This window comes from Trachypithecus francoisi, unplaced genomic scaffold (assembly GCF_009764315.1).
Source record: "Trachypithecus francoisi isolate TF-2019V2 unplaced genomic scaffold, Tfra_2.0 Lachesis_group2, whole genome shotgun sequence".
Classification (NCBI taxonomy): Eukaryota; Metazoa; Chordata; class Mammalia; order Primates; family Cercopithecidae; genus Trachypithecus; species Trachypithecus francoisi.
The window spans coordinates 43,449,943-43,522,031 of record NW_022681465.1 but is presented as its reverse complement, the minus strand read 5'-3'; positions in this window follow the sequence as shown (position 1 = coordinate 43,522,031).

Sequence of the window (72,089 nt, the reverse complement as noted above, 5' to 3'; positions counted from 1 at the left end):
ATCTTGAAGATAGGTCAATTGAAATTATCCAGTCTGAAAAATAGAGAGAAAAAAATAATTTTTAGAAGTACAAAAAGAGGTTAAGATACTTGTGGGACATCACCAGACATAACAACTTATATATAATGTGAGTCCCAGAGACGAAAGAAAAGGGACAGAGTATTTTTTTAAAATGACTGATGAAAAACATTAATCTACACATCCAAGAAGCCTAACAAACTTCAAATGGGATAAATTGTAAAAGAGTCTCAAATCGTAATCAAACTCTTAAAGACAAAAAGAAAGAATCTTAAGAGCAGTAACAGAAAGGGGACTCAACACATACAAAGGATTATCAATAAGATTAAGAACTGATTTCTCATCAGAAACCATGGAGGCTAGAAGGCAATGGAGTAACATACTCAAGGAACCAAAAGAAAAAAACTGTCAATCAAGAATTTTACACATAGCAAAACTCTTCTTCAAAAATTATGAAGAAATTTAAACATTCCCAAATAAACTAAAACTGAGTTTGTTGCTAGCATATGTGCCTTACAAATTGTTCTTCAAGCTTAAATAAAAGGACAATAGACAATATCTTGCATCTATATGAAGGAATGAACACTGGTAAAGAAACCAGCACAGGTAAATATAAAAGAATATAATATATAAAAGACAGTATTAATGTATTTTTGTTTGTAAATCCTTCAGCAATATTATGTGACAGAATATTGATATTCAAAATTTAGATGTACTTCTATGTGATAGCAATGAACAATCTGAAAATAAAGTTAAGAAAATAATTCTATTTATCAATTATTAGTATAATACTTAGAATCTCCTGCTCTTGCCCTGGTGGGAGTGCAGTGGTTTGAACACAACTTACTGCAACTTTGAACTTCGGGACTCAAACAATCATCCCACCTCAACTTCCTAAATAGCTGAAACTATAGATGCACACCACCACACCGAGTTGAATTTTAATTTTTGGTTGAACCCAGGTTGATCTTGAACTCCTGGTCTCAAGCAATCCTCCTGCCTTGGCCTCCCAAAATGTTGATATTACAAGTATGAGGCATAGCACCCAGCCCAATTCTGTTTATAATAGCATCAAAAGGAAAAATATACTTAGGAAAAACTTCAACCAAATAAGTACAAGATCTGTACACTGAAATTTATAAAACATATGGAAAGATGCCCTTTGTTAGTAAATTACAAGGCTTACTAATCAAGACAGCAGTACTTCCCAAATGATATACAGATTCCATGCAATCCTTATCAAAATTCCAAGTGCCTTTTTTTGCAGAAAGGACAAGTGATCTGAAAATTTATAATGAAATTCAAGTGATGCTAGACAGCCAAGACAATCTTGAAAAGTAAGAATAGTTGGAAGACTCACACTTCCATATTTTGAAACTTACTGCGAAACTACAGTAATCAATACTGTGTGGTGCGGGCATAAGATTAGACATATAAATCAATGGAATAAAATTGAGATTCAGAAAATGAATCCATTCATCTATATTTAATTACTTTTCAACAAAGGTACCAAAAGTACTCAATGAAGAAAAATAAATTTTCAACAGATGGTGTTGGAAAAACTGGATACTCTTGTGCAAAAGAATGAATTTGTATGACAACCTAACCTAATAAACAAAAATTACCTCAAAAAAATCACAGACCTAAATGTAAGGCCTAATACTATAAAAATTTTTGAATTAATAGGTATAAATCCACAGGACTACTGATTTGGCAAAGATTTCTTAGATATGACACCAAAAGTAAAATAGACTAAAGAAAAAATAGATAAATTAGACTTCTACCTAAATATAAAAATTTTGTGCATCAGAAGACAATATTAACAAAGCCAAATGACCACAGAATTAAGTGAAAATATTTGTAAGTCATCTATCAGATAATGGTCTAATATCCAAAATATAAAAATAACTCTTACAACAGAGAGAGAAATAGCCCAATTATAAAATTGGTGAAGGACTTATAAAATTGGTGAAGATTTGCAAATAGCCAATAAACACAAAAATGCTTAACATCATTAGTCATTTGGGAAATGCAAATCAAAGCCACAGTGAGATACCACCAAACACCTCCAAGGATGGTCATTTTAAAAGAGAAAGAAATAAAAAACGTTGGTGAGGATGTAAAGTTAGAACCATCATTGAAGATGGGAATGTAAAATGGTGCAGCTGTGGAAAACAGTTTGGCAATTCCTCAAAAAGCTAAGCACAATTACCCTATGTCACAGCTATTCTTTTTCTCTACGTATATATCCAAGAGAAATAAAAACATATATGCACACAAAATATGCACACAAAACATGTACGCAAATGCTGGCAGCAGCATTATTTCCAATATGCAAAAAGTGGAAACAATCCAAATCTCCATCAACTCATTAATGAATAAAAAAATGTGGTATATCCATGCAATGGAATATTATTTGAACAAAATTAATGAAGTACTGAAACATGCTACAACATGAAAGAAACCTGGAGGTATTATAATAAATTAGTGAGTGACAAAAGACTACCTACTATATAATTCCATTGATATGAAATGTCAGAATAAGTAAATCCGTAGAGACAGAACGTAAAGACTTGTTTGACAGGGTAGGGGGGAATGGAAATTGGTCGTCGTTGCTAAAGGATATAATGTATCTTTTAAGGGTGAAAGAATTAATGGCAATGGTTGCACACCATTTTAAATACACTAAAATCCACTGAATTGTATAGTTTAAAAATGTGAATTCAGGCTGAGCGCAGTGGCTCACGCCTGTAATCCCGGCACTTTGGGAGGCTGAGACGGGCGGATCATGAGGTCAGGAGATTGAGACCATCCTGGCTAACACGGTGAAACCCCGTCTCTACTTAAAATACAAAAAAATTAGCCGGGCGTGGTGGCAGGCGCCTGTAGTCCCAGCTACTCGGGAGGCTGAGGCAGGAGAATGGTGTGAACCTGAGAGGCGGAGCTTGCAGTGAGCTGAGATCATGCCACTGCACTCCAGCTGGGCGACAGAGCAAGATCCCATCTCAAAAAAAAAAAAAAAAAAAAAAAAATTCATATTATATGAAAGTTTTCTCAATATGAAAGTTTTCTCAATAAAAACGACAGAAAAGGAATTATGGAACCTCCATTCACCTGGATTCCCAAGTGACTATGAAAAGCAGAATCTTCTTGTCAACCACATAGACAATAAAGGGGAAATTAAATTTGTTTTGAGCCACTGAAATTTGGAGTTGTTGTGTTAGCACAGTATAAATCAGTTGACCTTACTAATACAGCTAATGAGTAGGAAATGTCCACAGATTACTTTAGAAACCCATGCCCTTGGTGGCGTGCACCTGTCATCCTAGCTACTTGGGAGGCTGAAGCAGGAGAATCGCTTCAACCTGGGAGGCAGAGGTTGCAGTGAGCTGAGATCACTCCCCTGCACTCCAGCCTGGGAGACAGAGTGAGATACAAAAGCATCAAAAAAAATAATAATAATAATTCATGCTGTGTTAAAATCTCCAAAATCCAATCACCTGACAATGTATAAGACTACCAATTTATTTAGCCTTTTAAAAGGCAATCCTGGTTTGAGATGAACTCTATATGTCATTGAACATATGGAACTATTTAAAAGTGACGTAGAACTTACTGAAGGCCGTAAAACCAAAAAACAACCTGAAAATAGTTGGAAAATAAATTTATAAGGAAATATTTGTTAGATGTTTCCAAACTTTTATTTACTTAATTATTTTCCTTTGACTTTACTTTTCTCATGATCTTAGAGGACCAAAGCAGGAAGATTAGATACTGGGTAATGACTTTCCTTTTGCTATTTTGAAAAGTAAACCTTTCAAATAATCCTAATATCCTTAATATTGATGTATGAATATCACTGTGTCACATTTAAAGTGAATAAAATTGATACAAATTGAAATTGCAGCAGGTTGGTGAAAGACTTACCATATAAGCATCTGCCGAACTTCAATTTTTGCAAATCACTTTATATATCCTTTTTCCTACTTTCAAAATCTTTACCTGTCACAATAGTACTATTAGTACACTATTTGTTTAAATTTTTCTAAGAATTCTCATAGATGTGTGTTTACGTTAATTATGTGAGGTTCACATGAGATTTATTTTGTAGCTTAATTTCCCCCTTAAGGCTCACAGGCAGATTTCTTCTTGGATTGTGTATATGTAGATGAGGATTCTATGCCTCAGGAAGACCAAAATTATGTCCCGGATTTTTCATATATCCTTGAAATGGCTTTGCTAGTGTCACAATTTTTATTCCCAACAAAGAATAAAAGTATCTGTATCTGCCATTAGTATCCTAAATTATTGTTGTTGTAGTCATTTGTTTGACAAAGCAACTGTAATGAGATATTTAAATATAAATTTGCAAATAAATCAGTTTGCATCACTCTTTTGCTTAAAACACTTCCACGTGCTTAGACTAATATCCATAAAACTTAACATGGTCTACACAAATCTGTGTGTTCTGGCTCCTGCCTGTACTTCTGATCTTTTCTCCAGAATCATGAGCTCATTCAAGCCTCAGAGCCATCCGTTTTCTAGTATGTTGTTACCTTCACTCCAGATTTCACATGCTTGGGTCTCACCTTTGTGATCTCAGGTCAAGTAATACCTCTTCAGAGAAAGAATTTTCTCTAACAATGACACGAAAAATACTCCTATTACTTTAAATAACAATATACTGTTAAATCAGATTGATTTACTTACATAAATGTCCTGGGTTATTTATTAGTTTACTTGTTTACTGTTGGTATTAATATTATGCCTCTAGAATAGAAGTCCATGAGAGCAGATGATGTATACTATGTGCCTTGAAGAATGCTAAAATTGTGGAATGAATAAAATAAATGAATAATGCCTTGGATAACTCTGACATTAGATTTGATGCTCCCCACCCCACTACCTAACACATGCATATCTTTGCACACAACATTCTCCAAGTCATTCAGCAACTCCTTTGTCAAGATTAATCTTGGACATTCTCAGATTAAAGAAACCTCTACAATCCAAGTCACTTCTAAAATATATTAATAACCATTAATTTACACCATTTAATATTGTGCAAATAGTAAAAAAAAAAAAAAGTCTGATTTTGGACCATGGGTTATTGCATGGAGTCTGCTTGTTTTCCTGGACCTCAGTGAGCATTCTCTATGCTTGTCTAAGGGCAGGATTCGGCCTTGTGTAGTTAGTTTATTACAACAAACATATGGGGAAAATGGCTGAGAATGCTCAAATATTAAAACCATATGTTACTGCATAGGAAACTATGCCTTATTAAAAAACAAAACAAAAACTGAGAATCCAGCTAGAAACATACAGTTCAGACCTTTTCTTTCGAAGTTTAACAGTAGTCAATTTATTAGACTAAAGACTTTCTTTTAGATTGAACAGAACCTTTACATCTCAAACCAGCTACTTAAATAAAAACATTTCCTTTGACTACAGAAGGTTATAAAAATCAAACATCTTGCAAAATTTTCAAAACTGTTTAAAAGTGCCTTGAATCCTGTGAGATTTTTAATATTCTATTTTAAATGCCATGAGGACTTCACAGATTTTATATATACTGTTTATATAAATGGGATGTTTTTACTATTTTCTCAATTAGTATCACACCATCTTCATAGGAAAATGGTGCAGACAAGGAACTTGACTGTCATACTTAGAAAAGATATTAGTCTTGTAATTAAAGACTAAGAAAATTTAGATCAGAATAGCATTTATACCAGAAGTAATGCTGGGTATCATTGGAAGACCTTAGACTCACACACATTTTCTTCTGATCCTCAGATGAACCTTATTACTATCCTTCATCAAATCTAAGGTGCCATTAATTATAAAATGCACCACCATTAAGAAATAAAAACCGCTGCCAATTTAGCTATGATATAATGCTAAAATATAATACAAACTCCTGATTTCAAAGAGTTTAAAATGTGAAAACATATGCATGTTCAAATCAATAAAGTATGGTGGTTATACAAACTTGAATCTTGGCTTCATGTCTTAAAATAAAATATAAAATATAAAGCACTTAAAGAAATTTTTAAAATGTTGTTTTGGTCCTCTCACATTTTCTTTTTCATTTTGAGGTCTGTTCTCTTAGCTAAGGAGCTCAATGCTTCCTCCTTATTTTCACCCCACACCACCTCCCTGCCCTCTCCATATTCACACAGCCCTTCCTGCAAACAGTCTTTTCTGAGCTTCCTCTTCCATGTAGGGCCAGTACTCCAGAGTTTTCCATATAACTTCCTCCCTCTTTACTACCACTGTTAGATATTGATCTGGTAGATTACTGTGGGCTAGGAAATTTGATAGTCAAAGATAACTATATGTTAGCGGTTTAACAATATTTGCATTTTAACTGTGGAATCCTAGATTCACAAATTTTAGCTCAAATAAACCAGTCTTGCCGGGCGCGGTGGCTCAAGCCTGTAATCCCAGCACTTTGGGAGGCCGAGACGGGCGGATCACGAGGTCAGGAGTTTGAGACCACCCTGGCTAACACGGTGAAACCCCGTCTCTACTAAAAAAATACAAAAAAACTAGCCGGGCGAGGTGGCGGGCGCCTGTAGTCCCAGCTACTCGGGAGGCTGAGGCAGGAGAATGGCGTAAACCCGGGAGGCGGAGCTTGCAGTGAGCTGAGATCCGGCCACTGCACTCCAGCCCGGGCGACAGAGCAAGACTCCGTCTCAAAAAAAAAAAAAATAAATAAATAAATAAACCAGTCTTTTACAGTGTGTTTTGAAGTATAATTGCAGGCTACATTTTGAAATTTACAGACACTTAATCCATGCAAATTATACCCTCGTTTCCATTCATATCTATAAGGAGGCAATATATTATAATACAAAGAACATGATGTTTATGACTCATTGAGACCTTTTTTTTAACATGCACTATGCAATCTAGAAGTTGCTTAATATCTCTTAATTTTATTTTCCTCATTGTTAAAATGAAAATCATAATAAACACATTTCATAAATTGTATAAGCATTAACAAGACACCAATTATGTAGGATATTTTCTAGTATATAACCATTCTCCAATAATGTAAAATGATTTATAGTGATATAATTATATAACATATAAGCATATATTATATATGCATACGTTTTAGACCTATATAATATATGCATATGTGTATTAGTCTGTTCTCAGGCTACTAATAAAGACATACCTGAGACTGACTAATTTATAAAGGAAAGAGGTTTAATTAACTCACAGTTCAGCATGGCTGGGGAGGCCTCAGGAAACTTACAATCATGGTGAAAGGGGAAGCAAACGTGTCCTTCATCACACGGCAGCAGCAAGGAGAACTGCAGAGCAAAGGCGGAAAAATCCCTCAAGGAAACCATCAGATCTCGTGAGAACTCATTCACTATCACAAGAATAGCATGGAGGCAACCACCCCCATGATTTAATTACCTCCCACCAGGTCCCTCTCATGACATGTGGACATTATGGGAACTACAATTCAAGATGAGATTTGGTTGGGGACACAGCTAAACTATATCAATATCTAACAGGTAAATATGTATTCATAGACACATAGTTTCTCTCTTTTGAAACCTCCATCAAATTGTCAAATTATGCCTAAGTGACATTAAACACCTAACCTCTACTAACTCTACTATAAATCACTAGCTGTCATTCTTAATGGTTTTCTATCTAACTTTGCATGTGCTGTTTGTGCACACATAAAAATCTTCACCTAAGGATCTAGGCAGCTATAGAACTATTCCGTGTCATGTCAATTTTTTGAAATTATTTTATTCGCCCTCACATAAATAAAATAAATTATCTATATCACTAAAATATTTTTGAGTATTTGGTCATTATGCTTTCTTTCTATGTGATTTTTTCTATTTTATTGTAATTCAAAACTGTATTGCTTTAGTAATAGCACAGCCCTACAATAAGACTGTCAGACCTTACGAATCTGTTGATTTGTGAATTTCTCTGATAATTCTTCTCTTTCCTAATTTGTTCTTTTCCCTCTTCCCTTTATACTCCATGTCTTCTGTTTAATTTTGCCCTTTTTAAAAAAAAAAAAAAATTGGAACTCCCTTCTCACCTTTTCATCATCTCTCTTCAAAATTCCAGGGTTTCCTCTCATACTCCAGACTATAAATCCAATGAACATGCATTTATTTCTAACTTGCATTTTAGATAGTTAAGAATTAAAACATATCTATTGATTAAAAATTAATTTTGCTCATCCCATACTTAACTGTATCTTTCCTTATAAAGTTCTATAAATAATTTTTTCAACATGTTTGTGTTCTCTGAAATCTGAAAATTTTTAAACAAATACAAATGCTAAACACTTTAAAAGAAACATATGGAAAACTGTAGCAAACTTCTATTGCATGGAAATCCCACTACCTATGGAGAGGTTATTAGATATTGAGACACAGAGGAGAATTGCCAGAAATGAGGGAGATGGGTTTGACCAGATACAATAACCAGAGTTCCCCCAACAAACCTGGCTACTCAATTGCTGTCTTTGGAATTGGACAGAATAAGACAGCATGAGACACAGGTTTAGAGTGTGATTTGATGAGCGTTCTAGTATATATGGAGGTAATATGATGTTCAGTACAGCTAAAGGAACCAAGAGAAAAATGTGAGTATGGATGTAAATGTATATACATATTTTATATATATATATACACACACACACACACACACACACACACATACACACACACAGTTTTACCATCCTGGTTTCTGAAGTATCACTGCTACTTTAAGCCTCAAACTGGTAAGAATAAGTTGACTAATAATAAAGGCAAATACCTTGGTATATTTTTATGTATGTTCTTTAAAATACATTTTGTTTATAAATAAATAAAACCTTTCAGCTTTCTCTGTATCTAAAACAATATTTGTCTAATTATCAAATATTTAAAAACAGATTTTGGAAAGAAGTGTAAGTCAGAGCTTTGTCTGCTAAGTGACATAAAAAGCTGTTTGAGAAGACAGGATATATCATTTTTTAAGTTATATTTTAAATATGATGAAATTTAAATATCTGTAGTACATTTAAATAAATACACATAATAAGCAGATGGTGGTGTATTATCAGAGCTGGAGGAATAAGAAAACTAAACAGGTGATGTAGGCTAGGAAGGCCTATATCTAGTGTATAAATTCAAAGTCATGAGGCTATATGAAGTTTTTAAAGACAAGAGACTATAGAAAGATTGACAGGGAGTTAATAACAGAACTTGGGCAAGTATTCACACCTATTGACAAAAACATAGAGGAAAAAGTCAAGTTATTTAGAGAAAATCTAAGACTATACAGGCAATAGGAAGAAAAATGAAACATTGTTAAGTAACATTGGAAAAAAAGCACGAAAAATGCAAAGAAAATGCTAGTGGTCAAGGGTCTCGGATTCTACTGTGAAGTCTAGAGGAAAGAATATTGAAAAAATATAAATGGATTTGTGATTGGTTACCTTGGGGAATTCAAATTCAATATAATTGTTGAGATGATATAATATGCGTAGGAAGTAAAGGAATCAAGGAAAAGAGAAATAAGATGGAGCAAGACTGTATAGTAAAGTGAAATCCTTTTAAAAATGGACATACTGGAGAACTATGCAGACAATGGTAAATGTTCAGTGGTTAGGGAAGACTTCAACATTGTAGAAGGAAGAGGGTAATTGATGGAGGAGAAAGGACAAAATTATGGACTTGACAGTCAGTTTAAATATTAATGGAGAGTTCCTGAGTGTGTAGGAGCAGCTGCTGAAAGGAGCTCAGCATATGTCAGTTTTAACTAGCACCCCTAGGCAGATGAATCCCAAATACTGTCTCTTGACTTGACCTCTTCCCTGAACTCCAGTTGAGTGGGTGGGCTTGTCACTCAGGGAAACACCACAAGTGATGCAACCATGTTCCTATCCAACTCATTCCATTATTAGTCTACAGACACACATCTATTTCTGTCTGCCAATCTGTCTCTGTTAGCTTCACCATACCCGTACTTTTCTTTTCACACTTGCCTTCCAAAAATACATGACTTAATACATTGACAGTGTCACTGCATGTGATTTGAAACCTAGAACCTAGAAAAGGAAAAATGTTGAATGGATCAATGAACAAATGAATGGATGGATAGATGCGTAGGTGGGTGGGAGGATGGATAGATGATTACATTTATTGATCGCTTATTATCTACCAAGTACTATTCTAGTCCTTTCTTATGCAGGAGTGAAAAGGAAATAATTTTTCTGCCTTTACTGCCAGATACATACAAAAAAATTATATATTAATTCGTAATAAACACTAAGAAGATCAACAATGCTTAATGAGAGCATTGAGAATCGTAGACTGCAGGAGCTATTTTCTATTGGTTGATCAGGAAAGACCTCCATGAATAGCTGACATTTGAGCCTAAAACTAAATTAAATGGGAGAACAAACTACACTTGATACTTGGGGAAAGAGTTTTGCAGGTACAGGGAAGACCAAGTGTAAAGGTCCTCCAGTAAGAATATACTTCACCTGTCTGAAAACCAATGAAAAGGCCATGTTAGCTTGATTAAGAGGCGTGAGGAGGAAAATGAGACCAGAGTGACAATGGAAGACCAGATCATGGAGTAACCTTTTGACTAAGATGTAGGTTTGCTAGATTTAGGAAATAAGGACACAGAGTGTCCAGTTAAATTTGAATTTTAGATAAACAGCTAATATTTTCAATATATCTATGTCCCTCATATTGTATCACACACAGGCATTAAAAAAGTATTTGTTGTTCACTTGAAATTCATATTTAACAAGGTATCCTGTGTTTTATCTGGAAACTTTAACATGGTGACATCTTTGCATTTTACTCTGACAAGGAATTGCACTGAAGTATTTTGAATGAAGAAGTAGAATAATTGCTTGTATGGCAAATAAATAATAAAGTGGTAAGGATAATCACATGAAGACTGGCGAGAGGGCTATTGTTACAGTCAAGGCAAGAGATGATGGTAGCTTGCCAGAGCGGTAGTGGAGAAGAGAGGGTAGCAGTAGAAAGTAGTGAGGAAGTTGCCAGTAGTAGAGGTGACAGATTAGATTTGTGACGAAAAAGAAAGAAAAGAGTCAAAAAATATTTCAAGATTTATTGCCTAAGTAACTAGGAAAACAGATCTGACATTTCCAGAAATGGAGAAGATTAGAGGAAGAAAAAAATTGAGGCATAAGATCAAGAGTTAAAAATTTTTATTGATGTGTATTTTCCCTACCATAAATTTCATCCATTTTAACAATAGCATTTCATGATTTTTAATAAATTTAGAGTCATGCAACCACAAATACAATCTAATTGCAGAATATTTCCACCCCCGCCGAAAAAATTTCTTTTAGCTTATTTGCAGTGATTCCATATATCCACCTCAGCCCCTCGGCAGCCACAAAATTACTTTCTCTTTCTATAGATTTGTCTTTCCTGAACATTCCATGTAAATGGAATCTACAATATATTGTCTTTTGTGCCTAGTTTCTTCTACTAAGTATTATGTTTTGAGGTTCATCCATGTTATAGCATATATCAACTCTTCATACCTTTTAATTGCAGAATTGTATTCTATTGTATGGATATATCACTAACTGGATTGTTTCCAGTTTGCGACTATTAGAAATAATGCAACATTAAACATTCATGTACAAGTCTGCATATAGATGTATGTATTTACTTCTCCTGGGTAGATTCCTTGGAGGGAAATTTTTGAATTATAAGATAAATTTATGTCAATAGTTTGGTTTTGAACTAATCTCCAGTAGAGATTTTGAGTGGGTACCTTCCATATGGATCTAGAGTTCAGAAAAAAATGTAAATGTAAAATTGGAATTTAACATCATAAACACGATTTTGAAGTCATTGGGCTGAGTAAGGTAACATAAGTAGTGAATACAATTAGAAAAGAGAAAAGGTCTAAAGATTCACTCCTGGCACACACTAATTTAAAGGTTAGGAGATAAGGAAGTTTGATGAAAAGAGAAAAAGAGCAAACAGAAAAAGGGTCTAAGCAGATACTTTTGGGGTCCTGTCATATCTCCTTGACCAATTTTTAGGCTCGGCTGAGCTGTGGTGGACAGTTTCAGTACATGCTAACAGCCTTCCAAGTTTTTCTGCTTTACTGCCTCCAGATTTCTTACAAAGTGGAAAAGCTCACTCAGCTCTTGTGGTGGTGTATGGAATCAAAGATCACAGAGGTAATTCTTGGTAAAGAGAAGATGGGATACGGGGATTACAAAGGCCTCAGTCTCCTATTCTTTGACAAGATAATTCTAAGACTGGCTCAGCCCATAAACGACCCAGGTGATTTTGCTGTAAGCAGTTTCAGGATAACAAAAAGACTGACTGGAGTTGATTGAAGAAAAAAATAATGGAAAGAAAAGAGAGGAAATTGAGATGCTTCTAGGATCTATTTCTAGGAGTTTTGCTGCAAGGCAGAGGAAAGAAATGGCATGGTAAGTAGACAGAGATAGGCAGTGAAGACAGTTCAAAGGAAGGATTTGTGTTAAAGGTGGAGGATGTTACATTGCATTTGCACAGTTTAAGGGAACAGTAAAGATGCAGGAGATAGAGGGAGAACTGCTGGAGTGATATCTTTGAATAGATAAGAGATATGATGAGGGTGCAAGTGCAGAGTTTTATCTTAGAAATAGGGAAAGGCAGAGCTTTTGGATATAAATATGAATATACTGGTACATTTAATAGTGGAAACATGTGATTGCCTCTTGACTTGAAGAATAAATTCCCGTCCAGATAGTGGATAGCCACCTTCTACTTGAACCCACCAACAGGAAGGAATTTTTATATTTTAAAAAGAACCCATTCTATTTCAGACAGTCCTAGGGTACCGCAATTTCTTCTCCATAGTATTGAGCCAATGGGTAGACAGTAGAGGTATAAAGTCTTAGGGATGGATGGTAGAGGAACATTTGTTACAGAATAAGAAACAACAATTATAGCAGATGAGGAGGGTAGGGCAAATATTCTCATCTATCAGCCAAGACTAAGATTGGAAAATACTAATGCAGGAAAACAAAATCCCCAGGGGAAAATATAGTTTTGGCAGTCACAAGTGTTAACAGACAAATTTAACCACAAAGCAAGGTACAATGTAACTTCTTCAGCATAGGTAAATCTATTTTATTTTATTTTATTTTACATTTGAAATTCTCATTCAACCTTATTGAGTTGAGTACTGACATAAAGATTTTGATTCACAAGTCTTATTGGAAAGGTGTCTCAAGTAAAATCACATAATAAATTGTTACAATACAGATTAGAAAACTGCTCAAACTTTAGTTCTATTTCTGCCAGTCTCAGGCTGTATAGTAATTCTTGTCAATTCTAAAGAAAATAATTACTTACGTTAACATTTAATTGGTACCTGCTATGGTCTCACGTTGATAGGTGACAGAGGTAAAAATGTCTCTTTCCTGATGGCATCATTTCAGGGAAGTATTCTTTAAAAACTCTGAGAAAAAGTGTATGACAACATACTAGTATTCAATGACTTTATCTAAGAGGAGGCAGTGAGATCATGACAGAGCAGGAGTCCCAGGAAAGGGGTGTTAAAGTATAATGAGGTTGAGTAAGGGGCAAAATTTCAGACAAGAAGCCAAAGTCCCTTCACTCCTTGTAAATTTAGTCTTGTGTCTGTACAGTTGGATTATATTAGGACTTTTCAAACTCTTTTCATAGATTTCTTTGTAAGCCACATTAGCTGGAAAGATCTTCATGGAGAAGGAAGTCAAGATGAATGATCAGAGCTTTAATACTCTCACTTATATTTCAACCACATTTATCTTTGGAAAAGTAAAAGGGGTTCCATTAATTTAAAAAATTTATATATGGAAAATCACGGTTTTATATGATCTCTAAAAGTCCCACCAAACAATTCCATGGAAAGTATCTAAGGGCCCATTGTACTCATCGGTGTGATCCAAACCGAAAATGTGTCCTGGGGACTGCATCACAGATGCCAATTTAGATGATAGGTAGTGAGAAAGGGGCAAAAGGAGGCAGTGGTCTTTGTAGGGACAAAGTAGACAAAGGCATTGGATGAGAGAAAGACAATTTGCTGAAATGTAAAGGCAGAAAGGAAGTGGAAATATATTGCAGACAAGCTGCCTAAGATCACATTTTGTCTCTGAAATGCCAATTAGAATATCCAAATAAAACACTATGAAGTTATAATTATAAAATATGTCTACATATATAGATATATTCATATATTTATGTGCATGTTTTATGCAGGCACCCATGCCTTATAAAATTATATTAAGAGAGAATAGTAAAGACTTATCTAAATGTGTGGCCCGTGCCCTCTAAAAGTAGCCCAGACAAAAGATAAGAAAAATACAGCTTATAATACACACCCAAAAGAATCATGATTGTGGGGGTAATTCTAGAATTCCTTTTATTTATCATTTAATCCAATTTGAAAAGTCAAACTTGTCGACTGAGGTTTGACTTTTCCTCCCCATACACAGTATTAAACTTAATTATAAGTTGATTTTTCTTGTTAATGAATTCTCCTTTGAACAAGCTAGCATTTTATCTAAAGCAGTTCTCAAAGCTATCAACGATATCTCCAACAAAACAAAGTTACAAAAGTTTTCTCATTAAAAAATATAGGTAAACTACTTTTTAGACAAGCCTGGAGGTATGATGTAGGTTTTTGCATTGCATAAATAAATGCCTTAGTTTTCCATGGGTTTCTTGCTCAGATTCTAATTTTCGATGCCAAGGGTCACACAGTCTGTTTTACATGAATAAGTCAAAAAAAAAAAAGGCGAGATGTTCTATTCTTAGAACCGCTACTTTTCCTACAAGTAATTTTTTTAGTGGGAAGAGAATAGAATCCATCCTTTCCCTACTTACCTTACATCATTTTTTTCTGACTAGATAACAATAAAATAATTACCTTTACAAAAAATACAGATTTTTTATGCTAAATACAAACTTTGGTTTATCTCATGTGTATACAATTAGTGTGTATATCTTTGGAATTATGGTCCAAAATATAAATTTTTAATGTATTTTATAAAAAACATTTACACTTTAGCCTGCTCTGCCTAAATTCAACTGGTGCTACTGTGTTTCGCAGCAAGACTAACTTTCTGACTTTGAAAAGTGTTCTTCACGTTGCTTTTTATATGACATCAATTTCATTGTGCACCAAAGGTGACTGAGAAACATATTTTGTTGGTTAAAAATATTACAGTAAGTGACTGTCCTCCATGCAATTTTCAAATAAGAATCAATCAAATCTTGTGTGGTGATGTGAAAATTTTCAGTCAATTTTAACTGGCTTGGTTCTTCCGAAGGTTAAGGTAGTTTAATGGTTGAAAGCACATTGCAGTGCAGCTGGTTGCAAAAGTCAAAGGCTAGAGGATGAGGATTTTATTTCCTTTTAGCTTTTGCCATGTCTGTTTTCTGTCCAATCTGCCTCTTGCTGCCATTTAACCCATGCTTTTAAAGACAAGAGGGGTTGAGAACTTGAGGGCCTCTGGCTTCATTTTAACAAGGCATCGCTAGCACTTTGGTACATAATTTGTCATAAATGTCAGAGGTCACTGGGTGTTCGAAACCTACATCCAGCACATGGTCATTATGACAGCAGTTATGTTTCAAAGGCAAAGGATGTTTTGTGGTATTTACTTTAGTGTGCTAGTGTTACACCTCAGAGTATATCTGAGAAGATTCTACTTTAAATGAAATCATATTTGTGGTTATCTGACTAAGAAGCAGTAACAAAAAACAGATGAGCTTTCAAAAGATACTCTATTTGGTTATTCTGAAGTAAAATGTACACCAAATAGTACTTTTTCATTTTTACCTCATGTTCAAGTGCTGATAATGAATTTTCCAGCTTCACATTTCTGAGAAGAGTTATAAAAATAAAATTAAGAAGCAAATTATTAAAATGTACTAATGTGAATTTCTATACCTAGCTTAGATCATTTAAATTGCCTAAAATTATAACAGCTATAGATGAATTTCTATGCTACAGCTAAAGATCATTATCTAATAGCATCATCAGATGGAACAAATACAAAGTAATAGATTTCACTATACCTCTAAATGTATTAGTTTAAATTTTAATAATTTCTTCATTATTTTACTCTATTTTTTACTTATGCTATTTTATACTAAACATTTTTCCACAGGACCTGACACCTAAAATTGAAAAGCAAGACTCAAATCCAATCATATTTTTATGAAATAATCCCAGCAGAATTGGTGAAGAACTAAGCCTTTATGTTAAATGAAGAGGTCCATGATTTCTCAAAACACATTGAATTTTATGGCATGAGTTTAGCAACAAGAAGCCCTGGACGTAAACTAGTCAGGCACCTACGATAAAAAAGATAAAAATATTCTTAAAACTGGTTGAAAATAAAAAGTGAGAGAACTCTGGTGCCGCCCTGAGAGAAGTGTACTATTGAATGTCTGAACCTGTAGGGAATGTGAATGATTATTTCCTAATACAGCTGATAAAATGGGCTAGGAAAGATGCTGATACAGCTGTGGGGCCTGGATCTATCCACATAGCTGTGGGGACACCAACTCTGTTAAAACTCAAACAAACTTCCTGGGAGATTCTTCACTAGTGTTGCCAATAATTTTATCTCACAAAACATAGAAAGGGTAACAAGAATTGTTACTCTGAACTTCACTTTGAAATATAAGGAAGAATTGCTTAATGATCTAGCAGTGACAGCAATCTTGGGGGAAATTAAGACATTTTATAGTTAGAATTAAGTTTAGCTGCATGCAACAGAAAACTCAAATTAACTAGTTTAGTGCATAAGATTTCATTCTTTGCTAAAAGGTCCAGAGGTCAGCTCTCCAGGATTCGTGTAGCGAGATCCCAAGTGCAGGTCCCAGGCTCCTTTCAGCTTTTCATTCAGAATAGAACAGGTTAAGAGCACAGATAGCCCAACTTCACCACTTCCTAGTTATTTAATCTTTGGCAAGTCACTTCATCTCCCTCTGCCTCAATTTCTACATCTGTAAATAGATTTATAATCACTAGCTATAAATTACTTTAATGAAAATTGCTAATTGGAACTGTGGATAGTAATTTGTAATAACTACTCAAAAGTAATAGTAGCTAATGTTGAAGAAGTGCTTCTCATTTTCAGACTCTATTCTTAACTCCTTACTTGCTAAATAAAGTACCAATTGTATAATGCAGGATCAAAACGCTGGCCCAGGCAATGCATCTGCATGATTCCTGCTCTTAAGTACTATTTAGGATGAAGAAATTGAGATCCCTAGTTTATATGATTGTTGCAAAGCATGTATAAATTAATACATATAAAGTGTGAAAAATCATTCTTGCTACATAGTAAGTACTAAATATACTGCTGGCTATTAGTCTTTATCTTCTTTATTACTACTACATTTCTGATGTATTTGTCTTCAACCTAGTCCAAGATGACTGCTAAAGCTCCAATCATTTCACCCTCATTAAAGAAGCTTATGTCACCTTCCTTTAAGGACACTTTCTGCATACACATAATCTCTATTTACATTAAATTTGTCAAAATTTAGGCCCAAGAACATGCTTTGCTACAAGAGGCTGAAAATATGGTCTTTATTATGTGTTCTGGTAAAATTTGAGGACTTCTTCACTCAGAAAATAAAGAAAAATATTAAATACTGGGGAGACACAAGCAGCAGTTTCTGCCATGTTACCTATGAGTTCATAAAAGTATAAAAAATGTCTATTGGAGATTCTCAGACAGACATGTAGGTTTTTAGAGCATTTATTTAAAAAGTAGGCAAAGTATAGGCATGATGTGAGGTCTAGAACCTCCTCCTTTGCCTTTCCACCCCCAAAAATATTTTTAAGAGAAAAAACGATAAACAAAACAAAAATTAAACCTATGTGTAAATAAAGAATAAATATCTAATGGAATAAAGAAGGAATATCTAAAGAAATCATATGGATTTTTTGAAGAGCTCATCTTTATAAATAAAACAGAATTTCATAGACCTCTAAGACTAACACTAAGAAATGAACGTCAAAGGAGAGATAAAGTTTTAGAGATAATATTGAAAACAAGAAAGTCAGCTTTAGCTGTCCTCAGTATACAAAGATGAGCAAAAAGAGAGAATCACTCGGTTTGGGAAGATGGAGGTGAAATCCACAACTACCCATCTGTTATTCTTTATTTTTAACCTCCAATGTAAAGACTTTTGATACTGAGAAGAGCATAACAAACATCATCAAGATAGTCACATGTACCTATTGTGCCTTTCGTGCATGGTGCTTTGCACATGCTGTTTCTCCAGTCTGGAATACCTTTCTTATCTTCTTCACTCAGTTAACTCCCACACAACCTTCAAGAAACAGTTCAAACAATTCTAGAAAGCTCAGAGTGAGTGGGAGAGTTTCAAGAAAACACTTCTGTGTGATGAGATCCAAGATCCTTCTTACACAGGGGTGGGGTAGGGCCAGTTGAATTCAGCCAGATAGGTCAGACTCAGAATTTTAGTTCCATATGCCAGAGCTCCTCCTTAACAAGGAGGCCAGAAAAAGGTACATCTAGCATATGAGTAAATGTCAAAATGAGGACAAAATGGGAGACAAATTCACACATCAAGTCCAGTGAGCTGAAAACAGGGCATAAGTAACCCTTCATATTAGGCAGAAATGTCAAAAAAAAGTAGAGCAATTAGGTAATGAATATAATTTGAGTTTTAGTGATTTCCACAAATGTCTTTGGATGTCTTCAAATGTCTTTGGATATCTTAAGTTGTCTTTTCTATTTGTCAGTTTCAGTTTTCTCAGCTATAAATGGACTTTCAGGACAGGTTATGACAATTAACTAAGACAACACATATAAAGCACCCTGCTTTGTTTTTGGCAAAAAGTACTTGTTCAATACTATGTAGCTCTAAAAATCATGAATGATTGAATACCTTGCCTAAAATAAAGAGTGGAAATGAATCAACAGTTTCCCAATTTTCAAAAAGAAGATGGCATTATCTTCACTTGAATAACATGCATACCCAAAGTTGAAGTAACTATGCTTTCTTTCTACTTGACTCCCAAACCAGGTCCTCCTGACCTCTCTGCCAATTTCTTCACTTTTTTGTCTCTGTCAATGTCTTCATCTTTCTGGGTTATACAGGCTCAAATATTTAAAGCCCTGTTTGATTCTTTCTGCCTCATCCTTGCATTATTCACTTGTCAAGGTTTATGTAGATTCTAAATGCTCTGTGTCACTCACATCCATTTCCATTAATGGAGTTTGAGCCCTCATTCCTTTTCTCCTGAACTGTTTAAAACCATCCTACCTGCTCTTTCACCTCTTTACCACCCCCATAATAATGCATCCTCCAGAATTCTTCCTGTCGAATGTCATCTCATTTACTTTAACACATCATTTCAATCTGTCAGTATCATTGCAAATCCTAATTCTATCATCTACAACTTATTATCCCTCCCTCACTGTATCCCTTACCTTTGCTTTCTATATTGTTTTCCAAATTATATAATTTAAAAATATGCAATAAGATGAAGTAAACTATTTGCCCCACATAGTTTGAAACCATTTGCAAGATTGATATCAATTCAAACCAACTTAATAAAATAAATATGTATATGTTTCCTTCCTTCTCCAAGGTGGCACAGTGTGACAAAAGTATTTTAGAGTCTTGCCAGGGAAATGGGACTGGTTTAAATTTCTAGATTTTCACTTAGTAGTTATTTGAAAAGGTATTTTAAGTTCACTGAGTAGGCAAAATGGTAATATTTATAAATGGATTATGTTTTAATGTTAACAAAATTGTTGGTAAAAGCAATCTAGCTCAGTGTTCAGAATATGAGTGCTTAATACATTACAATTCAAAAAATTTAACTATCATACTAAATCTACAGAAATACAAAGAGTGAGGCAAAACTATTGTTAGAAACTCACAGCCCAGTTGAGAGAGATTATCTATGTGATAAGAAAAATGCACATATATTAATACAAAAAGCTGAATGTAATAAATCCCAGTGAAATGCAAGGGGATTCAAAGCATGGAGAGGTCACACCAGTCTCGAGGATAGGCACTAGTTGATTGTTCTTGAAAGGGACTTAAGGGCAATTGATTTGAGGGGAATTGGTGAAAGTTTTTAAAGAGGGAGTTAAATGATTAGAGTTAGACTTTAATAAAACTCGACAGAGAAACACGTGGGTTATATCATAGGCTTAGGAAGAGAAAGCCAGTAAAAATATATTCAAATTGCGTTTTTCTCTTACTTGACTCCTAAGCTGCATTTGAAGCTATTGACAATTACTTCTTTTTTGATCGAGTTCCCAATCTCTTCTTTTTTCTTCAAGTTACCTCTCTCTCAAGTTCTTGTCAAAAATCTTTGGTTATTTTTCAGTCTTATTTCTGACACCTTTTTCTCTACTCCTGTTTAACTACTGATGTCTCCAAAGTTCTTCATAAGCCTCCTTTTATATCATTCCATTTACACTCTCTTTACATAAATTTATCTGGATCAAGCCTTCAAATCCTGTCTATATCTTGGCAATTCCCAACACTAAATATCTTTGCAGAATGCTCTTTTGACCTAGAGATTTACCTTCATCTGGCTCTTAAACTTTCACAATTGAATATTCAAACACCTCTAATTCAAGCAGAGTTAGTCACCATCTTTAAAATGAACTCTCATTTATTCACTTATTCCACAAATAGTCTCTGAGCTTGTATTTTGAGCTGTGTGCCAGGTGAAGGTATTAGTATTTGGGCTTCACCAGCAAACAGAGTGATCAATCCTTCTAAAATGTCATTGAATTCACACAGCCAAAGGATTTTCGGTATGGTAATTCTGATCTTGACTCCCCTCTACTAACCTTTTTCAAATCCTTCATTTGCTCGCCAATATCTTCAGGATAAAATTCAAACTTCTTAGAACAACATTTTCAAAACCAGGACAAATAAGTGATCTAGTCCATACTTACCTACTCAGATTTTTTTTTTTTTTTGCTATATTTAGCACTTTATGTAACTTGCAATTCACATATGAGCAATCCCAACAAGCAGCAAGGGCAAGTCTTAACCTTTGCCCTTGCTATTTCCTCTATCTGAAAAGCTTTCTCCTCATGATTCCTTTCCCATCTAGCTAATGCCTACTCACTCTTTGAAACTCAGCATTGGCTCTTCCACAATCATTCTTTTATTTCTTTAACCTGAATTATGTGCCCATTTCTATACTCCTATGAACATTTTGTATACTCCATCATAGCACTTACCTAAATCTATTACAAATATTTACTTTTTAATCTCAGTTCGAGTTGTTTCTGAGCTAATGGAAAATGGGGACTTTGCTGTTTTTCTCTCATTTTCTGTGCTACTTATCATGTTATTCTTTCTCAGTTCCAAATCCACTCTTCTTACCCTGCTTTGTAATACTATATATAGCTGGACCATGTCAACCTTTCTCCTTTGCCCAGTGACTCAATGTTAGACCTGCTAGTACAGAGGTCTGCAGGAACATAAGCAAATATTAGAAATAGACTTTCCTTAGTGACCAGCCCTTCCATATCCTCTGACTATTTTCTTGATCATTTGGTAAGCCTGTTTTAGGGACCAGGTCATGCCTGTGCCCTCCAGCAAGTCTCTCAGTCCCTCAGTGGGACATTCCTAAGGCTGAGTGACACACTGCCCCACAGGTTTCCCATCCCCTCTATGGATCACTTTTTTCTTCAGCAAGTTTCTTAACCATCAGCAGGCCATGTGTTTCTGTGATAGTCATACTTTCTCCCATAAGGTCTGAGTCTGAGTTGAGAGAATTCCTCTTGTAAGTTCTTAGTTTCTTCTTGTTCCCTCTCCCTTAGCCTTAGATACAGTAGCTGCTTTCTGCATTTACTATTTCACTTGAATTGGAGTACTTTTTTAATTGTATTTATTAGTTAACAATTCTTTATTTTATATATACCCTGTTCATATTACGGGTGTAGTTTTCTTCTCCTGGCTGGACTCTGACTAATATATTTCTTGGCACAATGCTGACTATGGATTGAGAGCCAAGGAAATTGGGGTTAGATTTCTGACATAATGATCATTGAAAGATGCTAAAAGTCTAAACTGCTAAGTCAGCTGGAATGGCTAGATGTGACGATCATTGAGAATTCAGACTTTACTGAAGATGGTAGCTGACTACAGATGAGGGGCAAGATGGAGCTAGTGACAACCAGCACCAAGATTTTGAGGCTGAGACACTGGGAGAATGGTCTTACTGTTAGAAGAAAGAAAGAGGCAACTAAGGAGTTGGATTTCTTTAGAGAAAAATATAGTAATTTTCAGTGACTTATTTTTTAAATAACACGCTTATTTTTTGAGAGAATAGAGTTTATTTTTTTGCAGTGGATGGAGAATATGCGATCATATTAATCATTTTACTCCAACTGGTAAAACACAATCTAAAAAGTTCAATAAATGTCTTACTGGGCAAGATGTCTCCTTCTTGCTCACATAGCAGCTCAATGTCAGCTTTTGGTTGAAGAGCTCCGACATGGTGATTTGGGGACTCAGGCTCCCTTCATCTCATGGCTCTACTTTCTCTCTGGGAATCCTTGGTTAGAACTTCTGCCATCTGCTTGCAGATGGGGGAAGAGAGTGAGAAAGAAAAGTGGCCAAATTCAAATACCTGTGGCACGATCAAGTGGGAAAATGAAGAAGAAAGAAGAGCCCATACCACTTCAGTCTTTTTTGATTATATTAAATATCCAGGTTTGTGTGAAGCAATCCCAAGTGATATTGATACCACTGTACTATGAGCTATAAGAGAAATGTTTTAAACTTCCCATTTTAAGGAATAGTTTTTGTTTGGGTGAGGGAGAAAGGACAAGATGGAGGAAGGTGAACAAGAAGGCACAATCCATGTTGCTTCCGGGTTCTTCCTCACCAACTTTCCCGCACATGGGAAAATGCAGCCCGCCCCCGGGAAAATGCAGATCAACCAAGCATGCACCAGGTGACATCAATCTGAAGAGATCGAAACTTACCCAGCCACACCTATGGAGACACCCCTATCACGCCCTTATCCCACCCACTGCCCTCCCCCTTCCAGTACCAATGCATAAAAGTCCGCTGCCAGCAGGAGCTGGCATGACTTCTTCCGCCCCCGCATTTGTGGACCAGAGAACCTCACCCAAGAGCAGGGAGAGCACCGGCAAGACTTCCCTGGCCCCATACCTGAGGTCCCCCGAGAGTGTGTGCATATTTGCAATAAAGGGCTGCTGCTTTCTTATGTACTCTGGCCTCACGTTTAATTACTTAGCTCTCCTAAATTAAGTTACATTAAATTAAATTAAGACAGTTTTTTATTATCATGGCTTATAATTTGGGCTTGTTTGTAAAATTAATTAGCTTGTTTTCAAAACAAGGGCTCTATTCAGTGATTGCCAGGTGTATTCCATGTAATTTAGAAGAGTTCGCCTCTTTAAATGAATGGGTGCTACTGACAAGGACTACTCAACTTGTGAAAGCCCAATTTGCAAGCATCCTTAATATCATTTCAGGAGAAAAGTCACCTAGCCAAATTTTTACATATATAACAATATAACAATAATAACACTCATTGAAACTTCACTATATGACACGTCATGTCATGAATGAAGCATATGGATTATTTCACTTACGCCTTACAACTGCCATGAGAAATACTGTTTTAGTCTTTATTATGACAGTTGGAAATGTACTTTTTTTCAGTACTGGGAACAGACAGAACTTCAACTCTGTATTCTACTTGAGCCTTTTTCCTTTCTCCACTTAACTCCTCATTCCACTGTAGCTTATAGAGACTTCTTTGGAGAGTTGCTATTTGGAGACAAGTTATAAAAAAAAGAATGTCACTATTCTTCCTGCTGAGAACATGCTTTTGCTTTTGCAAGTAAAAATTCAAAGTTAATTCCCACAAAGAAATAAACATTAAAATAAAAATTAATCTGCCTGTATTACTGCCATAAATACAATAATATTTTTGTAGAATGAGACCTGATGAATATTTTCTGTATAAATGCAAATAATAATGACTAATTCCTATAAAACATCTATGTAGTTCCCCTTTGAATTGGGAATTAAATATAAACTCTTTAAAAGGAATTTTTCTGTTTAATATGGCTCTTGAGCCATATCTCCAAATTTGCTTTGAGTTGTTCTCTCATTTTCTTATTTTGCTTCAGTTGTAGTGGTTGTTTTGTTTCGTTTTCCTATGAATTCTAGAATTTCCAAGCTCTTTTCATTTCAGGGACTTATCACATAGCTGCTCCTTCTCAGAAAGTGAACTTCTCGGAAAGTTCACTCTTTCAACCTTCCCTTGGCTGTTCCTTCCCATCTTTCAGGCCTGACTTAAATTTCACTTCTGAAGTGAAATCTTTCCTGAGCACTAGATTCTTCTAGTATTTGTGTTTCATAACACTCTTTTAGATTACTTCATAGTATTTATCAAAATTTATTATAATATATTTATTTTGCTTATTTATTTAACATAAAAGCCTGTACTTGTCAGGCCTCTGAGCCCAAGGCAAGCCATCACATCCTATGTGACTTGCACGTATATGCCCAGATGGCCTGAAGTAACTGAAGAATCACAAAAGAAGTGCAAATGCTCTGCCTCACCTTAACTGATGACATTCCACCACAAAAGAAATGAAAATAGCCAGTCCTTGCCTTAAGCGATGATATTATCTTGTGAAATTCCTTTTCCTGGCTCATTCTGGCTCAAAAAGCTCTCCCACTGAGCACCTTGTGATCCCCACTCCTGCCCGCCAGAGAACAACCCCTCTTTGACTGTAATTTTCCTTTACCTACCCAAATCCTATAAAACGGCCCCACCCTTATCGCCCATTCGCTGACTCCTTTTTCAGACTCAGCCCGCCTGCACCCAGGTGAAATAAACAGCCATGTTGCTCACACAAAGCCTGTTTGGTAGTCTCTTCACATGGACGGGCATGGCAGTACTATTAATTCAATCTTATATTCACTCATTCAATAAATCTAGAGAAGGAGAAGATTATAATTGGTTGTGAAAAGAAGTATTTTAATATGTGTAAAAAAAGAACATATTTGTTCCAGTTTTTTCCAGCTCTGTATTGTTATGTAATAAAGTATCTCATAAATTAGTGTCTGAAAACAACAACCACTTTATTATACCTCATGTTCTGTGGGTCGAGAATTTGGATGGAGCCTGCCCAGGTGAATTTGTTTTTCCGTGTTCCAGGGATGGCTGTTACTTGGCAACATTCAGCTGATGGATGGGCTGTAGCACTTAGATTGAGAATAGAAAATGGAGGACAAGGCTCACCCGGACTTAGTGACTGGATTCTCTTTAACACAGAGGCCTCTGGTTGGTCAGGCTTTTTATATGGCAGCTCAAGGGTCCAAGAACAAGTGTTCAGCAAACAGAACAGAAATATCATGGCCTGTTGTAAACTAGCTTTGGAAGTCCTAAGTGTCATTTCTAGCATACTCAATTGTTCATAGTAGTTGAAAACCCAGCCAGATTGAAAGAGAGGGGAAGTTGACCCTACCTCTCCATTGAAAAGTGTCAAAGAATTTGCAACCATGTATTAAAACCTCAATAGTATTCACATTCTCAAATGCTATGCTAATTGAGCTCTGGATAAAAGAGAATTGGAAGTCATTGCTATTCTAATTGAGCTCTGGATAAGGAAGTCATAGCCTTACTCCTAAGGGGTATATAAGAATAATGGGAAATTGTCCCATAACAGTTACAGTTCAAGAAAGCAAAACGTATTCCACAGAGTGTAAATACATCTTTATATGGATATCTGAAACATTCAAGAAAGAGCATCTCTTTCCCTCTCTTGTCTACTCATAAAATCTTACTCATTTCTAGATTCCAGATTAAATGTCAATCTTGTAATCTAAATTAATCACCAATTCAGATTAAATAGTAACACTTTCAATTTGAAGTCTTTCCTGAATCTGTCAGTCAGAACAAATCTACCATTCTATTCTTCTCCTAGAATACTATGAAAGTATATTTACTATATGATTTATCATCATATATTCAATGATTCCATATTTTTTCTGCTAGACTGTGTGTGCCTAATAATCATAGTGCAAGCTTTTGATGTGGCAGAATACACACGCAATAAATGGATATTCAATAATGAGTACTTCTTTTTAAAGTTTTTTTTTAAGAACCAAGAGATAAAAGTGAAAATAATGAGTATTTTATAAAACATAAAACACAGCAAATACGATCCATAAGTTTAGCACAGAAATCTGAACCATCAGTTGAACAGATTTTTGTGAACTACGGAGTATATTTATAACAGCAATACCAGGAGTTTGAGATCAGCCTGTGCAACATAGTGAGATTGTCTCTAGAAAATAAAACAAATTAGCCAGATGTGGTGGCTTGCACCTATAGTCTCAGCAACTCAGGAGGCTGAGGCAGGAGAGTCACCTGAGCCCAGGCATTTGAGGTTGCAGTGAGCTATGATCATGCTACTGTGAGACCTTGTCTTCAAACAAACAAACAAACAAACAAACTCTTAGAGCAATAACTGGCACACGGTAAGCATTTATCAAATAAACCTCATGGTTCTTTGTATTTCAATCAGAGCAACTGGCACACTTAGATATGAATATGCCTGACTTTTTTCTGTATTTTGAGATCTTAGAAATCAGCAATCTTGTCTCATGCAACTTGCTATCCCCTATAACATTTTAACAATACTTTATAATTACAATTCCCATTTGGTTTACAGAGATTTGTTCATGTTTATCATTTATACCCTTTTAAAAGATGCTTAAAGCAGTGGTAAGATGTTTCCACCTTGTCAAGATGAGATCTGAATAGAAAGTTATCCATTCAAAAAATAATAACCTTTTGGGAAATCTATATAAGTAATTCCCCAAGTAATTTCTGAAATTCTGTGTTTCTGGGAATTCTATACAATTTTGAATAGGATATTCATTAAAATAAAACATACATACTGAAAAAGGCACAAATAATAAAGGTCACCTAGACTAATTTTTATAAATTGAACGCAGTTGAGTAATCAGAACCCGTATTATATATTGATAAAATTATTTTATAATTAAAATATATATTTGTATTAACACATCTTTTCAAGTGTAAAATTACCTTTGTTTTGGCATTTATATTTTAAAGTCAAAAGCAAATGCTCCTCAAAGGCAAAAGAATTAAATTGCTAAAATATAGTAAGTATATCTGCACTTACATAGTCTTGCCAAATGCATAATCGGGAAAGGTGCTTTGTGTCAGAGTTAAGTGTTTGCTTTAGAAGTTAATGACTAAAATCTTTTTAAGATTTATCACTTGTTATCTCAGAAGAAAAATCTACCATTTCTATAAGACCTTATCAAATAAGCTGTAAGCTATATAACACATGTATTAACATATAGTAATATAAATAATGATAAAAATATGCTTATATTCTACACTTGGATTTTCAGTAATTAAATTCACTCATTGTATCAATAGAGTTTCCCTAAGAGGCTAATCACCACTCACAACACTGAAAAAGTTAATAATGAAATTTAAATGACACTTTGAAATTGTGGTTGAATCCCTCATGGACATTCAAGTTTTATTTCCCATCAAGACATCTACCTAGAGAATCTTCAAGATTATAAAACACACGTACCTTGATATTTAGTGGGGAAAAAATATATATTTTTTTCTTTCTTTTTTTAATACTTCCTCTTTCCAACCCGCATTTGGTCAACTTTTTTCTCCTCCTGTAGTGTATATGTTTTGAATGATACCTCTTCAGACATGGATTTCCTTTTTCCACATAAGAGCAAGGATAATAAAATGGTATACAAAAAAAAAAAAAAAAAGATATTCTGCCTAGAATTTAAAGTTGGTATAAATTTAAAGCTGATCGGAGTAAATTGTGTGTGAGTTTGCATCTCACATGATTCACATGTTCTCTATACAGCATGAGTCTTATAAAATAAACAGTTTTTCTTCAAACTTAATTAAACAGAATCAAGTTTCAGCCATAGCATTTAGTCTTGGATTTCAGAATGCTTCTTGTAGAAAGTACTAGGGAAACGGAACGTACAGAAAAATCAAGGAATGGCAGGTAGGTAGCCACTAATTAATGAAAAAAGAGCCCTAAATAACTCTAAATATTTAGGCTTGATAGTTTAAATGTGCTTACAGGGGTGGCTATTAGCCTGTTTGAGAGATGGTCAGTTCATTCAGGGGACAATGCATGTCCCTCAGAGACACCGCTGTGAAGAGGAACAAAGAACCGGCGCAGCCTCACCCTAACCCATTCTCTACTGCAACACCCCTTGTTCACAAAGCCTCTTTCAACTATCCTTTATTCTAGATGTTTACTTTTTCTGATTCAGGTCTCTTTTTGCTATCTCATGCATTGCATTTCTAACCCTCCAGCAGGCTGGACCCCAAATATGAGCTACCCACAAAGGCTACCATAGAAGAAAACAAATCTCAAGACACAGATTTAATAATTTTGTATAAACATTTTGTGAATTTTTCACTTTTTACAAAACAATAACCAAACACACCCACGTGCAAGCTAAAATAAAGCTCTTGGAGAGAAATATACTGTAATAACAAGTTAAAGTTATAGTATAAGCATTTAGAGGATTCTTTCATTTAATATTTCAAATAATCACATATTGGCAAATATTACCACCTGAGTAATATAAGAAGGGTAGAGCCAATATTTGTCGTGTTATAAAATGGCTGTTTGGTTTTGAGTTTGATTTTTAGGTTTTTGTTTTATAATTCTAAAATTTTTAAATCTGTGAATGTAAGATAAATGAATGTGTATATATGATATTACCTTATAGAATTATTTGTACATATAATATTTTCCTAGAATATGTGGTTATATATATAAAGTTATACCTGAAAATGAGTGTGGTGTGGTTTTTAATTAAGGCTTCTTCTAAGTTATTAACAAGAAAAAGAACCAATAAAACAATGAATTTCTAATTTTTTGAAAAATATCATCATAATCGGGTCAAAAATATTTACAATGCTATTGCCATTTACAGTTGGAAATGTCAACAGTAGCAAAGATTTACTATACAATTCTCTGAGAAATTTATATAAAATTGAATAGATTCTATTCATTCTCAACATTTGAGAAGAAACTACAGTATAAGTTAAAATATGTATTAAATAATAAGAAAACTAAATAGTGGTAAAACCTATGAGAAAACTTTATTTTTAATTTGGATTAAATTACAGGTCATTGAATCTAGTAAAAATTACTGACTTACTATTCCATATTTTTATTTTATAAAAAACTTGCTAGTTTAAATTTGTTTTAATAAAAGGCATATTTCAAGCCTTATAGGAATCCATATCATAGTAATCAAGATTTATAACAGCATTATACAACTTTAATGCTGTGGATTTCTTTCAGGCCCTTTGACGTAAAAAGTTAAAATAATGTTCTCATATCAAGGGGAAATGTTACTATTTCCCAGACTACCACCTTTACTTTAGAAGGGGAGCATCACACACCGGGGCCTGTTGTGGGGTTGGGGGAGGGAAGAAGGATAGCATTAGGATAAATACGTAATGTAAATGAGGAGTTAATGGGTGCAGCACACCAACATGGCACATGTATACATATGAAACAAACCTGCACGTTGTGTGCATGTACCCTAGAATTTAAAGTATAATTTAAAAAAAAGAAATAAGTAATAAATCATTATTAAAGATTTTCTAAAAAAAATAAATAAACAAGAAACATGCTCATATTCAATCTACTATATACACTTTTGTTTTAAAATTACTTAAGATTTTATCTCCCTAATCAATAATAAAAGAGTTACATAAGCACATTTTTAAATTTCCCCGTTTTTTTTAAACACATAGCTCATGTATGTATTTTTAATTGGGACAACGCTGCTCTTACAAAATCTCAAATACTTTTAATAAAGTGCATGTGCATGCAAGCAATGATGACCCTTAAAAGCAGTCATAAATTTAGTCGCTGGGAAATGAGAAGGCTTCACAGATGACTTAATTTGCTGTGGGAACCTGTGCTTCCTCCATGTGTAACCTCTGCATTTTGCTGTCTGTGACCTTCAGCAACATCCACCTGCTGGAAGCCATGTTTGATTCTCTGACCAGGGAAACGCCTGCTTGACAGCAGAATGGTATCATAGGACAGTGTGATGGAATTTTTCTTTCTCTGTCATCATTAAGGGGGTTCCCCCTATGGTGAGGGGAATGAAAAGTACGATTTAATGTTCTCTGGAGAGTGGCGGGGGGAAGAAAGGCTCAAAGCTTCACATGCTGCTTTCGGAGTGGGTCATTTCAGTCCTTGTGGCGAATGGGATGTCCCAGTGGAATTTGCCATAGACTGGTCTGAAAAGAAAGGGATTAAGACCCTTTTAAGGATGGAAATGTAACAAAAGGACCACTTTTATGATGTAGCAGCATAAAATAAGGGCTCTATTGTACAACTGATTGCTAAAGATCTTTGAATTGGGTAGCCTAGCCTGGTAGGCCCTGTTTCCTGAGGGTTTAGAGGCTTGTACAAATGATATGTCTATACTAGAATCTGAGTTCTGCTCTCATTTAGGGGCAAGTAAGAGATTATCAGTTTGTTCCTACATGATTTTTTTTCTACACCTACCGAAAAGTGGCCTGTAGGGAGATTATACTCTAGTGAAAGTTGCTGCTAATTAAAACAAGTAATTAGTGTTCCTCCAGGCTTTGCGGTTTCACTCACTTTTGCCCGCCAGACAGCATTAGTTTAAAAGCAATCCAATTTCTAGCAATAACAGACTGTAAAAAAAGTCATTTAACAAGTATATAAGTGTAAGGTTACAGTTCAGGCATTGATTTATCTTTTCTGGGCTATTTAGAAATACTGTAGCAAAGTTGAAGAGAAAGAAAGTTAAATAGCTTTAAAAAAATAATGTTAAGGAAAGGAAAAAGACCACATGCCTCAGTCCATTCACCAAAAAAAAAAAAAAAAAAACAGACAAGCAAAAACTGGGAGCATATAAGACTTCCTAAATTGCATTAGGAAACCAAAATTGGATTTAATGCTGTTTTCTCATAGAACCCTCACTTAGCATTTTGTAAACAGATCATTTCATTAAGTCCTTTTGTTTCTTCTCCCGCCTTTGCTGAAACAGGGACTTTTTATTGACTGATTCTCATTGAAATGAATTGGAGCAGTAGAGTTGAACACAACACGCTATTACCTCCTTTTTTTTTTTCACAATTCCAAAATGACTAGCATGGTTTTATTTTGCATATCTGGTGGGAGGATTTAGTTAAACTAGAGAGATCTTGAGAGAGATTAAAATATTTTATTATAAAAAGATATAACAGAAATTAATATTTAAAAAAACCATACCTACATTGAATCATGCCCTGATAAATTCTTGTCTAATTGCTCAGTTTTTGTAACCTGACATCCTTCTATAATTGCTGCCTTTGCTGCTTAAAATGATCTATTTCTGAGGTTGGTATCATCAAAGACATGTGTGCTATTGTGCAAGCAATTCAACATAGCTCATCATTAAAATCAGCTGTAACTCTACTTTCCCTTTAACAAATGAATTCATAATGCTTTAATTAATGCAAAATTTTCACATTTGTAGTTTCTCCATGCTTATTTTTTTAAAAATGCTGACTATTCCTCTACAAGATAAAAACTTTGCTATGTATTTCAAAGAGCGCTATTGATATAAATAATATTGTATGTATGAAAGTCATTTATTATAAACTGTTAATGCCACAAAAATGTTTGCTGTTATCCCCTTTTCAACTGGTGGATTCCAAATTTAGTGATCTTTTTTAATTAATTACAATTAATTATTAAGTAGCCTGAATTTTATCATTACAGGTTAATATAAGACTATATACTTATTATGTTTTAAAAATTAATTTTAGAATATAAAAATGTTTTTGATAAAGACTGGCAGCTTTTTAAAATTAATAAAATAAATTTTCATCATGTGACTTATAAATTCTTAACTGTATTTTAAAGTTTTAGTATATGCTTTTCCTTTCCTCAAATTTATTTCCCATCGTATTTGTAGAAGAGTTTGGAACACCAAGCTTAAAAAAGAAATTTTGCATGTAAGGGTCAGTAAGTAGACTTTATCTGAATCTCTGCTTAACTTTTAAACATACTGTGAGAAGAGAAAATAACTTGGTGATAACTTATTTTCCTAGGAAGGAATATGTGAAATAGTGAAGATGACTTTCATTAATAAGTGCATTCCATGTATAGATCATTTCCCCAATAGAAACTTACAGTTTCTGAAAATCTAAAATCAATTTATAATTCTTGTAGAATGTCAACCATAGTAAGCTGAAAATGTTTCCTTCATATTATACCTTTTTCCTGATAATGAGAGCTATGCTCAACTGGCATTTTAAGATAGTTTTTTTTCTTTCTTTCTTTTTGTTTAATGGTAGAAAACCTTCTTTCAAAACCAGTCTTTGACAGTATTTGATTTTCTGAAATTGAATTCAGGCTACTTCTATCAAGTCTCCTTTTGATCTAAGAACTTGCTTTTTATTTCATAGTTGATGAGCTGGAGAATGCGACTGGCAGCACAGGCCTAGGGCACCAGAGGGCAGACTGTACAGATACCTGTAAGAATGGTCAGCACTCTTCATGGATGGTGATGGAACCATCAGGGACACTATAAGAGTGTTCATTTTATGTATTAAGCCAGATTTGCACAACAATACCATTATAATACAAATGTAATCTTTAGAAGTAATTTTAAAGCGCAAATGTATAAATGCCAACTCTCAAGTAAAAGAAAACAATTTTCCTAAGCCATATGTCTTTTATAAGAGATTTCAATGGTCATTTGAATTTAGTTTAAGGATCATTTGACCTTATGATTCACCCAATTCTTAAATGCACATCTCAAATATAATTGTCTTCATTTGGAGTTGATGTAAAAAAAATAAAAACAGTGAAATAACCCTTAGTGATTTGTTCTACTGCTGTGCAGTGCTTTTGTCTAACTACAAGAAACTCTAAGTACACAATTATCAGTATTAAAACTGATGTCTCCAAGAGTTCAATGTTAATTTTACTTAAAAAATTTATACTGAAAAAATGACTTCTCCATATTCCTTGTAATATGGCTATTTAATCTAAGTTCACCCAGCTCAGTCATAGTCTTTTGAAAACAGAGATGATTAGATCTTTATGTAATGTAATAAAGATCAAAAGTGTTTATGAAATTTAAAATTAAATTTCTTTGAATTTTATTAATATTTTACTAGATATAGGGGTAAGTATAAACTTTTATTGTACCAATAATTCAGGAGTTTCTGTAAGATATAAGATATGTAAAAGATTGAACAATCTGTTGAAGCATGCTATCTAAAGATCAGTCTTGTGTCATTCCATAACAGGAAACACCTCTACCATCTGTGGAATTTATCCTCTACACAGAAGAACTGAGTAGGAAGAGTAGAATTAGCATTTATGAAAAGCTGCAAAATGCCAGGCATCAGGCCAAGCACTTTACATATATTGTCTCATTAATTATAACAATGTTGAAGATAAGCACTCAGCAGCTAAGACAGATTAAGTAAAATACTCCACAAAAGTTAACTAAAGGGGATTTATTTTAAAATCAACATATTTGTTGAAAAATATTTATGGAGTACCTACAATGTACCAGCCATTGTGAGAATTACACTGTGGGCAGCTGTGGAGACGAAACATGAACTGCCTGCTGTCTGGAAACGTACATCCTAGTGAGAGAAGAGATGCTACACACATGTAGACAAACAGGTAAATAAATATACAATATACTGATAATTATATAAAGGAGTTTAAGATATTTTATAATCAATTGTTAAATAAATTTGTTCACAAACTGCTGCTTAGTTTTTCCAGATTATTTTGACTTTTGCAGCTTACATTCGGACTTTTACATTTGGTTCTATTTAATTCTGTACATTTTAGTCAGTTTTTCTCATACTTTAACTTCTTTTTGATTCCTGACGTTTTCATTCACTGAAAAGGTATGGCCATGCAGACCATACCACTTAGGTTATGCAGACCCATGCCAAATTGTACTCACTTTTTCCAGGTAAACTTTCTTCCTTTTTTTTTTTTTTTTGAGACAGTCTTGCTCTGTCGCCCAGGCTGGAGTGCAGTGGCGGGATCTCAGCTCACTGCAAGCTCTGCCTCCCGGGTTTATGCCATTCTCCTGCCTCAGCCTCCCGAGTAGCTGGGACTACAGGCGCCCGCCACCTCACCCAGCTAGTTTTTTGTATTTTTTAGTAGAGACAGGGTTTCACCGTGTTAGCCAGGATGGTCTCGATCTCCTGACCTCGTGATCCGCCCGTCTCGGCCTCCCAAAGTGCTGTGATTACAGGCTTGAGCCACCGCGCCTGGCTCCAGGTAAACTTTCTTCTTAAGAGATTTTGAACGCTATTTCAACCCTCACCCTAGAGAGAATTTTTGGTGCCAATTTGGTCTACTGGCTTTTGTCCCATGCTGTCTTGACTTGCCCCTTTTTCTCTTATGTAACTTGTCTGATTCTGTTTTATGAAGGAACCCTTTGGTTCCTTGCATTTTTTCGTCTTCAATATTATAGCTACCATTCACTAATTGTCTCCTATGTGCCTACCACTATTCTAAATATGCATTTCTTTACAATTGTGTCTCACATAATCCTCCAATTGACATACAAGAAAAAGTATTGCTGTTATCATCATTTTGCAAATTAGAAAAATGAGGTACAGAGAGATCATGTCCCCAAGATCATACCTTCAGTAAGTGATAAAGCCAGGATATTTAGAAGAAGCCGGTTCAGTGATGTTACTCTTAATTTCATATTTCAGAGTCTTTATCACACTGAATCCATATTCCAATTTAAAATGAATAGCCATGGAATCCAGACTCTTTTCCTCTCAACATTTTTTAAATGTTACCCTAAAGTCTAGGGTACAGGTTAAATTATGTTCAGTGTTTGTTGCCATAGTTGTTACAAATTCTGTGTTAATAATATCACAACATCTTGCATTTCCAAACACCACTTTTCTAAATCATGCTTCAATAGCAGGAAAAAGGCAGAGTAGAAAGGGCATGGGCTGTGCAGTCAGTTAGTGTTGCATTCAAATCTAGCTCTTTTGTTTTAGCTATGTCACTTTGGGCAATTTATTTAATTTCCCTTAGGCTCGGTTACTTTTTCTTCTCATTAAGGATAATATCTGTTTTGGGGGATTGCTATGGGAATCAACTTAACACAAGTAAAACTGTTTGGCACATGCTTTGCACTCAATAATTTTGTCTTTATGTTTACTTAGAATTGAGATTGAACTTGTGATTCTTTTTATTTTTCCGTAGAAGTTTGAGAGAGATTTTTTCCCCCAAAGTTGAGTCGTTTTGTCAGATGCTCTGTATTTAGTTTCATGACTTACCATAGTCTGCATAGAGTCTGCCATATATTCATTCATCATTCATTCACTCATTTATTTAGCAAGTAAGGCAGCAAGCAAGGATATGTAATAGAATTATTATGCCAGACTCTGTGCTAAACAGTGATTCAGAGGTATGTGAGAGCAGTCTAGAAGTTCACATTCATATAGTGACAGAGGTATGAGGGAAATAAACGAGGGAGCTAAGTTTATATTAAAATCTGAATAGAGACAGTATTATCCAGATCTTCTCTGCTAAGGTGATCTGTACTCAACAGCTCCTTACATTTGGTTTCATCCATAGTTACCTATGTCCTTATAAGATTCATTTCTTCTCTGAAATGCCATGCCTCTATAATCGTGTCATGGTTGGTTCTCTTTTTAAATTCTTACTTAAATGACATTGACTACATTCCCTCACTAAGGTTTATAGAATCTATTGGAAAGAGAATGCCTAATTTACAACCAGTATCACTTTGCATCCTTTATAATAGGTCAGGTTTGTACATAACATAATGTTTTCAGTGTGGCCAATTTACCTGATACCTAGCTGGAAATTTTTGTAACAATCATTTGCCCTATTTTTCTCTAATACATTTTGGGGACCTCCTATAACCCCTTTTATTTTTTCTTCATCATTTGCTTTGTTACTCAAAGTATCTAATAGTTTTATCTGGGCATTCCCCCACTAAAACCTTCTATTAAAGTAATATTTTTAAATACATATCACATTGACCAGAATATGTTTGGATACATACAGCAGAATACTCAAGCAGCTGCAATGTGAGACACATGAACACACACTTGAAGACACACTCGAACTTCAATCATGATATCCTTGGGTTGAACCTCTGTAAAGAATGAAGGTAGAAAATTTGGCATACTCTTGCCTGTTGGGAATAAGTTTACATAAGCAAAGACAGAGCTTTGGTGGCAAACTACCACAGTCAAACTTACAGATGACATAAAGAAGGCTTCAAGTGTTGACCTTTTTTAGCATTCTCTACTTCCAATATTCTGTTATTCTGTCCTTTCAGTGCATTTATACCACATTCTTTGTATTATCACCTGCCTCTATCCTAGTATGTAAGTTTCATGGAGAGAAGAAAGTTTGGTAACTATTGTGTTACCAGGATGTTCCTCAAATAAGAATGAATGACATGAACTGCTAATATAGCACTGAAAATATAGTAAGAGTTAAATGTTTTAGTTTGTATCATAGAGTATTTGGAGAGACACTTTCTTTCTTTCTTTTTTTGGAGGCAGAGTCTTGCACTGCTGCCCAGGCTGGAGTGCAGTGGTGCGATCTCAGCTCACTGCAACCTCTGTCTCCAAGGTTCAAGCGATTCTCCTGCCTCAGCCTCCGGAGTAACTAGGATTACAGGAGCACGCCACCATGTCCAGCTAATTTTTGTATTTTTTTTAGTAGAGACGGGGTTTCACTATGTTGGCTAGGCTGGTCTTGAACTCCTGACCTTGTGATCTGCCTGCCTCAGCCTCCCAAAGTGCTGGGATTACAGGCATGAGTCTCCGCGCCCAGCTGGAGAAACATTTTTTCAAGGCGAAAAGATGTATTCTAAATTAGAGCCACATATGGAAATTAGGATTCTTGCCTCCTCCAACTCTAAACTTACGCAATTGTAAAACCCCTTTGCTAGAAAATGCCAATATCATATCTCTTTTGGAGAGACACTTTCTAAAACAGATATGATATTGGCATTCTAGACCAAAGGGATTTTACAATTGCATGAGTTTAGAGTTGGAGGCAAGAGTCCTAATTTCCATATGTGGCTCTAATTTAGAATACATCTTTTCGCCTTGAAAAAATATTTACAATCATGGAAAATTTATTGCTATAGCTGTAAAATAATGATCAAGCTGTAGAATGAAGACTAGGAAGCTCAAGTTTTCTTTCATTCCATCTTTACAACAATGATTTTATTTATTCATGAGTGGAAGGTTATGGCACTGAGAGTAGAGATGTAGATGCAGAAAAGAAAAAGGTTTAATCATTGCTCTTGAGCATTCTCTGGCAAAAGAGGATAAGAAAACTTACAATTGAATCAGAATGTATGAAGGACTAGCATCTAACTAAATGTGGCACAGAATTATGCTCCTAACAGAGACTGGAGTAAGGAAAGAAAAAGTAAGTAAATCTCCAAATGGAGACAATTAATGAATTGAATTTTTAAAAAGTAAAGAGAAGTAAGGCAGGATGTTCAAAATGATGAAATTCTAACATGCTCACAACAATGCTTTTATCATGTGGACTAATACTTTCCATGGATTAATGTTGATTCAAGCAATTTAATTCATGATTAATGTATGTGTTCTTTGGTCCTATACTAAAGAACAACCTGCAACTCATGAATTTTAAGTATAAACACAAATAATACTCTTGTTTCTTACTTAGTTCATGTAAATAGTTCAGCAGCACAATGAGAGCAATGAACCATATTTTGAAGCCTCTGCTCCCTACACCTACAGGTAAAGGTTTTCCTCTTTATTTCCTTAATGATTTCAAACCTGCAAAAGTGTCATCTGTATTCCTTATGACCAGTTTCCTTTGGCTAAATTCAGACTTTTTCCTATATAACTGTTATCAACATAGCCACCAAAATTGTACTCAAACGAGATTCAACATTCCTCCACATTTTCCTATTTTTATGACTTCCCTTGCTACCACACACCATTGACCACAATCTCCTCGTGGAAAATTTTTATAGACTTACCGTTATAAACTTCCTTGTTTTCCTAATGTTTTCTAATTGATTCTCACTAGAATTTAAGCTCCAAGAAAGCAGTGTTCTCACTTGTTTTGTTCACTGACATATCCCAAACTCTGAAACAGTGCCAGATGCCTATATGCACTCAAAAAATACTTGAAAACAATACATTGTTCACTTCCCACTTTGTGGGAAAACAGGTAGAGACTGCTAAAAACATGAACAATGTATTTTTAATTCTTCCTGTCCTTTTCACTAGATGTCAATTTCTTTTTTCAATGACATTATATGAGAAAGATTGTTTAACGTTAGGATAGAAATACATGTTCATTGCAAAAAATTTGGAAATAAAACATGTATAATTTCACTCTACCAAGATAAAACTACTGTTTATATGTGAGTATATATAGTTTCAGGGTTTTTATCTATGTGTATAGATTGGATTAATATTTAATTAGATCACAGATATACAGTTAGGAACATGATAGAATAAATGGTGAATACAGAAAAGTTCAACTGAGATCAAAGAAAGAGACATACTTTTTCACATGCTAAGTGAGATTTAAAAGAGATCAATTTTAACACTGTTAACTAAGCCTGTAAAGACATTAAAATCTAGTTACTTTACCTAACTTTCCTGGTAGGATGTATGACCTCATTAATCACTTTAGAAATCTGAAAACTGATTTGAGAGGCTGTCTCAGAAAGGCTGTCTTAGTTAGTTCAGGTTACTATAACAAATTACCCTTGGCTGAGTAGTTTAAACAACAAGCATTTATTTCTCACAGTTCTGGAATCTGGAAATCTGAGATCAGGTGCCAACATCATCTGGCAGTGAGGGCCATCTTCCACGCTGCAGAAAACCAACTTCTCCTTAAAACCCTCTGCTAGTTATCCGGCGTCTTTTTCTAAGGGCACTAATTCCATTCATGAGGGCTCCACCCTCATGACCTAATCACTTCCCATAGGCCCTACCTCCAAAAATCATCACTTTGGTGATTATATTTCAAGATATGAAATTTGGTGGGGAGGGGGCACAAACACTTAGTTCATAAAAAAGATAAAGCAAGAAGTTAATTTATCCTTCCCACTTAGGATGATAAGGTTAACAAAGAAAATAGTGCACCTACTTAAAAATTTTTTTTAACTTGCTTTTATAATTTAAAAGCCATTAACCACCTACTCTTGTCTCATAATCATTGGAATTGTTGTTGATTAACCAATGAATGCATAATTTATTCTGAAAAATAAGCCCACATGGCCACTTTTGAACATCTTTATAAAAATTGTGTTTATTAATTTCAGCTGGGCATGGTGGTTCACACTCGTAATCCCAGCACTTTGGGAGGCTGAGGCAGGTGGATCACAAGGTCAGGCATTCGAGACCAGCCTGGCCAACAGAGTGAAACTCCAGTGGCGGGTGTCTGTAATCCCAGCTACTCAGGAGGCTGAGGCATGAGAATCGCCTGAACCTGGGAGGCAGAGGTTGCAGTGAGCTAAGATCGTGCCACTGCACTCCAGCCCGGGTGACAGTGCAAGACTCCATCTCAAAAAAAAAAAAAAAAAAAAGCACTATCTCCTAAAATAACTCACGTCTCCTCCAAACTTCCCAAAGATGTATTTTTCTTCCTATTTCTATGAAAGCACCCATAGTTACCTTGAAAGCATGACTGAAGCTCCCTTGGTATAAAGAACACTACAACTGAAACCCACAAGCCAAGATCGAATGCCTTGTTCTCTCTTTTTTCACCATATAACATTAAACAAACACCCCATTTTTCCAAGTTTTCCTGAGCCTGGGGCTTCACCAATGAGAAAAGTAGGTGAGGTCATCTCTAAAGACCCTATCATTCTTATATTTTATAATCTTATAATAAATGACTTTATATTACAAAGATCTTTAGGGTTCTGTGTAGTTAAATGTATTTCATGTTTTAAATTTTTGTTGTTGTCGTCATTTTTCTTTCTGTGTGTTTTTCTATAACCACTTTGATTGACAGGAGTCTCTTTACCTGTCCTTTGCAATGCTGCATAATCTTTAGCAATTAGGTTAGTCAAAGTGATATAAATCATGACTTCCTTCCTACTACAAATTTTTATGTGAAATGTGTACAACTAGAAACGTGGGCTATGAAAGTTTCATACAATTCAATTTTCCCATTATAAATGCAATCTATTTACTTTAAAATTTTTCTAGTGGTTTAAACTTTGCCTGAACCAGTAATTTAGAGCAGCCTCTAAAAAAAATAAAATCAAAGAAGGTAGCATTCATATTTGTGCTGACCTCCATCTCACACTGTGTGTCTCACAGTGAGTCTTAGCATGAGACATGTGATTGAAGGATACTCCTGTGAAACAGCTGCTCAGAGAGAAGGATGTATGATCTGAGTCCAGTTCAGAAAAGACAGATGTCCACCTGGAAATCCCTCAGCCTAGTAGAAATGACAATCCTGTGTGTTGTTGTGTCATCCAAGAAGCTCAAAACTGAATGGACATACAGGCAATATTAATCCTTTGAACCTTCAAAGGGGCCACTGCTTTGTGATTAAAGATAGGTCCTAGTCACCTGGTCCCATTAGTTCATGAATGATGATGACCTTTTTAACAAGACCCTGAAGTCAGCTTTAAAGTAGGGCACCAAAATGGAATTTAATAAAACACAGAACCTAGAAAATTGAAAACAGGAAAAAGTTAAGGTACTCTAACATTACAGGACTTGAAAGCATTCTTCTTCTTCTGCCATATCAAGCAACCTAGTTTTAAAAGACCCAGTAAAGAGAAAAATAACAGTGATAAGGTAATGAATATTTTTATGGAATGGGTTACTGTACTTTAAAAAATGTTTTGAGGTCTTTATTAGACCAAAACAGAATAATTCAGTTTTAATGCCATAACAAACATTACATTTAAAAATGTAAGTTGAGTTCTGACAGGGTGTAGGTTTGCATAATTTGTAGGTACTTATTACATGCTTAGGGAGAATGATGAGAATAGTGATCACTATCTATCAACAGTGATAGAATATGAAAACAGAATATGGCAAAAGGAAGTTCTTCCCTTCTGTTTATGTGGTCATACTTATTTACCTTATTTTAATTAAGAAAGATATGTTAACTTAGAACACCAGAATAAAACTGACCTAACTTTCAGAATCATCAGTATGAAGAAAAACTTTGTTGCAAGCTTATTTTATTCCCCAAAATTCAGAAGATTAAAACCATTTGTAATTTAATGTGGCCATATTATTTCCAACCTGAATTTCAAATAAATTATATGACCTATTTCAAGACATACACAACTGTTTGAAACACACTTTGAAACAATTAAATAGAAAGTTTGTGCCTTCTTTGAAGAATCTGGTGTACACTTCAGTTTTTTTTTAGTTTAAAATTATGCCCATGGTTGAAAATTAATAAATAAAACTTCTAGATTTTAGTTTAGTAACCAACTGTGAAAAATAACCTCTCAGAACTGTATCAGGTTGTTTTTTCCTTCTTTTGCTCTTTCTTTCTTTTTTCTTTCTCTTACTTTCAATTGCATGATAAATTCTGGATTATGTCTTATTAAGGCTTCAACACTACATTTAATGAAGTTGTTGAACTTTTAACCTTTGAGTTCAACACACTTGAAAACTACCACCAATATCTACTGCACTTTTTTCTGTAGTTCTGTGTCAAATATAGTGAGGATCTTTTCGTGTAGGGGACTATTTACACAGGTTCTTTGTAAAAACAAATGGAAGGCATTTCATTTTTTACTGGTCTTTTTTAAAATTCTGGAAGAAAAACATGCTGGGGTTCCCTAGAACAACCTCCTCCCCTATCCTGCTCCTCTATTGGCAATTGCTCTACAAATAAAGAGTTCCTGAGTGTCAGCTTCCAGTGAAAAGTCATTTATTCATAACCAGACATCCAGCTTCCCAACAGAAAGGATTGTTTTCTCTCAGATCATCTCATATCTTTCAAACTCATCCTGTCTATTCAGCCATGCATTCTGCCTGCAAGGCAGCACAAGCAGCATTTCTTAGTTTCATAACCAAACAGTAGCAATGCTTTCAAAGGAATCAAAAGGAAGGAACTTTTTTTTTAATGTCGGATTTATACTTACCTTTTCCTCTTTGTGTCATTAAACCGTTATAAATGTTGGCCCAAGCTCCGTCCTTCGATAGGGAACCAAAAAAAAAAAAAAAAAAAAAAAAAAAAACAGGCAATTCTCTGTCTTATTTGTTAGAGGAATAATCTGATGAGCAGTGAACACTAGAGGGGGAGCTTACCCGTTCAGGAGCGTGAGTGAAAGCTTCAGACCCTCTGGGAGAGGATCAGAGTGATACCAGAGCTGCTGACTTAAACAAGGCAAGCTAAGATTTGGTCAGCAGAGGTTCCAAAGTCAAAAGGTCAAGAACGGTAGGTAGCCAATTTATTGTCACTTTCCAAAACGGCAAGAAATCAGTGACATTGAGAAATTTAGCTGCTGCTTATACCATGATATGGAATATTTAAAAAATCTCTCTGGAGGCAGCTATACCATGAGGAGTAGGATTACAGAGGCTTTCCCCCCTTGACTAGGACTCTCTGTCGTTTAAATATCTAAAGAATGATGGAATGAATTATCATAAAATTTTGACAAATTTGATGGCTCAAGCAACAGGGGAAAATAGGCATTCCGATTATTAGGTTGTACTAAGACATGACATTTAAAATGAGTTTACATGGCAGTTAGACAGACCTTTGCTTTTTTCCCCTTAGTTTAAAAACACTGGGATCCCTTTATTTGGAAAGGAATTAACTTATTTCAGTGTCTCTTCTCTCTAGCTTATCAATTATGAATCCTATTACACCAATTATACATTTCCATCCCTTGTAACCATAGTCCAATTGCTTTCCACAATTTGCCTACATTAAAAAAAAAAAAGAGCATACCTTGAAAGCAGTAGAATATTTAAGTAGAGGTATTTAGTGTAATTTTGATAGAAAAATATAAGAAATATAAGTTGTTCTTTCATTTGTTATTAGCCTATTTTTTTCTGTATCATCTTATAACATCTAGATAAGAAGTATTGATTTAGAAGAACAAACTATACTTTTCAAAAAGAAATAAAGCATTAAAAGTGATTAACCAAAGAACTGAAAAACAACAGTGATTTTCTCTGATGTCACTCACCCCTACTTCTTTACTAAATATAAACTTCTCTTTCAAATAATCTGTCTCTCTAAGTCACATGAGCAATCCAAATTATTATGTTTATATTATTTACTAGAAATGTTTGCCTTAAAAAAGATAATTCAATCACAATTAATCTGCTCTTTGGAAACATCGTGAACTTCTAGGTAAAAATTAATAGAGTCTATGGCATTTTAAAACTATGTACTATTAGTATGTTAGAAAACAGATATTTCTGTAAAAAAAAAAACAAGAGGAAATAAAGGCTTTTTAAAGAAATATGTTTAGCATGATTTTAACTTTGTCATACTCCAACTACTAAAAGTGGAAAGAAATCCCCTGACTTTAGAAAGTGAGCTCTGTATAGATGGCCTGATAACTGATCACCTGACTTTACCTAAAATTGCTTGAATTATACGAACAAAATAATGTGGTTTGATGAAATTTTTCCCCAGCAATACATAAAAATGTGGATTTGTCTTTGCTTTCCAAGAGACTTTTTAGAACCGTGATGACCAGATCTTTAGAATTTTCTTCTGAGTCTAGTAGTGCAATCCCCAGAGGTTAGTCAAAAGCTAGTAGTCATTTCCCACAGACCTGGATAGCAACGATTACTCCGACAGTTTTTATTTCCATAACTAAATAAGAGAGCAGAGGAAGTATGAATTAAATGTACTTATTCTAAGTTTCTAGGGTTTGTATCATGGAAGCCAACTGTTGAACTGCTAATGAAAACCTATTTTGAAGCTGCTGAACTGCCCCTCGAATGCATCCTTCATGCTCTGCTCACAGGTACCTGCAAATTGTGTAGGGGGCCAAGCAATGGAGACATACCTTGAGCTTGGAGTATGCAGTTTTGGGGTTAAGCAATTTGGAGGAAGCAGGAGCTGGCCAAGTAAATGTAACGTTTCCTTTGTATCACTGGAACTAGAACCATTTTGCTCACGCAATAAAAATGTCTAGCTAGGCCGGGCACGGTGGCTCACGCCTGTAATCCCAGCACTTTGGAAGGCCGAGGTGGGCGGATCATGAGGTCGGAGATGGAGACCATCCTGGCTAACACGGTGAAACCCCGTCTCTACTAAAAATACAAAAAATTAGCCGCGTGTGGTGGCGGGCGCCTGTTGTCCCAGCTGAATCCGGGAGGCGGAGCTTGCAGTGACCCGAGATGGCGCCACTGGACTCCAGCTTGGGTGACAGAGGGAGACTCCGTCTCAAAAAAATAAACAAATGATAAAATAAATAAATAAATAAATAAATAAATGTCTAACTAATAATTTTGGTCCCATCACAGAAAAAAAAAGATTGCCTGTTAAAAAAAAAAAAAAAAAAAACTTCTAAATCATCTGTGAATATTAATTAAACTGTACTGGAACATTTCAATTCCTTAAGTCAGATCCAAAAATAGAACAGAAAGAGAAAGGGGACAGGGCCTATGAGTAAACATAATATGCTTAGAAATTATATCCAACATTAATCACATTTTTCCTGAGTCCCTTGGCCTGTGCAGTGCTTGAATTCTTTCTGACCAATTATTTCCTTTAATACATGAAACATTTTTTCTTTTAATTTTTAAAATTAAATGTACCTAAATTTAGAATTTTTCTCTTATTCTAACTTTATGCTTAGTAAGATAAGATTTTTTCTTATTCAATTTCAATTTCTTCATTTTCATTTTATTTTTGGAAGATGAAAATAATTAATATAGAAAACAAAATATTATCTCCTGGGAGTTGTAGCTCACGCCTGTAATCCCAGCATTTTGGGAGGCTGAGGCTGGTGGATCACCTAAGGTCAGGAGTTCGAGACTGGCCTTGCCAACATGGTAAAACCCTGTCTCTACTAATTATACAAAAATTAGTTGAGCATGGTGGTATGGGCCTGCAATCTCAGCTACTCGGGAGACTGAGGAAGGAAAGTCGCTTGAACCCGAGTGGTGGAAAGAAGGAAGGAAGGAAGGAAGGAAGGAGAGAAAGAGAGAGAGAGAGAAAGAGAGAAAGAGAAAGAAGGAAAAGAAAGAAAGAAAGAAAGAAAGAAAGAAAAAGAAAGAAAGAAAGAAAGAAAGAAAGAAAGAAAGGAAAAGAAAGAGAGAAAGAAAGGAAAGGAAAGAAAGAAAGAAAAAGAAAGAAAGAAAGAAAGAAAGAAAGAAAAAGAAAGAAAGAAGAAAGAAAGAAAGAAAGAAGGAAAGAAAGAAGGAAAGAAAGAAAGGATATCTGGCATGTTTATTTTATGCATGTCATTCACTATATTAAATGTGTTTCTCCCATTAACTTTATTGTGCCAAAATTGCAAAGATGAAAATATTACAACCAAGTCATTAGTTAAGTTTCTAAACATCATTTTAGACACATAAATAAGTTTGACACCTAGAAGTATGAAATAGAGAAAACACAAAATGATTACTGTTCTTATAAATTGTTTAATAGAAAATTAGCTAAGTATTATGGTTGCTTGACAAAGAAAAAGTAATAAATTTTCCTACAGTTTTTATTTATAAGAATAGATTAGTGTAGCCGGGCGCGGTGGCTCAAGCCTGTAATCCCAGCACTTTGGGAGGCCGAGGCGGGCGAATCACGAAGTCAGGAGATCGAGACCATCCTGGTCTACACGGAGAAACCCCGTCTCTACTAAAAAAAAATACAAAAAAACTAGCCGGGCGAGATGGCGGGCGCCTGTAGTCCCAGCTACTCGGGAGGCTGAGGCAGGAGAATGGCGTAAACCCGGGAGGCGGAGCTTGCAGTGAGCTGAGATCCGGCCACTGCACTCCAGCCTGGGCGACAGAGCGAGACTCTGTCTCAAAAAAAAAAAAAAAAAAAAAAAAGAATAGATTAGTGTAAATGTCTCTGATAATGATTACCAATCCAGAATGAGAATCCATGTCAACGTTCTTTATTTAAGGTTTTTTGAAATATCATTCCCAAACATTTCATAAAAACAGCCTTCTGTTTTTTTTGTTTTTTTTTTCTGTGGCCTATATACAGCATATTTTACTTTTTTTTTTTTTTTTTTTTGAGATGGAGTCTCGCTCTGTCGCCCAGGCTGGAGTGCAGCTCACTGCAAGCTCCACCTCCCGGGTTTACGCCATTCTCCTGCCTCAGCCTCCCGAGTAGCTGGGACTACAGGTGCCCGCCACTGGGCCTGGCTAATTTTTTGTATTTTTTTAGTAGAGACGGGGTTTCACCGTGTTAGCCAGGATGGTCTCGATCTCCTGACCTCGTGATCCGCCCGTCTTGGCCTCCCAAAGTGCTGGGATTACAGTCTTGAGCCACCACACCCAGCCACATATTTTACTTTGAAACATAAAATGAAAGAGAGAGAGAGGTGAGCATGTATTTGTAAAGAAAAGCAATAAAAATATCCAGAATCTACAAATAACTTAAACAAATTTATAAGATAAAACAAACAACTCCATCAAAAAGTAGGTGAAGGATATGAGCAGACACTTCTCAAAAGAAGACATTTATGTGGCCAATAAACATATGAAAAAAGCTCATCATCACTGGTCATTAGAGAATGCAAATCAAAATCACAATGAGATACCATCTCATGCCAGTTAGAATGGCGATCATTAAAAAGTCAGAAAACAACAGATGCTGGAGAGGATATGGAGAAATGGGCACACTTTTACACTGTTGGTGGAGTGTAAATTAGTTCAACCATTGTGGAAGGTGGAAGACAGTGTGGCAATTCCTCAAGGATCTAGAACTAGAAATATCGTTTGACCCAGTGATCCTATTACTGGGTATATACTCAATGGATAATAAATCATGCTACTCTAAAGACACATGCACACGTATGTTTATTGTGGCACTATTCACAATAGCAAAGACTTGGAACCAACCCAAACGCCCATCAATGATAGACTGGATTAACAAAATGTGGCACATGTACACCATATAATACTATGCAGCCATTAAAAAGGATGAGTTCATGTCCTTTGTAGTGACATGGATGAAGCTGGAAACCATCATTCTCAGCAAACTAAAACAGTAATAAAAAACAAAACTCCGCATGTACTCACCCATAAGTGGCAGTTGAACAATGAGAACACATGGACACAGGGAGGGGAACATCACACATTAGGGCCTGTCAGAGGGTGGGGGGTCTAGAGAAGGGATAGCATTAGAAGAAATACCAAATGTAGATGACGAGTTGATGGGTGCAGCAAACCACGATGGCACATGTATACCTATGTAACAAACCTGCACGTTCTGCATATGTATCCCAGAATTTAAAGTATATAAAAAAGAATATAAATATTAACAATAAAAAATATTTACTAAAGATTTGAAATCAAATGACGAGTTTGTTTCTTTACATAGAATTGTGTTAGGAAATGTGGTTGACAGTGGAAACGCATATGTCTTTATTAGCAAATTGCTCTCACAGAGGTCAATACGTACTTCATTGATTTATTGATTCAATAAATAAATATTGAACACCTACTGTGTAGCAAGCACTATGTTCAAGTCTGGCTTATTTTTGTGAACATGGCAAGAAAAGTGAGCAATTTTATGAAGCTTATACCATAGAAGAGGTTTAGGTAAACAAATCCACAAGTATGACAAAGCAAGAGAAGGTTACTATTGCATATAGAAGGAAATCCCTTCACCCAGATTTCATTAATCTTGGAAGATGGTCAGGATAAGTGGTAAAACTGGCCTGAATGAGTGAAAAAATAATGTAGAAAGAAAGAGGAGGGGATTTGAAAAAAAGGAGACTATTACTAAAGGAAAAATGAATGTGAGAATGCAATAGAAGAAAGAAGAAGGAATGGGGTGAAAGTAATAGGTCCCCAAAGGCCATAATATAAAAGGAAGTTGTTAGCCATGTTATGAGTTTGACTTTATCCAGAAGTAATGGAGAGCTATTGAATGGTTTTAAACAGCAGAATGATCAAACCAGATTTGCATTTCAGAAAGCTTCTTCTCACAACCATGTGGGGAATGAAGAGGGACAAAATTTAAGGCAAGGAGTTCATACAGGAGAGATGATTGTAGTCTAAACTAACACAGTGACAGTGATTATAGAGAGTAGCAGCCCTAGCTGACAGCTATTTAGAAGGTAGAAAGGGCAGAGGTTAGTCTTGGCTTGGATGTGAGAGAAAAGGGAGAAGTGGTAGCCAAAGATATAAGCAGTGTACAAATCATACCAAATTATTTCAATGCTACATTTAATTTCCTTATATGTGCTAATCCACTATATACCCAAATATAAGGAAATGATAGCATAAAGAAGAAGGTGTCATAAATAGAAGTTTATTATCTAAATATTCTCCATAATCTCAAACACCATGATGATACTTTGACATGCAATCAGTTTTTCTCATTTTTCTGGGAACATAATTTTTTCTTAACCATTTTACTTTTTACCGATACTTTTCAAGTTTAAAGAAAATTGCTATGTTTTCTATAAAATTACGTAAAACAAAAATGTCCAAAAATAAGAAAGATTATGGCCTGTATAGTATCATCAATACTTGCCAAATGATCAATTACATAGAAAATACCCAATAACTTACAAATAAACTTTTTTCCCAGTCTTAATAATGACAGGGTGAAACCAAAAGCAGCACTTTGTGGAGAGATATTATAATATTTAGAAATGCTGTTTGTATAATTATTTATGTAAGTATACATTAAAATATGTACTCTAATCTTTTGATTTGATTCTATTTATCTATTGACTCATTCAACAAACTATCATTTTATGAAATATAAACGTTTATGCAAATTTTACATGAAATTATAAAAATCAAGGAAATTATAGGCTTACAACATTCCCTCATTCTAGGTTTATTATTTTAAACATTGTTGGAGAGAGAAAAAGAGAGACAGAGACAGAGAAACAATTTAGTTAGCACCAAATAATTCACCTCCATTCTGAAAAACTGACCTGGGGAAAAGATGAGAATAACCAGGCAATAATGAATGTAGATATTTGCCTAGAACATTTGACCCTGACATTTACAGTTTTGATAGCTGTATGCTTTTGGTTCCGTGAGAAGAAATGTGAGGTCAGAATCCACTGATCTGGCAGTTTCTTTGGTTTCATAATAAACCTCCCAGTGGTTTAAGCAAAAAGTAGGAGTAGAGCATAGGGCAGGACTAGAGTGTGGAATTTTGTTAATTTCCTGCTCTTGATTTGGGTGTCTAATACATACTTTTCGGAATTAAAAAATGTTTTCACTGCCCTAAAGTCAGAGCAAAATCAATATCCTTTGAACCACTTGTGTCACCCTAGATCTTCCAGGAATCAAGATGAATATGGGCAGGTGTGGTGTACCATGAACTTGCTAGTTGGCCAGTTGTTGACATTTTTTAAGACTCTCAAATACAATTACATCTGAAATTTTAATTGATAAATATTTCTAAAATACAGAGCCAAGTGTCTCTAGACTGCTGGTAGGAAAAAAGTTAAGTGGAGACTACTGGCTATGAAAATTATAATACAGAAAATTTGTCTTGTGGAATTATTCTAATATTTATTAGGACAACTTCTATATTATAAAGAAAGTTCCTTATAGGTAAGATACCATATACTTTTCCAGTTTATTTCACATTATTCCGGTTTCTTGGTTTTATTAATAATAGTACCATTTTGTTCTTAAACACATTTAACACTTTGCAAGCCACTGATTTCACTGGGTCTTTTGCTGGACACCTTCATTTCTTTCTCAATCATTTTCACTTAAGATTTTCAAGTCTCTTAAGCCTAGGTTTGGATGATAAAACACATGGTTACCCTACTAATAGGACTTTAGGATCATAGATTCTTGGGCAATACGGGCATACAGTATTCTAGGGTGAACCTCATATTTTCAGACATTATAAAATGACATAGGGTTCAATATCAAATGGTGACATGATATATTTTGACATTCAACTGGTCCTGAAAATGATATTAATAAAGATAAGAAAATCCTAAGATAATGAAATTATGTAAAAATTGTGTGAACAAGGCACTAAGTATGTATGCTTTGTGTAACTGGTGAAAATAAACCTTTGGTTACATAACATTTATTGGTTATTCTCATGATTGCATTATGTTTTAAAAGTTATGAAAAAGTAAGATACAAAAGTTTCTCTAACTCGGGTCTCCATGAATGGTATTAGGGATTTCTAGTCTCATAAAAAATAAGATTAATGTTTGACTATCAGCACACTGTCTTTTGTCATCCTGCATAAAACTTTTAACTTTGGAATATCGTTTTACACTAGTAAACCATTGGGAGCTTGTACTCACATTATCCTCAGCTCATCCAAGTGAGCTCACTTGGTTAAATGGTGCAAATTAAGGAGCAAGTTTTATGAAATTTGAAAATCTTAAGTGAAAATGATAAAGAAAGAGATGAAGGTGCCCAGCAAAAGACACAGTGAAATCAGTGGCTTGCAAAGTGTTAAATGTGTTTATTTGCACTTTCAGAGTTCAAATTTCCTCATACATTTTCATACTGATGGAGATAAAATGCTAAAGTCTTAAATCCCTCTATGCCATGCTGAGTTGCTAAGGGCTGTTGAGTTTTTGTTATTTCTCCTCTCGAGTTAGCTCTGATTATGCCTGCTGAGTGAAAAATTTGTATTTGCCGACAGAAATAGGAACCACCCCACGTGCACTTGCACTCAGCAAATGCTCCAATACATCACAAAGATTTGCTCAACCCACCTTCAGAGGCCAAATCGAGCATGTTATTTTCTGTTTAGATCTGATTCTGGAGCCTATCAGTCAGGAGTGTTTTCCAATCTCTGATTAAAGCAAGGCCTACAAAGCTGGAAGTGTTCACACACAGTCTCATTAGAGCACTGGATAGAGTGACCCAGGCCTTCTAGCACAAAGCTCTGAGTGAACTTCAAATATGAGAGTGCATCAATCAAATCCAAGCAAAGCTTTTATGTCATTTTTCTACTTTGCCTTTAAAGTCCTATAGGAATGCCCTTTCCAGCTGTACAGCCGAAACGCATTCAATAGAAACAAAAAAGCAAAGATCCCCCCCAACCCCCTGACCCCTCCAAATGGGTATAATTTTTACCTCCCCCACAAAGCATTAGAGAGTCTTCTGGCATTTTAAATTATTTAGCATGTTCAACAATACAGCGGAGGATATATTCGCGTCACTCAATGGCTCTGTATTAATTATTAGTGCCCGTTTGAAAGGGAAACCAATAAGGTCAAAGGCAATGAGATTGCATGTTGTATGTTTTAAATAGAGGTAGCGGAGAGATTGGGGGGAAAATGAGGCAATGCTGATGGAGCTTTTTTATGCCCTGCCCCCAATTTTTGCTTTGTTGGTGTTGTCTTATATCATTAAGAAAACAAAAAAGCAAAATGATAAAATGAAAAAGGATCACCAAAACTCGTGGCAAGAAAGATGATAAGGCATAAGTCTGAGAAAGAGGAGTGAGGCATTTAATGTTTGTTTTACATGCTGCTCAGGGCGCTAGAGTCATTTTCAAAGATACGTTTTTAAAAGATACGCATAACGGCAAACAATATAAATTTGTCCACTAATATCATTAGAGGAAAATGCATGAGTGCAGTTAGTAGTGATTATTAAATTTAAGAACTTTTGCTCCAAACATTGTGCCAAAAAACATTATACCACAACATCAGTATGAATTGAATAAAATGAGCTTTTGAATCTCGAAAAACAAAATAATTTAAAAGAAGAAAATACATCTTCGCTACAGAGTAGATAAAATTTCCTGAATTTTATACCTCTTTGTGAATAAGTGAATGGTTCAACTATGGAAGATAATCTATCTTGATCCTATTAGAAAAAGCGATATACCAAAAGTATAGTGCATGTTGTAATATAGGGCAAATATATCGTTTATTCAAAGGAATTCCCTGTATGTGTACATTTGTTTCCATTTCTAGTATTTTTAGGCAAATACTAACCACAAATAGCACTTCACCCACTCAAATATATTGCAGCATGTAAAAGAGTGCTTGAATTTAGAGCAATATATATATATATATTTTAATTTAGCATGTGTTTCTTTACAGGGCTTCAGATGTTTGGAAGAATTATGCAGATTTTATAAATGAGTACTAGAGCATTATGCTACTTGATAGTGTCCCATCTGTGCTTCCCCTGTAGTGTTTGACGGGGCATCTGTGTAAACTGCTTTTTTTTAAGTTAATTAGTTTATTGCATAAAACTAATACGCTACCTGATAAAAACTTTTGTTCATTTCAGCACTTTTCCCCTCTGGAGCTGATGTTCATCTTTAGTTCTCATCAGGCCTAACTTCTTCCTTTGTAGGTTCCTAAACTGAAATAACAAAATAATGCTGTTTTCCTCTCTATTTTATCAGGCATATTGGATTCTGCTTGTGTGATAATAAATATTAAGATTGTAACTAATAATTTAAGTTGATTACCTCAATGTTTCACATTTTTTAACATCGCTTCCCAACAAAAATATTTCCTAATACACTTTTAAAGGACATTTTAAGAATTTTTTTTTTTTTAAAGGAAACCAACTTCTCAGAGAACAAATATACACAGTCAAGAAGTGTGTACAACCAATCCTTTTCTCTCGAGGGTATTCCTGCCTCCATTTAAACTGTTTAAGTTATGTCGGTATAGGACCACAAATCTTGTTGAAATGCAACAAACAAAAACAAAACACATTATAAAATCAGCTTGTCATTTGTATTTTGTTTAGTAAAAAAATCAGAAATATTAAATTATAAACTACATTTTTCACTTTCATCTCAGTATTTGTCCTCCAGAGAAGCAATGTGAACTGAGGGAAAGAGGCATTCAAGACAGGAAAGAAAAATACCAAAAAATTTTATAGGCAATATCAATCACTGGGTAAAGGAATAGGTTCTGAATCAACATATATGAGCCGTGTAACACTGGGAATTCTTTTTTCACAACTCTATACTCCACTTTCCTTATCTTTGAAATGATCACATAATGATATTTACCAAATAGAGCACTTGTGAGTATGAAATGAGTTTATATTTGTCAGTGCATAAAACAGTATCTGGCAGGTAACAATTACTCAAAAAAAATTGGCTATTATCTCAATATATCTGAAAGAAGTCACTGTTATTTTTTCAAAAACTAAAATACCTATTTTTATGTAAGATAGAATATTTAATTCCAGAAGACTAATCTTAGCTATTTTGTGAGATATATCGCCTTTTAAGAATAACCTTTTAAGGACAATGCTTTAGAAATAAATCGTATTTTATAAATCTTTTAAATTGAAGACTTGGCACACAGTCTGCCAGTTTTGAATTACATAAAAACTTTGATTTTTGATTTAGTGCTGTTATTTATTTTTCTATCATGATGGTCATTGTATATGTGAGATCCTTATGTCTTAAATACCATATAGGTAGACATTTTTACACTTATAAGGCTGTAAAAATTATTTGTCCAGTGATACTATTTATTTAGTGGACACTGATATTATAATCAATCTATAATATGATGTTCTAATATGTGTGCTCCATTGTGCTCTCAGTCCAATAGATTATTATCTAGATTATGTATGTTACATATATAGATCATATATAATCTATTAGACTGAGATTATAATAATATAGATTTGAGTTTGATCTTGAATTTACCTTACCTAAAGTCTTGGAAAGCCTGTCAATGAGGTGTGCTCTTGTTCATCTAAAAAAGTCAATGCAAGTGAACCAGCTAGAAAGTAGAATCTGGAACAACTTTTCAATATGTGAAAGTCAAAATCAAAATGTCAACTACCCTGACTTGGATAAAATTGAGTTATCAACTAAACCCTCACACTATATAAATGGATAAGAATTCAGTAAACTCCAAGAGGGTTCTTAAACTCACATATTATATCTATTCTGTCCAATAGTATAAAAAGTTTAAAAATTGTTCTGTAGGATGGAAATACTTGTAAATATCTTGTCTCAAGGTTTAAAATACAAAAGTTTCTAACAGTTACTTAACACGTAAGAAAAAGAAAATAAAATTTGACACTCATCATAAAATCTATTGAAGAAAGAATATTTGTAGTCATAGCTTCGCTTTCCTGTGTGAAAAATGATGCATAACACAATCTTAATTGAGAAGCAATAGTGATAATTCACATTAAGTGTACCAGATATTCTAAAATTTGGTCTCTATATTTTCTCTTCTTTTCTTGGTAATATCACCTTAACAAACATCAGAAAATGAAAATATCACACACACACACACACACACACACACACCACACACACACACACCCACCATTATGAAATGTTAAAATCAAATTAAAAATTCCTAAAGTTTGGAGAGATTTAAGTAACAAGAAATATTTTATGGAAATCAAATCTATATATGAATTCCCAGCCATTGATGACTCTTAATGGCATGTGAGATTGACAATTACTTAGTTTTCCCTTGATAGAATAAAAGCAGTTATTAATCACATACCTTTGCTTGGTATTCCACATTGTGCTATAAGAGCTACTTGAAGATGTCTGGATTCCATCCTTACAATTTGTGTATTACAAATAAATACTGCTTTGGAAAAGTTGGACCAACTTATTTTTTCTAAGCTTTATTCTATCTATTTGGCAAGATGTTCAAGCTCGTTGGTAAATATGTTAAAATTAATGTCCTCTTCTCTAAAAGCAAAATAAGTCATAATCACAAGTCTGAGATCATTTCCATGTTTTAGCCAACCTGATTAACTTCCCTTTCTTTAATAAAATTCCACCATAGTTTAATTTTTAAGATGGCATACCTTTTCTAAAGTAATACTCCTTAATTTTATATTTGTGAAAATGTATAATTCTGTGTCTCTCTCCAGTATTGGCACTATGAATTGTTTTATCCAAAAGATAAGAAAAGAGACTAGTTTTTCAAAAACAGAAACTGTTACAGAGTAATTGGTACTGGTCAAATGAGAAATCAAATATACACACCGCCAGTAGCACTGACAAAGCAAAAAGTATCCAGCCAAAGTTAAAGAATTTCCTAAATTTACTAATCATTATTTTTTAGACCAAGTTTCCACCCACCTACCCCCACCATTATATCAGGTTGAAGAGTCTAAAAGAAGATAGACCCAAAAGAGCAGTTTAAAATGCTTTAATTTTTTTAAATGTGATACTGTTCTTTTTAAGGGTTCTTTCATATGTGATCAGTCAGAGATACTGACTTTTGTGAGTTAACACAAAAGTGAAATCGCACTTTTAAGTGCTGTCTCTCTTTGGAGATTTAATGTGCTTTGTAATATCTCTGAGATCAGTCAGGGAGAGACGAGAAGAAAGAAATTTGATTTTGAGTCTGGACCAAAGCTCGGTGACTTGAGAGGCACCTAAACATAATGAAAAGGAAGAAGTTTCAAAGAGAAAGTTGGCAGCTATGACCAGAATCCACAGGGCTAGCAGGACTGACATCAACCAGAGGCAGATTTAGAGGGGTACCCTATGATCTCTCTTGATACCATTGACACTTCAAGACCCAGTTTCATTGGGGAACAGTCCAGTAAAAGAACATCTCCAAAGAACACAGCATGGTTGCAGTATTGAGAAAGACATGAAAATGCAGGCACCAAGGGCCTAACGCTGTCCTTTTCTCCTCCAAAGATCACATACATCTGGGGAAAGCAAAAGTCAACATCTGAAACGTGCTTTTTTCAAGCTTGACTTAAATGATATAAAGTTGGCCGTATAATAGCTAGATGCTTACCTTTGTGACCTAGGTTCAGTCCAATCTAAGAACAAGTTATTAGCTGATTCCTAGTAGTCTTCACTTACCTCCTGGTGAATAACTTTCTACCTCATCTTTTTTTTTTTTTTTTTTTTAATTAAAGTAACCATCAGCTAAACGTGTGTCAAATATTGAAAATCAGCACAGAACACCCCCATTGCTTTCACCCTCATTGCTTTGTTTGTTTCCCATGTTTTCAATGATCTATGGATTTCTGACATTTCTGAAGGTTGCAATTTATGCCCAAATAGTTACATATGAAATGTAAATTCTAGACTTGGTATAGAAATATCTAAACACAAAATAATAGCAATAGTGATCATTAAATTAAATAAATCATACAAATATTTTAAACTAGAATGTGTTTGTTGACAAAAGGGGTGAGTGCTTAAGTTCCATAGGTAAAGACTTACATACCCATTCGGCTTACACAGTATAAGAAAATAAAATATTTAGAACAGTGAATGTTAACCACATGTGAGATATGAAAATTATAGACCAAATAGATTTATCATGATGATGTCTATGATAAGATGGCATCTCACTCCAGTGATGTGGGCTAAATTAATTGAATTGTAGCTACAGAAAGTTTTATAAATTTGCTTACATTAGATTTATTTTCAAAATAAATAAAAGAATTGAGTTACTTGTCAAAATAACTAAGGTAAAAAAAAAATACCACATTTAGCCTAGATACTCAGAAAATATTTACAAAGACCTAATAATTACCATTTCAATTTTACTTATACTTCTTCATAAAAATTACTGATTTAGGATATATCTTCATGACATCAAAATATCTGATCAATTTGACATAAAGACTCACTTAAATTTAGTAAAATAATAGTCAAATCTTTCATAGAACATTAAATGAAACATTTTGTTTTAGGGGATTATGATAGCATTTTGTGTGTACTTTCAAAGTTCTTTAACTTGGGTAGAATTTTAAGAAACTGAAAACTTCCATACAGAAAAGCCAATATTGTACTTTTACTATTATCTAATGTATCTTTTTGGTGGAACCAATTCTGGAGAAATTCTTGAGAATTCATATTTTTGAGGTAACAAAAATTTGTCTTTTTTAAGTTATGAAATAAGGTGATATAGCAATATGTGATTTTAGTCCTAGCAATAATCTGAATTTATGGAGTTTCTTTCCCTATTGTGAAAAGTCAAATAAGATTATCTGGTGGTGTTCTAAATACTGGCAGGAACACATAATTATACCACAAAGTGTAAGAAATTCATATATTAGAAAGGTATTTTTTAGTATAGCGGCTTCAGTTATTTACAAACACATGTTAAATATCAATGATATAGTTAGTAAATTAAATTATAAAAGTGTTCTTTTGTGTATTACAAGTATTAAAATCAAATAAAATTTGTGTTTTTTAGTGTTCCAATCCTTTCTATCTCTTTTAGAAATGTGCTTTTAAGCATTTCTTTTTCCTCTTCAAATCTAAAAAAGTATTTTATGCTAACCTGGAATACCTAGACTAAATGTAATCCTTGGTTATATTTTGAAAAGGCTATATTTTGGTCTGTACAAAACTAGCACTCTCAGGAACCACATACCGTAGATATGAGTTTATAATTTTGGGCATGCACTATTATTAGCCAACTCAAATTCTATCACAAATAAATACGTCCCTGTTAGTGTAGGGTATGCCTTTTCTATCCCTTACTCTAGACTTCAAAGAGCTAGCTATAGTTTTAATATTCTGTGAGTTTCCTATAAATAGTGCTTGTGATTTCTTTGTAAAATATCTGTATATACCAATCATGTTTATAGACTCATAAATGTAAACTAACAGGAGGAAACACGATCCTATGCAAACATTAACAGTAATAAACATCTTTCCTCTATTCTTAAAACAGAATAATTGTTTGTATACATGTATCCATATGAATCTGATGTCAATTATTTAATCCCACAAACATTTTTTCAATATTTACGTACCAGGTTCTGAGGATCCAGAAATGAACAAAACCGATGAAGTTCCTATTCCCATAGAGCTTACATTTCTAGTGAGAGGAGATAGATATTAAATAGATAAACAAATGATTATTATATGTCTGCTATTGATAAATTCTATGAATAAGATGAAGGCAGGGCACAAGAATATAAGGAGAATGTAGTGCACCCATGATTAACTTTATGATCCACCAAATATTAATATAATGGTCTTTCTCCAGTTGGGTTTCCTCTCATGACATGTCTCCAGCTCAGTAGCAGTGAATTTTGTTTTGCCTAGAATATAAAGTGGAAGGAAATAACAAGGGAATTTTAGCCAGGGAAACTGATTGATGTTCTACGACCTAAAATAGTTCCTAATGATAAAACATTTAGATTCCAATTCAACTAACACATATTGGACATAATTATATGAAGGAATGTAATTTACATATACATTTCCCATTATTTAAATGTTCATTTTGGTGTCTGCTATTCTGTAAGCAATCGTGATTTATACTCCACAAAACATTATGTGGTCAAACAAGTTAACATTCTTATCCTTGAATCTCTTTTATTGCTATATTGTTGAATACACCATTACAAGGCAATGAATTTATTAGAATAGTATTGATCCATGTACTCTCTTTAGTTTGGTGATTACTAAAATCACTGATAAAATATGGGTGAGTCTTGGTTTCCAAAAAGGCCCAGTGAGGAATTCATTTCTGAATTTTAGTTACTTTATTATTAATAGCTTTATCTTTACATTCCAACCTTTAAAATGACCCATTGTTTCAAATTAAACATTACTCTCAAAATAGTATTGCACTTCTTGATTTCGCAACTTTTTTTTTTTACTAATATATGGATGAGGATGATAAAAATATTCTGGGAATTAAATCATATCAAATTGTCTCCAACGTAATCCACCAAAAGGAAAATGATTAATAAATAAAGAGATTTATTCACTGTCACCAATTTTTTAACTCATACTCCTTAAGTTGTTTATGTAGTTAAATAAAAATATGATTGTCATGATTTGTAATTACTACTTTCGAAGTATACCAATTTATTTTCACGAGCTAAGTTAGTAAGCCTGTAACTTCTCAAGGTGCTCTTTGAAACAATTCAGTTATGACTATTGGAAAAAGAAGCAAATGTATCAAGAACAGCTGCTTTTTAGAGCTAATTTTTCTAGGTAAATATCTAATTTAAAGGAAATACATTTCCTAAAATATTTCCTACCCAATGATTCTGCATTCAGGAGCTCCATATCCTATAAGCTTTGGTTGCCAAAAAAACTCATTTGAAATTTTAGTAACTATATTTAGTACAGGAGTCCATGAATGCAAAGCAAGCATACCACACATACCATCTCGTTAGTTCTCCATATAATCTTTAAAATTATTTTAAATGTATTTTTCGAAGAGCTTAATTTGACCCTGAATCTTCAGCTCCTTCAGAGGACGTTTGAAAAGGTGTGAAAGAGACTTTTTTCATTCTGTAATTCTGCAATATTCCTGTTGTACCATATAGAAAAGAAAGTAATATAATGTTCAAATGACAGTTGCAAAAATATGAAATATGGGCTTAATTTAATTATACTTAATTGATGTCTCAAACATCAGTTTTCATTATGAAAAAATCATGTTTATAGATATGTTTAAATTGCTGTATTTCTGCATTTTTACTGTCCCAGCAGACAAAAGGAATACCCCACAACCTTGTTTAGAGGAGGGCATGAACCAAGACTCACATAGCAGAAATTATGCGTATTTTAACCACATTGAATGCAGAAATTTCTAGACTATTTATTTTTGGTTTCCAAAAACATTTACATTGAATAAAGTTAGCCATAGATGGTGACAAATTTTGTGTCACTCTTAATAGATGTATCATCTACTGTTTGAGGCCAAGAAATGAGTAGTTTCCATAATTAGTAAGGGAAATTGAATAATTGGACTGTGGTTTGTGAGGAGATTTTTTTTCCTCTAAGAAGGAAAACCATGTAATCTGTAAGTCACAGTCAAGTGGGTTTACTTGATTCATTCTTTTTAAGCACACAATTATCTCATGCTCATTTAACATAAGCTACAAAATAAATGTTCAAGCATGGAAGTTTTTCCCTTTCACCAGGATATCTGAGGTTTTTTTTCTTTTTAATTTGACTTAAGAGTTTTCTTATAAAATATACTCTGTATTTAATTTTAACATAAATTTAGAGAAAGGTTAAGTAAAATAAAATTGTCCCCCTAATAAATGAAAATATTTGAGAGTCCATATATGCATTATAACACTGTGAAAAGATAAAAATAATTTGACTCATATTTTCCTCTGAAGCAAAGATTTTATTTTGAATGAACACCATATAAAAATACTACATTCACAATATTATGACTTTATCCATTTTATTCCCACAGTTTGTTGTATAATGGAATGTGTTCTGGCTAGGGCAAAACTTTCAAGTATTTACAACTTGATGATGAACTAATCAAGTATATCCATTGCTTTTCAATCATTCATTCATTCATCATTTCAGCTGATATCAACTGAATATCTATTGTGTCTCAGATGCAAGGGATATAATCATTAGAAAGACAAAGTTCCTGCTAAAAAGAAACTTGTAGACTAATTCAAAGAAGGAAACGGGCAATTATCATACCTAATTTGAACTTGAAGAATTTGTTCTGTCCAAATTTTTCCTTATGATGTTAAATATTCAGCGGGGGAGAATAGAGATTGGTCAATGGGTGCAAACATACAGTGAGATAGAAGGTATAAGTCTTAATATTATAGCTCAGTAGAGTGACTATAGTTAGCAATAATGTATTGTGTATTTCAAAGTAGCTAGAAGAGAGGGATTGAAATGTTCTCAACTTGTAATGATCAAGTCAGGTTATCTGGGATATCATTCTAACATAGAAATGATAAATACTCAAGGTCATGGATATCTCAAATAACCTGACTTGAAATATTCATGAACTTAAGTATTTACATGAATATTGAGTATTTGCATAAGTATCTTGAGTATTTGTATGAGTAGCCAAATAACCCAATTTGATCATTACATATCCATGCATGATGAAATATCACACATACACATAAATATGTACAATATTATGTATTAATAAAAAATTGAAAAAAATTAAGATTTTAATTCATCTTGGGTTTTTTAATAAATTCAATAAATTGATACTAGTTTCCTCTGTCTAGTGAATGACATCCCCCCCAAATACCCAAATATCCATTGTCTCTGTTACTTTTTCAAATTTCTGACCCAAGGCTGATTATGAAAAATGTTGAGTAGATCAATTTCTTCTTCAGATTCTCTCTAAGAGACTCATCAACTTTTAAGATATTGTTGAATCATCCATGAGCTTAAAGGAAGGGCAATTCAAAAGGACCTGTGAAGTCCTTTAAAAATCAGAAACTAGAAAAAAATATATAAGGATATCCTATAACACCAACTTTGGTGGATTATCATTGATGTTACGTTTTTAGAGAATTTACAAAGTTCTGAGTACTGTGAGGCACATATAATGCATACAACACTTTTTATATAGGAATTATTTAATTAATTGCCTTGCCATGCATATAATATAGTACTTGACCTCTGGAAGTTTATTTTCTTTGAGTCACATATGTAGCTATATATGTTTGCGTTTATGTATATGTGTATGTACACATGTATATAAAAATAGAGAAGTAAAAATTCTAGGGTCTCCAAATTTTAACATTTCCAATAGCTTTGCCTGGCTCCTACAATAAAGTTGTAGCCCTTTTTCAATGCACTATTACCAAGAGTTGGCAGCAATAATATGTCTGATAGTATTATAAGGTCATTCTCAGAAATACCATCTCAGAGAAGCACTAGCTTTGGGCACATTGTTTGAGCATGGTAGATGATTAGATTATAAGAATAAAAGTGGGGCAAGGAAAATTGGGTGTTAAGTATTATTTCATTTCTAGAAATATCCTAGTAGTTTTATGTCACAGCTATATAATTCTTAAAGTTCGAATTTTTTCAAAATTTTTGATTTTTTAATGCATATTTTTGTTCACTGAAAAGTTTTCATATAACATTGTCACTTACTATATTATTTTATCATTACACATAATATTATTATACCCAATATTTTAAGAATGCACTCACACTTTAGGGAAAACACCACCTAAATTTGCTTTGCATCTGCATTGCTATATAATTTGTATTTTTGAGTGGAGTTTTACTTTAGCAATACCATAAGCGAAGAGAAGAGTAATTTTTAGCAATCCCTATATTTTTCATGGCTACAATCACTGCTTTCATAGCTATCCTTCTACTGTGTCAGTTAATATTAACTCCCCTATCCCTCCCTACAATAGCATAATGCAGATATTAATTTTCTGAGGATGAAGATTGAAGTTTGAAATCATTGATTGTAGTCACTATCTAGTCTTTAAATGAGAACATCAATAATGCAGACTAAAAGTGAGAAATAAGTAAAGTTTTCCTTTGATGTCACCAGTTTCTACATTTAAAAAATATATATATTTTCTTATCTTGGTGACACCACTTCCATCTCCAGATGCTTAGTAACTTAATGATCTCCTTACTGACCTTCTTACATTTATTCTTATAATGTTCAGGGAGACCATCTATGGTATAGGTAATACCTATGTTAACTGTCTGCCAGGTATTTGCATTTTATTACATTATCATGTTTTCAGCCAACAGACTATGTTACTAAGGATGGCAAGTATTTAGGGACTAATCTAAAATCTTTCAGAAATCGATAATTTGTGGGCAGTTATGTGTATAGGGAGAAATGGTTTTCTTCAGTGGTTCAGCAAGCATTTATTTGGCATTCACTATGTGCAAAGTACTAAAATGGCTAGAAACATGGAATATTCCACATCACACGCAGAAACAGTGCTTTGGCAACAGGGTCTCCATTATACATTCTAAATTACCTTGATTGTTCTATTCATAGAAATGAGTTGATTTAGCTATGCATACAAATTTTAACAATCTCATAATACTACACATCACAACTTGAATTTTTGAAAAGACATTGTGATTTTTCCCCCTTCAGGCCTAAATACAAGGCTTACCTGATTTAATAGGAATGCTTGGTTTGTGTTCACTGTGAAAATATTTCAGTCATATTACCTGATCTCTTGCTTATCGAATATTACTAAATAGCAGGTTTGTCTGCTGCCATTTTCTCTTTTTGCTCCTAACTGAATAACTGAACTTTTAAAGGGGTGGTATCATAAATGGAAACTCAGCACCTATGTATTTATATTTTGTTTGGAGAGGAAAAATGATGAAAGTGAATAAAAAGGACATAAATTTATTATTTTCTTTCTTCCTCTGCAGACTGAGGATGATTTTATGAAAAGGGAAACACGAATGTTTCCCAAGAAGATATATGTCTATTATGTCATAGTTGTGCCTATAAATCTGGCTACCATTAGCAATGATATCCCTAAAACAACTATAGGAAATGTGGGAAACTATCTTTTCTCTGGACTGGGGGAAACCTGGTTCTTCAGGTTTACTCTTCTGAGTTGGTTTCTTCACTTTAAAAGCATCTCTTGCTAATATTTACTCTTCAAGGGGATACTCTGATAGATGGCAGAGAGGGCTGCCATTTTTTTTTCTGCTCCCATTACCTCCCACAGAAAGAGATGTGTTTCCTCTGCTTCCAACTGAAGTAATTGTCCCATTTGTCACATATTTCATTGTGGGATAACAAATTACTGTACTGATAACTCACCTTAATAGCTACTTGGCTATGTAAGTATGTCCACTTTATAACAGTATTTTCTGAAAATTTTGATGGCATCTTAAGAGATTATTACAAGTATCGTAAGTACTTTCAGTAATTCTATTCTAGATGTCTGTTTCACAATCAGATTCCAGTGTCCTGTTCCTTAGAGGAGTAATACGAGAAGACGAAGGCAGAGGGAAAAGTGTGTTGACATGGGCATAGAAAAATCAAAGGACAAAGAGGATTGGTGTTCACTGCTTGTATTTAATATAGTGATGAGAACAACTACACCATCCTGGTGCTACGCTCTCATCCAGTATAGATAGTCCAGGAGAGGGAGATTAAAGATGGCTAAGTGGCGTGTCTTATTGGAAGGTTCTGACTGACACAAACTCAAAAGCTTCCTGATCCAGAAAGGCATAGGGACAGGTGGAAGTTTCCTGTAGCCTCAGCAAGAGGCAAAAATACTAGTGTTCTGTGCAACAAAGAGGGTAAAGTAGTTGGTAGAAAAAGGTGGTCATTTGGACATTAAGAAAGGCCAAGTAATCCTGAGGGGAATAATACGGGAGATAAGTGCTTGATCCAAAAGCCAAAACCCATTAGGTAAATAGATGTCCCAGCAGGTGCCAGATTAGGTGACAGCAGTGGTGGTGAGCAACACACCCATACTGCAAAACCTTACCATTGCGTAACACCCGGAAATGTAGATAAAGCACAGAGATGGATAGAGGTTACCCTGACTGACTTTTTCTTCCAAATGAAGGCTTGAATTAAAACTTAAGTTCAGTTATAGAAAATTAAAATAGTACACTGTTTTTTTTGAAACAGAGTCTCGCTCTGTCACCCAGGCTATAGTGCAATGGTGCAATCTCAGCTCACTGCAACCACTGCATCCACGGTTCAAGTGATTCTCCCTGCCTCAGCCTCCCGAATAGCTGGGATTATAGGTGCGTGCCACCACGCCTGGCTATTTTTTGTATTTTTAGTAGAGACAGGGTTTTGCCATGTTGGCCAGGCTGGTCTTGAACTCCTGATCTCAGGTGATCCGCCTGCCTCGGCCTTCCAAAGTGCTGGGGTTACAGGCATGAGCCACAGCAACCGGCCTAAAATATTACATTTTTGCATAACTCTGATTAAGGACTGAGATTCATTCCTGCTACAGCATTGTCATTCTTCACTAAGTGATAACTTCTGCTAAATGAATAGACAAAGGATTGGGTTACAAAGAACAGTCCCCAAAGTTATATTTAAATGACATGCTCAGAATGTGGTGTGGAAAAACTGCCATGAATTATATATGGGGCCTTTGCTTTCAGACCCTCACACAAATATGGGAAAAATGGTTTAATCAGACCGTGTAGCATTAACTATGGTTTGTTCATAAAATTGCATTATGAAAGAAACTATATGTTATGTTTTACGAATTTTGATTTCCTAATCATAATTTTGCATCCGTATCCCTGATGGCAACATGATGCCATGAAACATACAACTCAGCCCTCTCCTGTGTTAAAAGGTAAAATTTTTTCTTTGATTTCCTTCACAACTACAAACACCATTTCCCAAGTAAGTTCTAAACTCAGTCTTTGGTCACTTCAAAGAACTGTTTGTAGTTTAGGAAGAAATGTCTTGTTTTAATAAGAAAATGTAATTTATTGCTCATTCAACATATTAGGAATTCTAACTTGCCTCTCCTGAAAAAGTGTGGGAGTTCACATGCCCAGTAGCCCCTCCCCAGTTGCTAGTAAGGCTATTTCCAGTTTGTTTAAATGAACAACAGACAGGATTGCCGTTATATGTATGAGAAGGAAATGGACATTTACATTATATGAATTGAAAACAAAACAAAAATTTATGTGCTCAACCAAAATGAAAAAATTAAAGATTTCACCTAATTTAATTATTCTTACTGAAAATTTCCTTAATAGAGAACAACTCTTTAAACTGTGCAATATCAGATAATGCAATTGCATTTTATGGAACAAATTGAAATGGATGATATTAGACTTCTACTGAGAGAAAGCTTTAATTTTGATAAAAGCAGTGTCAGGGAGAGTCTGAAGGCAACGGATGCCCTAAAGTAACATTTAAGGGAAGAAGATGGGTTGGAGGGTAAGGTGATGCCACAGAGAGAGAGTGTTGTCTTGGATGAATGTCCTTATTAGTCTCATTAGTAAGATATGCTGGGACCAGAGTGATTAGAGTGAACTCAAATAGTTCTAGTAGACACCTAAAATTTACTACCATGATTCATTTATTCAACATCATTTATTGAGCTTCTACTCTCTCTCTTGGTATTCAAGATAAAGCAGTGAACAAAATCAACTTAATTCTCTGTTCTCAAAGAACGTACAACTTGGACAATACATTTATCAGCTAAAAATATATTATGTCAGAATTAAAAGAGCTTCAGAGATAAAGGAAGCAAGGAAAGAAAGCTAGGAGATTGTTGGTGGGTTTCTAATTTTAAATTGGGCATTGGTGGACGGTATAGAAAGATGAAGTAGTGAACCACACAGCTTTGCTGGGGAAGGGCTTGTTGAAATATCTGAAAAGTGTGATGCTGAATCCAATTTCACTCCAACTACATACGTTGGCCCTCATTCATATTATGTATAGTTCAGTTGAATGCTGGGATGTACAACTCTGTTCTTATAAATTCATGTGTCTATATGTAATACATATATGCACGTATATATGTATATAATTATAAAGAAATATGTATTCATATTTATTTTGTAAATTTTATCACAAAAATTTTTTTCATGACAAAAATTTCAATTCATCTAATAGACAGGAATGAGGCATAATGTATTATACCAGAAAAAAAAAATCCTCTTCTTTCTACAGTATTATTCAAAATAAGAGTTTTAAAGCTTATTAGAATGTTTTTTAGTGGGGGGTGTAATTTAGAGACAAAAAGAGAACACTAATTGTTTTATCTCATTATATCATTTTAAAAATAAACTCTCTAATTTAACAAAGACCTACCAAATTTTATAATTGAGAGCTATATTGGTCTTTTAAACTTATCTTTATTTTAATTCTTCAGATGAAACGTATCACAATTCTGCAATATCTTCCTAGTTAAACAAAAAGCATGATATATATTTGTGAAATTCAAAGGACATTGTCAACCCCAATGGAGTTAGATTGGCCCAGATTTGCAACCTCGTTTGTCTTCATAAAGACAGTCTGTCTGTTACACCTCACCTTACACTCTGCAGAAATGCTACATGCAATATTAAGATATTTTTACAGAAAAAAAAACATGCAGCTTAAGAAAAAATCCTTTCAGTAACAAATCAATGTATTCCAATACATCTACTCAGTAGCTGTAGCTTAACTACGGTTTGGGAGGTTTCATGAAAGAGAGAGAAGGAAATGAAGGCAAGAGGAGTGGGAAGGAAAATTTTAAAAAAATGATACTGCCTAGCTACAAGCTGCAGAGGGAAATTAATATTCAAAAGGTTAAGGTGTCTGTGAAATGTATGTAATGAGTAACACTCATAGTTTGTTACTATAGGTTCATTGCCTCTAATGTTGAGGACGGCACATGGATAATTTACGATTCCCATTGTCCCCTCTGCAGGGATTAATTCTGAATTATTTATGTACCTATATACGCACAGAACTGAAACATTTTAGTTAAAGTCAGCCACTCACTCATAGTCTTGAAATTATGCAGCCCTTGTTGCTAAAAATGATGTTAGCCTCTTGTGATTTAAGTCATAACATTTTATTTTCAGTCCCACTGAGAGAGAAGGCATACAGGAGCGGGGGAAAGATATATTTTTCTAGGGTAAATCACAGAATGCATTTTTTAAAGATGTAAATAGATAATGGTAATTTCGTTGAGTCAAATTATTGTTGTAGAGGGCGTGTAAATAAACCTTTATTTAATTTGTGATTTGTGATTTTGTATTGGTACACTCTAAGACTTGTTTTTATGTGGGTATCTTTAAATATAAAGCCCCAGCATTTCAATAAAGGGAACTCCACCTACGTACTGATTAATCAAAGAATAAAATTTCATTTTTGGAAAAGTGTTCTAATCCATTCAGATTTCATACGCAACCATTTCATTTAGTCAACTGAATTCAGAAAAAGTACTGTTTCCACTTAAACTCCAGTGATTACTCACTGCTATTAAAGACTCCTTTGACTATATCAGAATTAATGTTTTAAAATGCAGGTATTACCCCCTTTTCTCAAAAATAACAGATTGTATTCTGGACTGACAATGTGTTTGATAGGGGCTAACCTTATCAGCATAAGAATATCTTACAATTTTTAATGCATTGAATTTTAAACATTTCATTCAATATGCTTTTTTTGCAATTTTGGTATAAATTATAGGTCCCCATATACTTAATCAAATTTATTTAAGTGAAAAAATCAAAATGTCTCATATGCAATTATTTTAAGAGAAAAATCTGAATGGAAAAAAAATAATAAGTCTCCAAACAACTGACCCCAGCCCTTTGGAATTTAGACTGTCTAGTCTCTTCTGATCTTAGAATTTATGTCTCCCTAATAATTAAGGTTCATCTCAAGTAGACATGCTGTCACATGAGGTATTGAGTATGAAAATAGATAAGGAATTAGAAGTATTCAAAGAGCAAAAGAAAAAAAATGTATATATATGCACACATATAAGACATCAATTTCTCTTTTAGCCCCCACCCCATACAATTCAACAATTGCTAATAAATTAGGAGGAGGGGCATATTGATGTACTGCTTGACTATAACACAAAGAAGTGTAGTTAGCAAAAAGCTGCAGTGGGTAATGAACAGTATTTTAACTCGGCAGTTTAACCTCCGTGTCTGTCAGCTGTGACCTTTTACCAACCCCAATGAGAGTCTGATTTCTCACTTTTGCTACTCACTGCTGGATGAGTGAATGTAGAATTTGACAGCAAGAGGTTTTACATGAAAAGGAAAGGTACTTAAAAAGCATGTTTTGTGATGATAGGCTACATTTATTCACTGTTCATTACGCTTGGTGCAGCAGCCGCGTTGGTGGATTGATTGGGTGTGAGCAGCTTGTCTGCTATGGAAGTGAAGAGGCGTTATTGACCTGCATGGGAGCTGAAGTGACCTGTAGATGACCTCCCTTTCACCTGAAATTGACCTTGAAAACAACGTAGGGTTCGCTCCCATTTAAAAAGGAGGGAAATTCTTCTAACAGCATGTGAATTATTAGAATTGATATATTGAGCATTTCCTTTCCTTCCCCCGCCTTTTTTTTTTTTTTAACTTTTACAAAGGTAAATGCTTGTAGGGGGTAAGGCGAGTGTTGGCTTTTAAATTTCTAGACCCTGCAGCTGCTCTCTTTGGTGTTTGCACAGATTTATGGAGAAGGCCAACCAGACTTTGGACTGCTTGATGTAAAATTTTACCATTCATCATTATTGATTAGAGTCCACACTCTATGACAGAGCCCAAACCTTACTATGACAATTGCTATTTCAGTTGTTATGAGCCATAATGGGCCATAGGGATGATTTAAAGGAGCACAATAGCTATCTGTAATTACACATGAATAATCCATGAATTCTACACCACAATGCTTATGATCAGACCTTAACAACCAAGGCTTGAGACATTTATTCTTGTTCTCTTCTTGGCACCTGTGCCAAGAGTTGCCAATTTATGAAAATATGAGCACAACAAGCTTACCCTCTCCCATGTTCAAAGTTAAGTTTTAATTCTTGATTAAAAATAGATAATACCCTTGGAAAGAGATAAAATATTGCATTTTTACAGATGGCTTTATCAGTAATTGAACTTGCTTCTTATTAGAAAAGGATGCCCATTATTATTTCATCAATTAGTATCAAGAAAATGTATTAGAAATTTGGTATAATGGTTGACAGAATCAGAAGAAAGTAGAACATTTATTATTATTGTTTTTGCTTTTTCAACAAACATTTTACTTAGAGTCTTTATTCTCATATTTGGCCAAATAAATAATTTGAGGAAAAAAAATCAAGATCATAGATCAGGTCCTATGATACAATGGAAATTTGATAACTCTTACAGAAGCTTTATACTAACCTAGAAATTTGTATTATTATTCTGTAATTTTATGTTAAATGAGGAGATGGAAAAACTATTTGCCCACTGAGCTTAAGCATATGTACAGCCCCTGAGGCTCAGAGTGCTGGCACAAACATATAACACAAACTAATAAAAGATCACATTTATTAGTGGCTTCTCAAGATAGTTCCATATCTAGAACATATCTCGGAGAGCAGACCACCCTGTGGATATAATAATTTTAAGGGTATTTTTAGGAATGGCCAATTTTTTCGTTGGTACTTTCAGAAGACTCCAACACTTATAGATCCCAAACTGGGAAATCTATGCTAAGTTTTTGTAAGCTTGCTTTTTCTAGTTCTTAGAATTTTTGTAACCAACTGCTTGATTTACTCCACTTGGAGATTTTAATTTCCTGACAATTTATAAAGCAACTTTTGGCAGTGGTTTTGGTCTATCTAGCACATATTCCAGAAAAGTGTCCCGTCTGCCTGGTTTATGACAATATTTCAGTAGTTCAACCTATTTGGAGCATAATAGTGTTGTTTAACATAGATGCACTTTTCATACTATTCAAATATTTACATGCAGGGTTACAGGCTTATTAGCAATCTGGTGAAGTATTTGTAAATCTGGATCAAAATTTTGACGGGATATTTATTGCATTGACTTGACCTATTTTCTTTCTAAAGCTCTATTCCATAATTCTTGTTTCATTTGATGTTAATCCTATGCATAAAAGACAGTAACGAGGATATTTGAACACAATAAAATTCTAGCATCCACACAGGAGGATTCTACTAATCTGATTTTGTTCCTACCTCCCCCAGTGTGTGAGGTGCTTACACCTATGACTGTTTCAAAGCTCCGTGAAGCCCTAACTTAACCAATGCAAGTTATCTATTACATTTTACTTTCCTCTTCTCTCATTATGGTGATGAACCCCTGCAAGGATCCTCAGCAGGTTAGGGGACTTGCAAATTGCAATTATTCTAATTTAGGATCATACCATGTTTTTGTTTTGTTTTGTTTTGTTTTGTTTTTATCCTTGGGAACATTTTTTCTCCATTCAAATGCTTCTAATATTGAAATATGTTTTGAATATTCTGCTTAATGGGCTTCATGGCAAGACTTAATATAAATTTTAAAAAGTAACTAATGTAGAATTAAATAAAGGATGACACAAGCTTTTTGCCAGTCATGTAAATAATTTTTTCCAAATATTATTTCTTCTTAACCATTCACATTTATCTGTACAGCAAATAAACACAAAGCAGTAACATGTTTTCTTCAACAGCAAATTCTTTACAGAATATCACAAAAATCAAGACTTGTAATTGGCATGACATTAGAAATCCACGTACTTATCCAGTGAGCCTCCATCTCATCTTTGTTCCTACCTCTCTATAAAGGATAAGGCAGTTTTGCCCAAAGGAAGAAATAAAAGGGAATCCTCGTTAAAAGGTACATTAACAAAAAAAGAACAGCTTTATTGGGGCATGTGCAGAAAGGGATGTTTGAGTAGTAAATGATAATTTACTTTTGAGGTATATTAAAAAGGTTTAATCTTACTGATCATGAGTTAAATTGGATGTTTTAATCAGTTAGCGAGTGCCAAAAATAATTATGCCAGAGCGCTTAGTCTGCAGAACGTGTACACAAAGCATATAAATCCTTTGCTTCCCCAGGGATTTCTCAGAATAACACACAACTAAAAGACAAAAGTGATATCAAACTCATATAAATTAACATTGCAAATGATCTGAAAAATACAATAAATTACGTGATCCCATCACTTTGAATATGTAGCACAAGGAAGGGTGTCCAACACAAATATATGCATTAATCTTTTGTATCCTTCCTAAACTTTTTTGAGTAAACTTTCCTTCCATTTACTTTCTGAAGTTCAATTCAAGGTCATTCCTTTCATTGAGGGAGTTAGGCTGAGTGACCAAGCATAGAAATGTGTGTTTCTTTTAGAAATAAATGTGAAAAATCAGATTATTTTCCTAATGAACTTTTATTAGGAAAGTAAAATAAAGCAGTTGGAACCAAGAAACTTCAGAGGCCTTTGAAGTTCTAAAAATTCTATGATTTTAAAATTAATATTTACCAAAATTCAAAGTAGTTTTGCAAGATGAAAACCAGTATAATAGATAAGCCAATGTTTAAAATCAATATTTAAAACTAATGTTTTAAAACTATCCGCATTGACACCTCTTGCAAATATCTTTTAAAAATGTATATTCTTTACAAAAAGGTTATTATTTTAAAAGTATATTTTCATAATCAG